Source organism: Danio rerio, chromosome 16 (genome assembly GCF_052040795.2).
Source record: "Danio rerio strain M-AB ecotype USA chromosome 16, GRCz13ab, whole genome shotgun sequence".
Lineage (NCBI taxonomy): Eukaryota > Metazoa > Chordata > Actinopteri > Cypriniformes > Danionidae > Danio > Danio rerio.
In genome coordinates this window covers 29,802,355-29,869,887 of record NC_141036.1, presented here as the reverse complement: position 1 = coordinate 29,869,887, position 67,533 = coordinate 29,802,355, and positions in this window count along the sequence as shown.

Here is a 67,533-nt window from a genome sequence, read left to right as displayed (position 1 = left end):
AGAGAGGTGGACCCCTGGGTAGCTTTCTGGGGTCAGAGGCCCCTAGGTGAAGGGCCAAGGGGCACCCTGGGGCCTCTATTGCAAGTCCAGGGAGAGAGGTGGACTCCTGGGCAGCTTGCTTGGGCCAGGGGCCCTTAGTTGGAGGACCAGGGGGCACCCTGGGGCCTATACTGCAAATCCAGGGAGAGAGTTGGAGCCCTGGGTAGCTTGCTGGGGTCAGAGGGCCCAAGGTGGAGGGCCATGGGGCACCTTGGGGACTCTACTGCAAGTCCAGGGAGATAGGTAGGCCCCTGGGTAGCTTGCTGGGGTCAGAGGTCCCTTGGTGGAGGGCCACGGGGTACCCTGGGGCCTCTGCTGCAAGTCCAGGGAGAAATGTGGACCCCTGGGTAGCTTGCTGGGGTCAGAGGCCCCTAGGTGGAGGGCCAGAGGGCACACTGGGGCCTATACTGCAAGTCCAGGGAGAGAGGTGGACCCCTGGGTAGCTTGCTGGTGTCAGATGCAACTAAGTGGAGGGCCAGAGGGCACCCTGGGGCCTATACTGCAAGTCCAGGGAGAGAGGTGGACCCCTGGGTAGCTTGCTGGTGTTAGATGCCCCTAGTTGGAGGGCCAGGAGGCACCCTGGGTCCTATACTTCAAGTCCAGGGAGAGAGGTGGACCCCTGGGTAGCTTGCTGGGGTCAGATGCCCCTAGGTGGAGGGCCAGGGGGCACCCTGGTGCCTATACTGCAAGTCCAAGGAGAGAGGTGTACGCCTGGGTAGCTTTCTGGGGTCAGAGGCCCCTAGTTGGAGGGCCAGGGGGTACCCTGGGGCCTCTACTGCAAGTCCAGGGAGAGATGTGGACCCCTGGGTAGCTTGCTGGACTCAGAGGCCCCTAGGTGGAGGGCCAGGGGGCACCCTGTGGCCTATACTGCAATTCCAGGGAGAGAGGTGGACCCCTGGGTAGCTTGCTGGGGTCAAAGGGCCCTAGGTGGAGGGCCAAGGGTCAACCTGGTGCCTCTACTGCAAGTCCAGGGAGAGAGGTGGAGCCCTGGGTAGCTTGCTGGGGTCAAAGGTCCCTAGGTGGAGGGCCAGAGGGCAGCCTAGGGCCTCTACTACAAGTCCAGGGAGAGAGGTGGAGCCCTGGGTAGCTTGCTGCGGTCAGTAGCTACTGGGTGGAGGGCAAGGGGGCACCCTGGGGCCTCTATTGCAAGTCCAGGGAAAGAGGTGAATCACTGGGAAGCTTGCTGGGGTCAGTAGCCCCTAAGGGGAGGGCCAGGGGGCACCGTAGGGCCTCTACTATAAGTCCAGGGAGAAAGGTGGACCCCTGGGTAGCTTTCTGGGGTCAGAGGCCCCTAGGTGGAGGGCCAAGGGGCACCCTGGGGCCTCTATTGCAAGTCCAGGGAGAGAGGTGGACTCCTGGGCAGCTTGCTTGGGCCAGGGGCCCTTAGGTGGAGGACCAGGGGGCACCCTGGGGCCTATACTGCAAATCCAGGGAGAGAGTTGGAGCCCTGGGTAGCTTGCTGGCGTCAGAGGGCCCAAGGTGGAGGGCCATGGGGCACCTTGGGGACTCTACTGCAAGTCCAGGGAGATAGGTAGGCCCCTGGGTAGCTTGCTGGGGTCAGAGGTCCCTTGGTGGAGGGCCACGGGGTACCCTGGGGCCTCTGCTGCAAGTCCAGGGAGAAATGTGGACCCCTGGGTAGCTTGCTGGGGTCAGAGGCCCCTAGGTGGAGGGCCAGAGGGCACACTGGGGCCTATACTGCAAGTCCAGGGAGAGAGGTGGACCCCTGGGTAGCTTGCTGGTGTCAGATGCAACTAAGTGGAGGGCCAGAGGGCACCCTGGGGCCTATACTGCAAGTCCAGGGAGAGAGGTGGACCCCTGGGTAGCTTGCTGGTGTTAGATGCCCCTAGTTGGAGGGCCAGGAGGCACCCTGGGTCCTATACTTCAAGTCCAGGGAGAGAGGTGGACCCCTGGGTAGCTTGCTGGGGTCAGATGCCCCTAGGTGGAGGGCCAGGGGGCACCCTGGTGCCTATACTGCAAGTCCAAGGAGAGAGGTGTACGCCTGGGTAGCTTTCTGGGGTCAGAGGCCCCTAGTTGGAGGGCCAGGGGGTACCCTGGGGCCTCTACTGCAAGTCCAGGGAGAGATGTGGACCCCTGGGTAGCTTGCTGGGGTCAAAGGGCCCTAGGTGGAGGGCCAAGGGTCAACCTGGTGCCTCTACTGCAAGTCCAGGGAGAGAGGTGGAGCCCTGGGTAGCTTGCTGGGGTCAAAGGTCCCTAGGTGGAGGGCCAGAGGGCAGCCTAGGGCCTCTACTACAAGTCCAGGGAGAGAGGTGGAGCCCTGGGTAGCTTGTTGCGGTCAGTAGCTACTGGGTGGAGGGCAAGGGGGCACCCTGGGGCCTCTATTGCAAGTCCAGGGAAAGAGCTGGACCCCTGGGTAGCTTGCTGGGGTCAGAGGCCCCTAGGTGGAGGGCCAGGGGGCACCCAGGGGCCTATACTGCAAGTCCAGGGAGAGAGGTGGACCCCTTGGTAGCTAGCTGGGGTCAAAGGGACCTAGGTGGAGGGTCACGGGGCACCCTGGGGCCTCTACTATAAGTCTAGGGAGAGAGGTGGACCCCTCGGTAGCTTGCTGGGATCAGAGACCCCTAGGTGGAGGGCCAATGGGCATCCTGGGGCCTCTACTGCAAGTCCAGGGAGAGAGGTGGAGCCCTGGGTAGCTTGCTGGGGTCAGTAGCCTCTGGGTGGATGGCCAGGGGGCACCCTGGGGCCTATACTGCAAGTCCAAGGAGAGAGGTGGACCCCTGGGTAGCTTGCTGGGGTCAGAGGCCCCTAGTTGGAGGGCCATGGGGCACCCTGGGGCCTATATTGCAAGTCCAAGAAGAGAGGTGGACCCCTGGGTAGCTTGCTGGGGTCAGAGGCCCCTAGTTGGAAGGCCAAGGGGCACCCTGGGGCCTATACTGCAAGTCCAAGAAGAGAGGTGGACCCCTGGGTAGCTTGCTGGGGTCAGAGGCCCCTAGGTGGAGGGTCACGGGGCACCCTGGGGCCTCTATTGCAAGTCCAGGGAGAAAGATGGACCCCTCGGTAGCTTGCTGGGGTCAGAGACCCCTAGGTGGAGGGCCAATGGGCACCCTGGGGCTACTACTGCAAGTCCAGGGAGAGATGTGGACCCCTGGGTAGCTTGTTGGGGTCAGAGGCCCCTAGATGGAGGGTCACGGGGCACCCTGGGGCCTCTATTGCAAGTCCAGGGAGAGTGCTGGACCCCTGGGTCGCTTGCTGGGTTCAGAGGCCCCTAGGTGGAGGTCCACGGGGGCACCCTGGGGCCTCTACTATAAGTCCAGGGAGAGAGGTGGACCCCTCGGTAGCTTGCTGGGGTCAGAGACCCCTAGGTGGAGGGCCAATGGGCACCCTGGGGCCTCTACTGCAAGTCCAGGGAGAGAGGTGGAGCCCTGGGTAGCTTGCTGGGGTCAGACGCCCCTAGGTGGAGGGCCAGAGGGCAGCCTAGGGCCTCTACTACAAGTCCAGGGAGAGAGGTGAATCACTGGGAAGCTTGCTGGTGTCAGAGGCCCCTAGGGGGAGGGCCAGGGGGCACAATAGGGCCTCTACTATAAGTCCAGGGAGAGAGCTGGACCCCTGGGTAGCTTGCTGGGGTCAGAGGCCCCTAGGTGGAGGGCCAGGGGGCACCCAGGGGCCTATACTGCAAGTCCAGGGAGAGAGGTGGACCCCTTGGTAGCTTGCTGGGGTCAGAGGGACCTAGGTGGAGGGCCACGGGGTACCCTGGGGCCTCTATTGCAAGTCCAGGGAGAGATGTGGACCCCTGGGTAGCTTGCTGGACTCAGAGGCCCCTAGGTGGAGGGCCATGGGGCACCCTGGGGACACTACTGCAAGTCCAGGGAGATGGGCAGGCCCCTGGGCAGCTTGCTGGGGTCAGAGGCCCCTAGGTGGAGGGCCACGGGTCACCCTGGGGCTTAGTCTGCAAGTCTAGGGAGAGAGGTGGACCCCTGGGCAGCTTGCTTGGGTCAGGGGCCCCTAGGTGGAGGACCAGGGGGCACCCTGGGGCCTATACTGCAAGTCCAGGGAGAGAGTTGGAGCCCTGGTTAGCTTTTTGGGGATCAGAGGGCCATAGGTGGAGGGCGATGGAGCACCCTGGGGACTCTACTGCAAGTCCAGGGAGATAGGTAGGCCCCTGGGTAGCTTGCTGGGGTCAGAGGTCCCTAGGTGGTGGGCCAAGGGTCACCCTGGGGCCTCTACTGCAAGTCTAGGGAGTGAGGTGGACCACTGGGAAGCTTGCTGGTGTCAGAGGCCCCTAGGGGGAGGGCCAGGGGGCACCCTGGGGCCTCTATTGCAAGTCCATGGAGAGAGGTGGACCTCTGGGCAGCTTGCTTGGGTCAAGGGCCCCTGGTGGAGGACCAGGGGGCACCCTGGGGCCTATACTGCTAGTCCAGGGAGAGAGTTTGAGCCCTGGGTAGCTTGCTGGGGTCAGAGGGCCCTAGGTGGAGGGCCATGGGGCACCCTGGGGACTCTACTGCAAGTCCAGGGAGATAGGTAGGCCCCTGGGTAGCTTGCTGGGGTCAGAGGGCCCTAGGTGGAGGGCCATGGGGCACCCTGGGGACTCTACTGCAAGTCCAGGGAGATAGGTAGGCCCCTGGGTAGCTTGCTGGGGTCAGAGGCCCCTAGGGGGAGGGCCAAGGGTCACCCTGGGGCATAGTCTGCAAGTCCAGGGAGAGAGGTGGACCCCTGGGTAGCTTTCTGGGGTCAGAGGCCCCTAGGTGGAGGGCCAAGGGGCACCCTGGGGCCTCTATTGCAAGTCCAGGGAGAGAGGTGGACCCCTGGGCAGCTTGCTTGGGTCAGGGGCCCGTAGGTGGAGGACCAGGGGCCACCCTGGGGCCTATACTGCAAGTCCAGGGAGAGAGTTGGAGCCCTGGGTAGCTTGCTGGGGTCAGAGGGCCCAAGGTGGAGGGCCATGGGGCACCCTGGGGCCTCTACTGCAAGTCCAGGGAGAGATGTGGACCCCTGGGTAGCTTGCTGGGGTCAGAGGCCCCTAGGTGGAGGGCCAGAGGGCACACTGGGGCCTATACTGCAAGTCCAGGGAGAGAGGTGGACCCCTGGGTAGCTTGCTGGTGTCAGATGCCCCCTAGGTGGAGGGCCAGAGGGCACCCTGGGGCCTATACTGCAAGTCCATGGAGAGAGGTGGACCCCTGGGTAGCTTGCTGGTGTTAGATGCCCCTAGTTGGAGGGCCAGGGGGCACCCTGGGTCCTGTACTGCAAGTCCAGGGAGAGAGGTATAGCCCTGGGTAGCTTGCTGGGGTCAAAGGCCCCTAGGTGGAGGGCCAGAGGGCAGCCTAGGGCCTCTACTACAAGTCCAGGGAGAGAGGTGGAGCCCTGGGTAGCTTGCTGGGGTCAGTAGCCCATGAGTGGAGGGCAAGGGGGCACCCTGGGGCCTCTATTGCAAGTCCACGGAGGGAGCTGGACCCCTGGGTTACTTGCTGGGTTCAGAGGCCCCTAGGTGGAGGGCCACGGGGTACCCTGGGGCCTCTACTGCAAGTCCAGGGAGAGATGTGGACGCCTGGGTTGCTTGCTGGACTCAGAGGCCCCTAGGTGGAGGGCCAGGGGGCACCCTGGGGCCTCTATTGCAAGTCCAGGGAGACAGCTGGACACCTGGGTAGCTTGCTGGGGTCAGAGGCCCCTAGGTGGAGGGCCAGAGGGCAGCCTAGGGCCTTTACTACAAGTCCAGGGAGAGAGGTGGAGCCCTGGGTAGCTTGCTGGGGTCAGTAGCCCCTGGGTGGAGGGCAAGGGGGCACCCTGGGGCGTCTATTGCAAGCCCAGGGGGTGAGGTGGACCCCTCGGTAGCTTGCTGGGATCAGAGACCCCTAGGTGGAGGGCCAATGGGCACCCTGGGTTCTCTACTGCAAGTCCAGGGAGAGATGTGGACCCCTGGGTAGCTTGCTGGGGTGAGAGGCCCCTAGGTGGAGGGCAACGGGGTACCCTGGGTTCTCTACTGCAAATCCAGGGAGAGAGGTGGAGCCCTGGGTAGCTTGCTGGGGTCAGTAGCCCCTGGGTGGAGGGCCAGGGGGCACCCTGGGGCCTATACTGCAAGTCCAAGGAGAGAGGTGGACCCCTGGGTAGCGTTGCTTGGGTCAGAGGCCCCTAGGTGGAGGGCCAGGGGGCACCCTGGGGCCTATACTGCAAGTCCAGGAAGAGAGGTGGACCCCTGGGTAGCTTGCTGGGGTCAGAGGCCCCTAGGTGGAGGGTCACGGGGCACCCTGGGGCCTCTATTGCAAGTCAAGGGAGAGAGGTGGACCCCTCGGTAGCTTGCTGGGGTCAGAGACCCCTAGGTGGAGGGCCAATGGGCACCCTGGGGCCTCTACTGCAAGTCCAGGGAGAGATGTGGACCCCTGGGTAGCTTGCTGGGGTCAGTAGCCACTGGGTGGAGGGCAAGGGGGCACCCTGGGGCCTCTATTGCAAGTCCAGGGAGAGAGCTGGACCCCTGGGTAGCTTGCTGGGTTCAAAGGCCCCTAGGTGGAGGGCCACGAGGTACCTTGGGGCCTCTACTGCAAGTCCAGGGAGAGATGTGGACCCCTGGGTAGCTTGCTGGGGTCAGAGGCCCCTAGGTGGAGGGCCACGGGGTACCCTAGGGCCTCTACTGCAAGTCCAGGGAGAGAGGTGAATCACTGGGAAGCTTGCTGGTGTCAGAGGCCCCTAGGGAGAGGGCCAGGGGTCACCATAGGGCCTCTACTATAAGTCCAGGGAGAGAGGTGGACCCCTGGGTAGCTTGCTGGGTTCAGAGTCCCCTGGGTGGAGGGCCAGGGGTACCCTGGTGTGTAGCTTGCTGGGGTCAGAGACCCCTAGGTGGAGGGCCAATGGGCACCCTGGGGCCTCTACTGCAAGTCCAGGGAGAGATGTGGACCCCTGGGCACCCTGGGACCAAGGGGCACCCTGGGGCCTATAGGGGCACCCTGGGGCCTATACTGCAAGTCCAGGGAGAGAGTTGGAGCCCTGGGTAGCTTTTTGGGAATCAGAGGGCCCAAGGTGGAGGGCCATGGGGCACCCTGGGGACTCTACTGCAAGTCCAGGGAGATAGGTAGGCCCCTGGGTAGCTTGCTGGGGTCAGAGGTCCCTAGGTAGAGGGCCAAGGGTCACCCTGGGGCCTCTACTGCAAGTCTAGGGAGAGTGGTGGACCACTGGGAAGCTTGCTGGTGTCAGAGGCCCCTAGGGGGAGGGCCAGGGGGCACCCTGGGGCCTCTATTGCATGTCCAGGGAGAGAGGTGGACCTCTGGGCAGCTTGCTTGGGTCCGGGGTCCCTAGGTGGAGGACCAGGGGGCACCCTGGGGCCTATACTGCTAGTCCAGGGAGAGAGTTTGAGCCCTGGGTAGCTTGCTGGGGTCAGAGGGCCCTAGGTGGAGGGCCAAGGGGTACTCTGGGGACTCTACTGCAAGTCCAGAGAGATAGGTAGGCCCCTGGGAAGCTTGCTGGGGTCAGAGGCCCCTAGGTGGAGGGCCAAGGGTCACCCTGGGGCCTAGTCTGCAAGTCTACGGAGAGAGGTAGACCCCTGGGTAGCTTTCTGGGGTCAGAGGCCCCTAGGTGGAGGGCCCAGGGGCACCCTGGGGCCTCTATTGCAAGTCCAGGGAGAGAGGTGGACCCCTGGGCAGCTTGCTTGGGTCAGGGGCCCCTAGGTTGAGGACCATGGGGCACCCTGGGGCGTATACTGCAAGTCCAGGGAGAGAGTTGGAGCCCTGGGTAGCTTGCTGGGGTCAGAGGGCCCAAGGTGGAGGGCCATGGGGCACCCTGGGGACTCTACTGCAAGTCCATGGAGATAGGTAGGCCCCTGGGGAGCTTGCTGGGATCAGAGGTCCCTAGGTGGAGGGCCAAGGGGCACCCTGGGGACTCTACTGCAAGTCCATGGAGATAGGTAGGCCCCTGGGGAGCTTGCTGGGATCAGAGGTCCCTAGGTGGAGGGCCAAGGGTCACCCTGGGGCCTCTACTGCAAGTCTAGGGATAGAGGTGGACAACTGGGAAGCTTGCTGGTGTCAGAGGCCCCTAGGGGGAGGGCCAGGGGGCACCCTGGGGCCTCTATTACAAGTCCAGGGAGAGAGGTGGACCTCTGGGCAGCTTGCTTGGGTCAGGGACCCCTGGTGGAGGACCAGGGGGCACCCTGGGGCCTATACTGCTAGTCCAGGGAGAGAGTTGGAGCCCTGGGTAGCTTGCTGGGGTCAGAGGGCCCTAGGTGGAGGGCCATGGGGCACCCTGGGGACTCTACTGCAAGTCCAGGGAGATAGGTAGGCCCCTGGGTAGCTTGCTGGGGTCAGAGGCCCCTAGGTGGAGGGCAAAGGGTCACCCTGGGGCCTAGTCTGCAAGACTAGGGAGAGAGGTGGACCCCTGGGTAGCTTTCTGGGGTCAGAGGCCCCTAGGTGGAGGGCCAATGGGCACCCTGGGGCCTCTACTGCAAGTCTAGGGAGAGATGTGGACCCCTCGGTAGCTTGCTGGGGTCAGAGGCCCCTAGGTGGAGGGCCAATGGGCACCCTGGGGCCTCTACTGCAAGTCCAGGGAGATAGGCAGGCCCCTGGGCAGCTTGCTGGGGTCAGAGGCCCCTAGGTGGAGGGCCAAGGGTCACCCTGGGGCCTAGTCTGCAAGTCTAGGGAGAGATGTGGACCCCTGGGTAGCTTGCTGGGTTCAGAGTCCCCTGGGTGGAGGGCCACGGGGTGTCCTGGGGCCTATACTGCAAGTCCAGGGAGAGAGTTGGAGCCCTGGGTAGCTTGCTGGGGTCAGAGGGCCCAAGGTGGAGGGCCATGGGGCACCCTGGGGACTCTACTGCAAGTCCAGGGAGATAGGTAGGTCCCTGGGTAGCTTGCTGGGGTCAGAGGTCCCTAGGTAGAGGGCCAAGGGTCACCCTGGGGCCTCTACTGCAAGTCTAGGGAGAGAGGTGGACCACTGGGAAGCTTGCTGGTGTCAGAGGCCCCTAGGGGGAGGGCCAGGGGGCACCCTGGGGCCTCTATTGCAAGTCCAGGGAGAGAGGTGGACCTCTGGGCAGCTTGCTTGGGTTAGGGGCCCCTAGGTGGAGGACCAGGGGGCACCCTGGGGCCTATACTGCTAGTCCAGGGAGAGAGTTGGAGCCCTGGGTAGCTTGCTGGGGTCAGAGGGCCCTAGGTGGAGGGCCACGGGGCACCCTGGGGACTCTACTGCAAGTCCAGGGAGATAGGTAGGCCCCTGGGAAGCTTGCTGGGGTCAGAGGCCCCTAGGTGGAGGGCCAAGGGTCACCCTGGGGCCTAGTCTGCAAGTCTACGGAGAGAGGTAGACCCCTGGGTAGCTTTCTGGGGTCAGAGGCCCCTAGGTGGAGGGCCCAGGGGCACCCTGGGGCCTCTAATGCAAGTCCAGGGAGAGAGGTGGACCCCTGGGCAGCTTGCTTGGGTCAGGGGCCCCTAGGTGGAGGACCAGGGGGCACCCTGGGGCGTATACTGCAAGTCCAGGGAGAGAGTTGGAGCCCTGGGTAGCTTGCTGGGGTCAGAGGGCCCAAGGTGGAGGGCCATGGGGCACCCTGGGGACTCTACTGCAAGTCCAGGGAGATAGGTAGGCCCCTGGGTAGCTTGCTGGGGTCAGAGGTCCCTAGGTGGAGGGCCAAGGGTCACCCTGGGGCCTCTACTGCAAGTCTAGGGAGAGAGGTGGACCACTGGGAAGCTTGCTGGTGTCAGAGGCCCCTAGGGGGAGGGCCAGGGGGCACCCTGGGGCCTCTATTGCAAGTCCAGGGAGAGAGGTGGACCTCTGGGCAGCTTGCTTGGGTCAAGGGCCCCTATGTGGAGGACCAGGGGGCACCCTGGGGCCTATACTGCTAGTCCAAGGAAAGAGTTGGAGCCCTGGGTAGCTTGCTGGGGTCAGAGGGCCCTAGAAGGAGGGCCATGGGGCACCCTGGGGACTCTACTGCAAGTCCAGGGAGATAGGTAGGCCCCTGGGTAGCTTGCTGGGGTCAGAGGCCCCTAGGTGGAGGGCCAAGGGTCACCCTGGGGCCTAGTTTGCAAGTCTACGGAGAGAGGTAGACCCCTGGGTAGCTTTCTGGGGTCAGAGGCCCCTAGGTGGAGGGCCCAGGGGCACCCTGGGGCCTCTATTGCAAGTCCAGGGAGAGAGGTGGACCCCTGGGCAGCTTGCTTGGGTCAGGGGCCCCTAGGTGGAGGACCAGGGGGCACCCTGGGGCGTATACTGCAAGTCCAGGGAGAGAGTTGGAGCCCTGGGTAGCTTGCTGGGGTCAGAGGGCCCAAGGTGGAGGGCCATGGGGCACCCTGAGGACTCTACTGCAAGTCCAGGGAGATAGGTAGGCCCCTGGGTAGCTTGCTGGGGTCAGAGGTCCCTAGGTGGAGGGCCACGGGGTACCCTGGGGCCTCTACTGCAAGTCCAGGGAGAGATGTGGACCCCTGGGTAGCTTGCTGGGGTCAGAGGCCCCTAGGTGGAGGGCCAGAGGGCACACTGGGGCCTATACTGCAAGTCCAGGGAGAGAGGTGGACCCTTGGGTAGCTTACTGGTGTCAGATGCCCCTAAGTGGAGGGCCAGAGGGCACCCTGGGGCCTATACTGCAAGTCCAGGGAGAGAGGTGGACCCCTGGGTAGCTTGCTGGTGTTAGATGCCCCTAGTTGGAGGGCCAGGGGGCACCCTGGGTCCTATACTGCAAGTCCAGGGAGAGAGGTGGACCCCTGGGTAGCTTGCTGGGGTCAGATGCCCCTAGGTGGAGGGCCAGGGGGCACCCTGGGGCCTATACTGCAAGTCCAAGGAGAGAGGTGGACCCCTGGGTAGCTTGCTGGGGTCAGAGGCCCCTAGTTGGAGGGCCAGGGGGTACCCTGGGGCCTCTACTGCAAGTCCAGGCAGAGATGTGGACCCCTGGGTAGCTTGCTGGACTCAGAGGCCCCTAGGTGGAGGGCCAGGGGGCACCCTGGAAACTCTACTATAAGTCCAGGGAGAGAGGTGGACCCCTGGGTAGCTTGCTGGGGTCAGAGGCCCCTAGGTGGAGGGCCAGGGGTCACCCAGGGGCGTCTACTGCAAGTCCAGGGACAGAGGTGGACCCCTCGGTAGCTTGCTGGGGTCAGAGACCCCTAGGTGGAGGGCCAATGGGCACCCTGGGGCCTCTACTGCAAGTCCAGGGAGAGAGGTGGAGCCCTGAGTAGCTTACTGGGGTCAAAGGCCCCTAGGTGGAGGGCCAGAGGGCAGCCTAGGGCCTCTACTACAAGTCCAGGGAGAGAGGTGGAGCCCTGGGTAGCTTGCTGGGGTCAGTAGCCCCTGGGTGGAGGGCAAGGGGGCACCCTGGGGCCTCTATTGCAAGTCCACGGAGGGAGCTGGACCCCTGGGTAGCTTGCTGGGTTCAGAGGCCCCTAGGTGGAGGGCCAGGGGGCACCCTGGGGCCTCTATTGCAAGTCCAGGGAGAAAGCTGGACCCCTGGGTAGCTTGCTGGGGTCAGAGGCCCCTAGGTGGAGGGCCACGGGGTACCCTGGGGCCTCTACTGCAAGTCCAGGGAGAGAGGTGGAGCCCTGGGTAGCTTGCTGGGGTCAGAGGCCTCTAGGTGGAGGGCAAGGGGGCACCCTGTGGCCTATACTGCAAGTCCAGGGAGAGAGGTGGACCCCTGGGTAGCTTGCTGGGGTCAGTAGCCCCTAGGTGGAGGGCCAAGAGTCAACCTGGGGCCTCTACTGCAAGTCCAGGGAGAGAGGTGGAGCCCTGGGTAGCTTGCTGGGGTCAGAGGCCCCTAGGTGGACGGCCAGAGGGCAGCCTAGGGCCTCTACTAGAAGTCCAGGGAGAGAGGTGGAGCCCTGGGTAGCTTGCTGGGGTCAGTAGCCCCTGGGTGGAGGGCAAGGGGGCACCCTGGGGCCTCTATTGCAAGTCCAGGGAGAGAGCTGGACCCCTGGGTAGCTTGCTGGGGTCGGAGGCCCCTAGCTGGAGGGCCAGGGGGCACCCAGGGGCCTATACTGCAAGTCCAGGGAGAGAGGTGGACCCCTGGGTAGCTTGCTGGGGTCAGAGGCCCCTAGGTGGAGGGTCACGGGGCACCCTGGGGCCTCTATTGCAAGTCCAGGGAGAGAGTTGGACACCTCGGTAGCTTGCTGGGATCAGAGACCCCTAGGTGGAGGGCCAATGGGCACCCTGGGGCCTCTACTGCAAGTCCAGGGAGAGATGTGGACCCCTGGGTAGCTTGCTGGGGTCAGAGGCCCCTAGGTGGAGGGCCACGGGGTACCCTGGGGCCTCTACTGCAAGTCCAGGGAGAGAGGTTGAGCCCTGGGTAGCTTGCTGGGGTTAGAAGGACCTGGGTGGAGGGCCAGGGGGCACCCTGGGGCCTATACTGCAAGTCCAAGGAGAGAGGTGGACCCCTGGGTAGCTTGCTGGGGTCAGAGGCCCCTAAGTGGAGGGCCAGAGGGCAGCCTAGGGCCTATACTTAAAGTCTAGGGAGAGAGGTGGAGCCCTGGGTAGCTTGCTGGGGTCAGTAGCCCCTGGGTGGAGGGCAAGGGGGCACCCTGGGGCCTCTATTGCAATTCCAGGGAGAGAGCTGGACCCCTGGGTAGCTTGCTGGGTTCAGAAGCCCCTAGGTGGAGGGCCACGGGGTTCCCAGGGGCCTCTACTGCAAGTCCAGGGAGAGATGTGGACCCCTGGGTAGCTTGCTGGGGTCAGAGGCCCCTAGGTGGAGGGCCACAGGGTACCTTGGGGCCTCTACTGCAAGTTCAGGGAGAGAGCTGGAGCCATGGGTAGCTTGCTGGGGTCAGTAGCCCCTGGGTGGAGGGCAAGGGGGCACCCTGGTGCCTCTACTGCAAGTCCAGGGAGAGATTTGGACCCCTGGGTAGCTTGCTGGGGTCAAAGGGCCCTAGGTGGAGGGCCATGGGGCACCCTGGGGACTCTACTGCAAGTTCAGGGAGATAGGCAGGCCCCTGGGCAGCTTGCTGGGGTCAGACGGCCCTAGGTGGAGGGCCAAGGGTCAACCTGAGGCCTCTACTGCAAGTCCAGTGAGAGAAGTGAATCACTGGGAAGCTTGTTGGTGTCAGAGGCCCCTAGGGGGAGGGCCAGGGGGCACCGTAGGGCCTCTACTATAAATCCAGGGATAGATGTGGACCCCTGGGTCGCTTGCTGGGCTCATAGGCCCCTAGGTGGAGGGCCAGGGGGCACCCAGGGGCGTCTACTGCAAGTCCAGGGAGAGATGTGGACCCCTGGGTAGCTTGCTGGGGTCAGAGGCCCCTAGGCGGAGGGCCAATGGGCACCCTGGGGCCTCTACTGCAAGTCCAGGGAGAGAGGTGAAGCCCTGGGTAGCTTTCTGGGGTCAGAGGCCAATAGGTGGAGGGCCAGAGGGCAGCCTAGGGCCTCTGCTGCAAGTCCAGGGAGAGAGGTGAATCACTGGGAAGCTTGCTGGGGTCAGTAGCCCCTAAGGGGAGGGCCAGGGGGCACCGTAGGGCCTCTACTATAAGTCCAGGGAGAAAGGTGGACCCCTGGGTAGCTTTCTGGGGTCAGAGGCCCCTAGGTGGAGGGCCAAGGGGCACCCTGGGGCCTCTATTGCAAGTCCAGTGAGAGAGGTGGACTCCTGGGCAGCTTGCTTGGGCCAGGGGCCCTTAGGTGGAGGACCAGGGGGCACCCTGGGGCCTATACTGCAAGTCCAGGGAGAGAGTTGGAGCCCTGGGTAGCTTGCTGGGGTCAGAGGGCCCAAGGTTGAGGGCCATGGGGCACCTTGGGGACTCTACTGCAAGTCCAGGGAGATAGGTAGGCCCCTAGGTAGCTTGCTGGGGTCAGAGGTCCCTTGGTGGAGGGCCACGGGGTACCCTGGGGCCTCTGCTGCAAGTCCAGGGAGAGATGTGGACCCCTGGGTAGCTTGCTGGGGTCAGAGGCCCCTAGGTGGAGGGTCAAGGGGCACCCTGGGGCCTCTATTGCAAGTCCAGGGAGAGAGGTGGACCCCTCGGTAGCTTGCTGGGTTCAGAGGCCCCTAGGGGGAGGGCCAGGGGGCACTGTAGGGCCTCTACTGCAAGTCCAGGAAGAGAGGTGGACCCCTGGGTAGTTTGCTGGGGTCAGAGGCCCCTAGGTGGAGGGCCAGGGGGCACCCTGGGGCCTCTACTAAAAGTCCAGGGAGAGAGGTGGACCTCTGGGTAGCTTGCTGGGGTCAGAGACCCCTAGGTGGAGGGCCAATGGGCACCCTGCGGCCTCTACTGCAAGTCCAGGGAGAGAGGTGAAGCCCTGGGTAGCTTTCTGGGGTCAGAGGCCAATAGGTGGAGGGCCAGAGGGCAGCCTAGGGCCTCTGCTGCAAGTCCAGGGAGAGAGGTGAATCACTGGGAAGCTTGCTGGGGTCAGTAGCCCCTAAGGGGAGGGCCAGGGGGCACCGTAGGGCCTCTACTATAAGTCCAGGGAGAAAGGTGGACCACTGGGAAGCTTGCTGGTGTCAGAGGCCCCTAGGGGGAGGGCCAGGGGGCACCGTAGGGCCTCTACTGCCAGTCCAGGAAGAGAGGTGGACCCCTGGGTAGTTTGCTGGGGTCAGAGGCCCCTAGGTGGAGGGCCAGGGGGCACCCTGGGGCCTCTACTAAAAGTCCAGGGAGAGAGGTGGACCTCTGGGTAGCTTGCTGGGGTCAGAGACCCCTAGGTGGAGGGCCAATGGGCACCCTGCAGCCTCTACTGCAAGTCCAGGGAGAGAGGTGGAGCCCTGGGTAGCTTGCTGGGGTCAAAGGCCCCTAAGTGGAGGGCCAGAGGGCAGCCTAGGGCCTATACTTAAAGTCTAGGGAGAGAGGTGGAGCCCTGGGTAGCTTGCTGGGGTCAGTAGCCCCTGGGTGGAGGGCAAGGGGGCACCCTGGGGCCTCTACTGCAAGTCCAGGGAGAGATGTGGACCCCTGGGTAGCTTGCTGGGGTCAAAGGGCCCTAGGTGGAGGGCCATGGGGCACCCTGGGGACTCTACTGCAAGTTCAGGGAGATAGGCAGGCCCCTGGGCAGCTTGCTGGGGTCAGACGGCCCTAGGTGGAGGGCCAAGGGTCAACCTGAGGCCTCTACTGCAAGTCCAGTGAGAGAAGTGAATCACTGGGAAGCTTGTTGGTGTCAGAGGCCCCTAGGGGGAGGGCCAGGGGGCACCGTAGGGCCTCTACTATAAATCCAGGGAGAGATGTGGACCCCTGGGTCGCTTGCTGGGCTCATAGGCCCCTAGGTGGAGGGCCAGGGGGCACCCAGGGGCGTCTACTGCAAGTCCAGGGAGAGATGTGGACCCCTGGGTAGCTTGCTGGGGTCAGAGGCCCCTAGGCGGAGGGCCAATGGGCACCCTGGGGGCTCTACTGCAAGTCCAGGGAGAGAGGTGAAGCCCTGGGTAGCTTTCTGGGGTCAGAGGCCAATAGGTGGAGGGCCAGAGGGCAGCCTAGGGCCTCTGCTGCAAGTCCAGGGAGAGAGGTGAATCACTGGGAAGCTTGCTGGGGTCAGTAGCCCCTAAGGGGAGGGCCAGGGGGCACCGTAGGGCCTCTACTATAAGTCCAGGGAGAAAGGTGGACCCCTGGGTAGCTTTCTGGGGTCAGAGGCCCCTAGGTGAAGGGCCAAGGGGCACCCTGGGGCCTCTATTGCAAGTCCAGGGAGAGAGGTGGACTCCTGGGCAGCTTGCTTGGGCCAGGGGCCCTTAGGTGGAGGACCAGGGGGCACCCTGGGGCCTATACTGCAAATCCAGGGAGAGAGTTGGAGCCCTGGGTAGCTTGCTGGGGTCAGAGGGCCCAAGGTGGAGGGCCATGGGGCACCTTGGGGACTCTACTGCAAGTCCAGGGAGATAGGTAGGCCCCTGGGTAGCTTGCTGGGGTCAGAGGTCCCTTGGTGGAGGGCCACGGGGTACCCTGGGGCCTCTGCTGCAAGTCCAGGGAGAAATGTGGACCCCTGGGTAGCTTGCTGGGGTCAGAGGCCCCTAGGTGGAGGGCCAGAGGGCACACTGGGGCCTATACTGCAAGTCCAGGGAGAGAGGTGGACCCCTGGGTAGCTTGCTGGTGTCAGATGCAACTAAGTGGAGGGCCAGAGGGCACCCTGGGGCCTATACTGCAAGTCCAGGGAGAGAGGTGGACCCCTGGGTAGCTTGCTGGTGTTAGATGCCCCTAGTTGGAGGGCCAGGAGGCACCCTGGGTCCTATACTTCAAGTCCAGGGAGAGAGGTGGACCCCTGGGTAGCTTGCTGGGGTCAGATGCCCCTAGGTGGAGGGCCAGGGGGCACCCTGGTGCCTATACTGCAAGTCCAAGGAGAGAGGTGTACGCCTGGGTAGCTTTCTGGGGTCAGAGGCCCCTAGTTGGAGGGCCAGGGGGTACCCTGGGGCCTCTACTGCAAGTCCAGGGAGAGATGTGGACCCCTGGGTAGCTTGCTGGACTCAGAGGCCCCTAGGTGGAGGGCCAGGGGGCACCCTGTGGCCTATACTGCAATTCCAGGGAGAGAGGTGGACCCCTGGGTAGCTTGCTGGGGTCAAAGGGCCCTAGGTGGAGGGCCAAGGGTCAACCTGGTGCCTCTACTGCAAGTCCAGGGAGAGAGGTGGAGCCCTGGGTAGCTTGCTGGGGTCAAAGGTCCCTAGGTGGAGGGCCAGAGGGCAGCCTAGGGCCTCTACTACAAGTCCAGGGAGAGAGGTGGAGCCCTGGGTAGCTTGCTGCGGTCAGTAGCTACTGGGTGGAGGGCAAGGGGGCACCCTGGGGCCTCTATTGCAAGTCCAGGGAAAGAGCTGGACCCCTGGGTAGCTTGCTGGGGTCAGAGGCCCCTAAGTGGAGGGCCAGGGGGCACCCAGGGGCCTATACTGCAAGTCCAGGGAGAGAGGTGGACCCCTTGGTAGCTTGCTGGGGTCAAAGGGACCTAGGTGGAGGGTCACGGGGCACCCTGGGGCCTCTACTATAAGTCCAGGGAGAGAGGTGGACCCCTCGGTAGCTTGCTGGGATCAGAGACCCCTAGGTGGAGGGCCAATGGGCATCCTGGGGCCTCTACTGCAAGTCCAGGGAGAGAGGTGGAGCCCTGGGTAGCTTGCTGGGGTCAGTAGCCTCTGGGTGGATGGCCAGGGGGCACCCTGGGGCCTATACTGCAAGTCCAAGGAGAGAGGTGGACCCCTGGGTAGCTTGCTGGGGTCAGAGGCCCCTAGTTGGAGGGCCATGGGGCACCCTGGGGCCTATATTGCAAGTCCAAGAAGAGAGGTGGACCCCTGGGTAGCTTGCTGGGGTCAGAGGCCCCTAGTTGGAAGGCCAAGGGGCACCCTGGGGCCTATACTGCAAGTCCAAGAAGAGAGGTGGACCCCTGGGTAGCTTGCTGGGGTCAGAGGCCCCTAGGTGGAGGGTCACGGGGCACCCTGGGGCCTCTATTGCAAGTCCAGGGAGAGAGATGGACCCCTCGGTAGCTTGCTGGGGTCAGAGACCCCTAGGTGGAGGGCCAATGGGCACCCTGGGGCTACTACTGCAAGTCCAGGGAGAGATGTGGACCCCTGGGTAGCTTGTTGGGGTCAGAGGCCCCTAGATGGAGGGTCACGGGGCACCCTGGGGCCTCTATTGCAAGTCCAGGGAGAGTGCTGGACCCCTGGGTCGCTTGCTGGGTTCAGAGGCCCCTAGGTGGAGGTCCACGGGGGCACCCTGGGGCCTCTACTATAAGTCCAGGGAGAGAGGTGGACCCCTCGGTAGCTTGCTGGGGTCAGAGACCCCTAGGTGGAGGGCCAATGGGCACCCTGGGGCCTCTACTGCAAGTCCAGGGAGAGAGGTGGAGCCGTGGGTAGCTTGCTGGGGTCAGACGCCCCTAGGTGGAGGGCCAGAGGGCAGCCTAGGGCCTCTACTACAAGTCCAGGGAGAGAGGTGAATCACTGAGAAGCTTGCTGGTGTCAGAGGCCCCTAGGGGGAGGGCCAGGGGGCTCAATAGGGCCTCTACTATAATTCCAGGGAGAGAGCTGGACCCCTGGGTAGCTTGCTGGGGTCAGAGGCCCCTAGGTGGAGGGCCAGGGGGCACCCAGGGGCCTATACTGCAAGTCCAGGGAGAGAGGTGGACCCCTTGGTAGCTTGCTGGGGTCAGAGGGACCTAGGTGGAGGGCCACGGGGTACCCTGGGGCCTCTATTGCAAGTCCAGGGAGAGATGTGGACCCCTGGGTAGCTTGCTGGACTCAGAGGCCCCTAGGTGGAGGGCCATGGGGCACCCTGGGGACACTACTGCAAGTCCAGGGAGATGGGCAGGCCCCTGGGCAGCTTGCTGGGGTCAGAGGCCCCTAGGTGGAGGGCCACGGGTCACCCTGGGGCTTAGTCTGCAAGTCTAGGGAGAGAGGTGGACCCCTGGGCAGCTTGCTTGGGTCAGGGGCCCCTAGGTGGAGGACCAGGGGGCACCCTGGGGCCTATACTGCAAGTCCAGGGAGAGAGTTGGAGCCCTGGTTAGCTTTTTGGGGATCAGAGGGCCATAGGTGGAGGGCGATGGAGCACCCTGGGGACTCTACTGCAAGTCCAGGGAGATAGGTAGGCCCCTGGGTAGCTTGCTGGGGTCAGAGGTCCCTAGGTGGTGGGCCAAGGGTCACCCTGGGGCCTCTACTGCAAGTCTAGGGAGTGAGGTGGACCACTGGGAAGCTTGCTGGTGTCAGAGGCCCCTAGGGGGAGGGCCAGGGGGCACCCTGGGGCCTCTATTGCAAGTCCATGGAGAGAGGTGGACCTCTGGGCAGCTTGCTTGGGTCAAGGGCCCCTGGTGGAGGACCAGGGGGCACCCTGGGGCCTATACTGCTAGTCCAGGGAGAGAGTTTGAGCCCTGGGTAGCTTGCTGGGGTCAGAGGGCCCTAGGTGGAGGGCCATGGGGCACCCTGGGGACTCTACTGCAAGTCCAGGGAGATAGGTAGGCCCCTGGGTAGCTTGCTGGGGTCAGAGGGCCCTAGGTGGAGGGCCATGGGGCACCCTGGGGACTCTACTGCAAGTCCAGGGAGATAGGTAGGCCCCTGGGTAGCTTGCTGGGGTCAGAGGCCCCTAGGGGGAGGGCCAAGGGTCACCCTGGGGCATAGTCTGCAAGTCCAGGGAGAGAGGTGGACCCCTGGGTAGCTTTCTGGGGTCAGAGGCCCCTAGGTGAAGGGCCAAGGGGCACCCTGGGGCCTCTATTGCAAGTCCAGGGAGAGAGGTGGACTCCTGGGCAGCTTGCTTGGGCCAGGGGCCCTTAGTTGGAGGACCAGGGGGCACCCTGGGGCCTATACTGCAAATCCAGGGAGAGAGTTGGAGCCCTGGGTAGCTTGCTGGGGTCAGAGGGCCCAAGGTGGAGGGCCATGGGGCACCTTGGGGACTCTACTGCAAGTCCAGGGAGATAGGTAGGCCCCTGGGTAGCTTGCTGGGGTCAGAGGTCCCTTGGTGGAGGGCCACGGGGTACCCTGGGGCCTCTGCTGCAAGTCCAGGGAGAAATGTGGACCCCTGGGTAGCTTGCTGGGGTCAGAGGCCCCTAGGTGGAGGGCCAGAGGGCACACTGGGGCCTATACTGCAAGTCCAGGGAGAGAGGTGGACCCCTGGGTAGCTTGCTGGTGTCAGATGCAACTAAGTGGAGGGCCAGAGGGCACCCTGGGGCCTATACTGCAAGTCCAGGGAGAGAGGTGGACCCCTGGGTAGCTTGCTGGTGTTAGATGCCCCTAGTTGGAGGGCCAGGAGGCACCCTGGGTCCTATACTTCAAGTCCAGGGAGAGAGGTGGACCCCTGGGTAGCTTGCTGGGGTCAGATGCCCCTAGGTGGAGGGCCAGGGGGCACCCTGGTGCCTATACTGCAAGTCCAAGGAGAGAGGTGTACGCCTGGGTAGCTTTCTGGGGTCAGAGGCCCCTAGTTGGAGGGCCAGGGGGTACCCTGGGGCCTCTACTGCAAGTCCAGGGAGAGATGTGGACCCCTGGGTAGCTTGCTGGACTCAGAGGCCCCTAGGTGGAGGGCCAGGGGGCACCCTGTGGCCTATACTGCAATTCCAGGGAGAGAGGTGGACCCCTGGGTAGCTTGCTGGGGTCAAAGGGCCCTAGGTGGAGGGCCAAGGGTCAACCTGGTGCCTCTACTGCAAGTCCAGGGAGAGAGGTGGAGCCCTGGGTAGCTTGTTGGGGTCAAAGGTCCCTAGGTGGAGGGCCAGAGGGCAGCCTAGGGCCTCTACTACAAGTCCAGGGAGAGAGGTGGAGCCCTGGGTAGCTTGCTGCGGTCAGTAGCTACTGGGTGGAGGGCAAGGGGGCACCCTGGGGCCTCTATTGCAAGTCCAGGGAAAGAGCTGGACCCCTGGGTAGCTTGCTGGGGTCAGAGGCCCCTAAGTGGAGGGCCAGGGGGCACCCAGGGGCCTATACTGCAAGTCCAGGGAGAGAGGTGGACCCCTTGGTAGCTTGCTGGGGTCAAAGGGACCTAGGTGGAGGGTCACGGGGCACCCTGGGGCCTCTACTATAAGTCCAGGGAGAGAGGTGGACCCCTCGGTAGCTTGCTGGGATCAGAGACCCCTAGGTGGAGGGCCAATGGGCATCCTGGGGCCTCTACTGCAAGTCCAGGGAGAGAGGTGGAGCCCTGGGTAGCTTGCTGGGGTCAGTAGCCTCTGGGTGGATGGCCAGGGGGCACCCTGGGGCCTATACTGCAAGTCCAAGGAGAGAGGTGGACCCCTGGGTAGCTTGCTGGGGTCAGAGGCCCCTAGTTGGAGGGCCATGGGGCACCCTGGGGCCTATATTGCAAGTCCAAGAAGAGAGGTGGACCCCTGGGTAGCTTGCTGGGGTCAGAGGCCCCTAGTTGGAAGGCCAAGGGGCACCCTGGGGCCTATACTGCAAGTCCAAGAAGAGAGGTGGACCCCTGGGTAGCTTGCTGGGGTCAGAGGCCCCTAGGTGGAGGGTCACGGGGCACCCTGGGGCCTCTATTGCAAGTCCAGGGAGAGAGATGGACCCCTCGGTAGCTTGCTGGGGTCAGAGACCCCTAGGTGGAGGGCCAATGGGCACCCTGGGGCTACTACTGCAAGTCCAGGGAGAGATGTGGACCCCTGGGTAGCTTGTTGGGGTCAGAGGCCCCTAGATGGAGGGTCACGGGGCACCCTGGGGCCTCTATTGCAAGTCCAGGGAGAGTGCTGGACCCCTGGGTCGCTTGCTGGGTTCAGAGGCCCCTAGGTGGAGGTCCACGGGGGCACCCTGGGGCCTCTACTATAAGTCCAGGGAGAGAGGTGGACCCCTCGGTAGCTTGCTGGGGTCAGAGACCCCTAGGTGGAGGGCCAATGGGCACCCTGGGGCCTCTACTGCAAGTCCAGGGAGAGAGGTGGAGCCCTGGGTAGCTTGCTGGGGTCAGACGCCCCTAGGTGGAGGGCCAGAGGGCAGCCTAGGGCCTCTACTACAAGTCCAGGGAGAGAGGTGAATCACTGAGAAGCTTGCTGGTGTCAGAGGCCCCTAGGGGGAGGGCCAGGGGGCACAATAGGGCCTCTACTATAAGTCCAGGGAAAGAGCTGGACCCCTGGGTAGCTTGCTGGGGTCAGAGGCCCCTAAGTGGAGGGCCAGGGGGCACCCAGGGGCCTATACTGCAAGTCCAGGGAGAGAGGTGGACCCCTTGGTAGCTTGCTGGGGTCAAAGGGACCTAGGTGGAGGGTCACGGGGCACCCTGGGGCCTCTACTATAAGTCCAGGGAGAGAGGTGGACCCCTCGGTAGCTTGCTGGGATCAGAGACCCCTAGGTGGAGGGCCAATGGGCATCCTGGGGCCTCTACTGCAAGTCCAGGGAGAGAGGTGGAGCCCTGGGTAGCTTGCTGGGGTCAGTAGCCTCTGGGTGGATGGCCAGGGGGCACCCTGGGGCCTATACTGCAAGTCCAAGGAGAGAGGTGGACCCCTGGGTAGCTTGCTGGGGTCAGAGGCCCCTAGTTGGAGGGCCATGGGGCACCCTGGGGCCTATATTGCAAGTCCAAGAAGAGAGGTGGACCCCTGGGTAGCTTGCTGGGGTCAGAGGCCCCTAGTTGGAAGGCCAAGGGGCACCCTGGGGCCTATACTGCAAGTCCAAGAAGAGAGGTGGACCCCTGGGTAGCTTGCTGGGGTCAGAGGCCCCTAGGTGGAGGGTCAGGGGGCACCCTGGGGCCTCTATTGCAAGTCCAGGGAGAGAGATGGACCCCTCGGTAGCTTGCTGGGGTCAGAGACCCCTAGGTGGAGGGCCAATGGGCACCCTGGGGCTACTACTGCAAGTCCAGGGAGAGATGTGGACCCCTGGGTAGCTTGTTGGGGTCAGAGGCCCCTAGATGGAGGGTCACGGGGCACCCTGGGGCCTCTATTGCAAGTCCAGGGAGAGTGCTGGACCCCTGGGTCGCTTGCTGGGTTCAGAGGCCCCTAGGTGGAGGTCCACGGGGGCACCCTGGGGCCTCTACTATAAGTCCAGGGAGAGAGGTGGACCCCTCGGTAGCTTGCTGGGGTCAGAGACCCCTAGGTGGAGGGCCAATGGGCACCCTGGGGCCTCTACTGCAAGTCCAGGGAGAGAGGTGGAGCCGTGGGTAGCTTGCTGGGGTCAGACGCCCCTAGGTGGAGGGCCAGAGGGCAGCCTAGGGCCTCTACTACAAGTCCAGGGAGAGAGGTGAATCACTGAGAAGCTTGCTGGTGTCAGAGGCCCCTAGGGGGAGGGCCAGGGGGCTCAATAGGGCCTCTACTATAATTCCAGGGAGAGAGCTGGACCCCTGGGTAGCTTGCTGGGGTCAGAGGCCCCTAGGTGGAGGGCCAGGGGGCACCCAGGGGCCTATACTGCAAGTCCAGGGAGAGAGGTGGACCCCTTGGTAGCTTGCTGGGGTCAGAGGGACCTAGGTGGAGGGCCACGGGGTACCCTGGGGCCTCTATTGCAAGTCCAGGGAGAGATGTGGACCCCTGGGTAGCTTGCTGGACTCAGAGGCCCCTAGGTGGAGGGCCATGGGGCACCCTGGGGACACTACTGCAAGTCCAGGGAGATGGGCAGGCCCCTGGGCAGCTTGCTGGGGTCAGAGGCCCCTAGGTGGAGGGCCACGGGTCACCCTGGGGCTTAGTCTGCAAGTCTAGGGAGAGAGGTGGACCCCTGGGCAGCTTGCTTGGGTCAGGGGCCCCTAGGTGGAGGACCAGGGGGCACCCTGGGGCCTATACTGCAAGTCCAGGGAGAGAGTTGGAGCCCTGGTTAGCTTTTTGGGGATCAGAGGGCCATAGGTGGAGGGCGATGGAGCACCCTGGGGACTCTACTGCAAGTCCAGGGAGATAGGTAGGCCCCTGGGTAGCTTGCTGGGGTCAGAGGTCCCTAGGTGGTGGGCCAAGGGTCACCCTGGGGCCTCTACTGCAAGTCTAGGGAGTGAGGTGGACCACTGGGAAGCTTGCTGGTGTCAGAGGCCCCTAGGGGGAGGGCCAGGGGGCACCCTGGGGCCTCTATTGCAAGTCCATGGAGAGAGGTGGACCTCTGGGCAGCTTGCTTGGGTCAAGGGCCCCTGGTGGAGGACCAGGGGGCACCCTGGGGCCTATACTGCTAGTCCAGGGAGAGAGTTTGAGCCCTGGGTAGCTTGCTGGGGTCAGAGGGCCCTAGGTGGAGGGCCATGGGGCACCCTGGGGACTCTACTGCAAGTCCAGGGAGATAGGTAGGCCCCTGGGTAGCTTGCTGGGGTCAGAGGGCCCTAGGTGGAGGGCCATGGGGCACCCTGGGGACTCTACTGCAAGTCCAGGGAGATAGGTAGGCCCCTGGGTAGCTTGCTGGGGTCAGAGGCCCCTAGGGGGAGGGCCAAGGGTCACCCTGGGGCATAGTCTGCAAGTCCAGGGAGAGAGGTGGACCCCTGGGTAGCTTTCTGGGGTCAGAGGCCCCTAGGTGAAGGGCCAAGGGGCACCCTGGGGCCTCTATTGCAAGTCCAGGGAGAGAGGTGGACTCCTGGGCAGCTTGCTTGGGCCAGGGGCCCTTAGTTGGAGGACCAGGGGGCACCCTGGGGCCTATACTGCAAATCCAGGGAGAGAGTTGGAGCCCTGGGTAGCTTGCTGGGGTCAGAGGGCCCAAGGTGGAGGGCCATGGGGCACCTTGGGGACTCTACTGCAAGTCCAGGGAGATAGGTAGGCCCCTGGGTAGCTTGCTGGGGTCAGAGGTCCCTTGGTGGAGGGCCACGGGGTACCCTGGGGCCTCTGCTGCAAGTCCAGGGAGAAATGTGGACCCCTGGGTAGCTTGCTGGGGTCAGAGGCCCCTAGGTGGAGGGCCAGAGGGCACACTGGGGCCTATACTGCAAGTCCAGGGAGAGAGGTGGACCCCTGGGTAGCTTGCTGGTGTCAGATGCAACTAAGTGGAGGGCCAGAGGGCACCCTGGGGCCTATACTGCAAGTCCAGGGAGAGAGGTGGACCCCTGGGTAGCTTGCTGGTGTTAGATGCCCCTAGTTGGAGGGCCAGGAGGCACCCTGGGTCCTATACTTCAAGTCCAGGGAGAGAGGTGGACCCCTGGGTAGCTTGCTGGGGTCAGATGCCCCTAGGTGGAGGGCCAGGGGGCACCCTGGTGCCTATACTGCAAGTCCAAGGAGAGAGGTGTACGCCTGGGTAGCTTTCTGGGGTCAGAGGCCCCTAGTTGGAGGGCCAGGGGGTACCCTGGGGCCTCTACTGCAAGTCCAGGGAGAGATGTGGACCCCTGGGTAGCTTGCTGGACTCAGAGGCCCCTAGGTGGAGGGCCAGGGGGCACCCTGTGGCCTATACTGCAATTCCAGGGAGAGAGGTGGACCCCTGGGTAGCTTGCTGGGGTCAAAGGGCCCTAGGTGGAGGGCCAAGGGTCAACCTGGTGCCTCTACTGCAAGTCCAGGGAGAGAGGTGGAGCCCTGGGTAGCTTGCTGGGGTCAAAGGTCCCTAGGTGGAGGGCCAGAGGGCAGCCTAGGGCCTCTACTACAAGTCCAGGGAGAGAGGTGGAGCCCTGGGTAGCTTGCTGCGGTCAGTAGCTACTGGGTGGAGGGCAAGGGGGCACCCTGGGGCCTCTATTGCAAGTCCAGGGAAAGAGCTGGACCCCTGGGTAGCTTGCTGGGGTCAGAGGCCCCTAATTGGAGGGCCAGGGGGCACCCAGGGGCCTATACTGCAAGTCCAGGGAGAGAGGTGGACCCCTTGGTAGCTTGCTGGGGTCAAAGGGACCTAGGTGGAGGGTCACGGGGCACCCTGGGGCCTCTACTATAAGTCCAGGGAGAGAGGTGGACCCCTCGGTAGCTTGCTGGGATCAGAGACCCCTAGGTGGAGGGCCAATGGGCATCCTGGGGCCTCTACTGCAAGTCCAGGGAGAGAGGTGGAGCCCTGGGTAGCTTGCTGGGGTCAGTAGCCTCTGGGTGGATGGCCAGGGGGCACCCTGGGGCCTATACTGCAAGTCCAAGGAGAGAGGTGGACCCCTGGGTAGCTTGCTGGGGTCAGAGGCCCCTAGTTGGAGGGCCATGGGGCACCCTGGGGCCTATATTGCAAGTCCAAGAAGAGAGGTGGACCCCTGGGTAGCTTGCTGGGGTCAGAGGCCCCTAGTTGGAAGGCCAAGGGGCACCCTGGGGCCTATACTGCAAGTCCAAGAAGAGAGGTGGACCCCTGGGTAGCTTGCTGGGGTCAGAGGCCCCTAGGTGGAGGGTCACGGGGCACCCTGGGGCCTCTATTGCAAGTCCAGGGAGAGAGATGGACCCCTCGGTAGCTTGCTGGGGTCAGAGACCCCTAGGTGGAGGGCCAATGGGCACCCTGGGGCTACTACTGCAAGTCCAGGGAGAGATGTGGACCCCTGGGTAGCTTGTTGGGGTCAGAGGCCCCTAGATGGAGGGTCACGGGGCACCCTGGGGCCTCTATTGCAAGTCCAGGGAGAGTGCTGGACCCCTGGGTCGCTTGCTGGGTTCAGAGGCCCCTAGGTGGAGGTCCACGGGGGCACCCTGGGGCCTCTACTATAAGTCCAGGGAGAGAGGTGGACCCCTCGGTAGCTTGCTGGGGTCAGAGACCCCTAGGTGGAGGGCCAATGGGCACCCTGGGGCCTCTACTGCAAGTCCAGGGAGAGAGGTGGAGCCCTGGGTAGCTTGCTGGGGTCAGACGCCCCTAGGTGGAGGGCCAGAGGGCAGCCTAGGGCCTCTACTACAAGTCCAGGGAGAGAGGTGAATCACTGAGAAGCTTGCTGGTGTCAGAGGCCCCTAGGGGGAGGGCCAGGGGGCACAATAGGGCCTCTACTATAAGTCCAGGGAGAGAGCTGGACCCCTGGGTAGCTTGCTGGGGTCAGAGGCCCCTAGGTGGAGGGCCAGGGGGCACCCAGGGGCCTATACTGCAAGTCCAGGGAGAGAGGTGGACCCCTTGGTAGCTTGCTGGGGTCAGAGGGACCTAGGTGGAGGGCCACGGGGTACCCTGGGGCCTCTATTGCAAGTCCAGGGAGAGATGTGGACCCCTGGGTAGCTTGCTGGACTCAGAGGCCCCTAGGTGGAGGGCCATGGGGCACCCTGGGGACACTACTGCAAGTCCAGGGAGATGGGCAGGCCCCTGGGCAGCTTGCTGGGGTCAGAGGCCCCTAGGTGGAGGGCCACGGGTCACCCTGGGGCTTAGTCTGCAAGTCTAGGGAGAGAGGTGGACCCCTGGGCAGCTTGCTTGGGTCAGGGGCCCCTAGGTGGAGGACCAGGGGGCACCCTGGGGCCTATACTGCAAGTCCAGGGAGAGAGTTGGAGCCCTGGTTAGCTTTTTGGGGATCAGAGGGCCATAGGTGGAGGGCGATGGAGCACCCTGGGGACTCTACTGCAAGTCCAGGGAGATAGGTAGGCCCCTGGGTAGCTTGCTGGGGTCAGAGGTCCCTAGGTGGTGGGCCAAGGGTCACCCTGGGGCCTCTACTGCAAGTCTAGGGAGTGAGGTGGACCACTGGGAAGCTTGCTGGTGTCAGAGGCCCCTAGGGGGAGGGCCAGGGGGCACCCTGGGGCCTCTATTGCAAGTCCATGGAGAGAGGTGGACCTCTGGGCAGCTTGCTTGGGTCAAGGGCCCCTGGTGGAGGACCAGGGGGCACCCTGGGGCCTATACTGCTAGTCCAGGGAGAGAGTTTGAGCCCTGGGTAGCTTGCTGGGGTCAGAGGGCCCTAGGTGGAGGGCCATGGGGCACCCTGGGGACTCTACTGCAAGTCCAGGGAGATAGGTAGGCCCCTGGGTAGCTTGCTGGGGTCAAAGGGCCCTAGGTGGAGGGCCATGGGGCACCCTGGGGACTCTACTGCAAGTCCAGGGAGATAGGTAGGCCCCTGGGTAGCTTGCTGGGGTCAGAGGCCCCTAGGGGGAGGGCCAAGGGTCACCCTGGGGCATAGTCTGCAAGTCCAGGGAGAGAGGTGGACCCCTGGGTAGCTTTCTGGGGTCAGAGGCCCCTAGGTGGAGGGCCAAGGGGCACCCTGGGGCCTCTATTGCAAGTCCAGGGAGAGAGGTGGACCCCTGGGCAGCTTGCTTGGGTCAGGGGCCCCTAGGTGGAGGACCAGGGGCCACCCTGGGGCCTATACTGCAAGTCCAGGGAGAGAGTTGGAGCCCTGGGTAGCTTGCTGGGGTCAGAGGGCCCAAGGTGGAGGGCCATGGGGCACCCTGGGGCCTCTACTGCAAGTCCAGGGAGAGATGTGGACCCCTGGGTAGCTTGCTGGGGTCAGAGGCCCCTAGGTGGAGGGCCAGAGGGCACACTGGGGCCTATACTGCAAGTCCAGGGAGAGAGGTGGACCCCTGGGTAGCTTGCTGGTGTCAGATGCCCCCTAGGTGGAGGGCCAGAGGGCACCCTGGGGCCTATACTGCAAGTCCATGGAGAGAGGTGGACCCCTGGGTAGCTTGCTGGTGTTAGATGCCCCTAGTTGGAGGGCCAGGGGGCACCCTGGGTCCTGCACTGCAAGTCCAGGGAGAGAGGTATAGCCCTGGGTAGCTTGCTGGGGTCAAAGGCCCCTAGGTGGAGGGCCAGAGGGCAGCCTAGGGCCTCTACTACAAGTCCAGGGAGAGAGGTGGAGCCCTGGGTAGCTTGCTGGGGTCAGTAGCCCATGAGTGGAGGGCAAGGGGGCACCCTGGGGCCTCTATTGCAAGTCCACGGAGGGAGCTGGACCCCTGGGTTACTTGCTGGGTTCAGAGGCCCCTAGGTGGAGGGCCACGGGGTACCCTGGGGCCTCTACTGCAAGTCCAGGGAGAGATGTGGACGCCTGGGTTGCTTGCTGGACTCAAAGGCCCCTAGGTGGAGGGCCAGGGGGCACCCTGGGGCCTCTATTGCAAGTCCAGGGAGACAGCTGGAGACCTGGGTAGCTTGCTGGGGTCAGAGGCCCCTAGGTGGAGGGCCAGAGGGCAGCCTAGGGCCTTTACTACAAGTCCAGGGAGAGAGGTGGAGCCCTGGGTAGCTTGCTGGGGTCAGTAGCCCCTGGGTGGAGGGCAAGGGGGCACCCTGGGGCGTCTATTGCAAGCCCAGGGAGAGAGCTGGACCCCTGGGTAGCTTGCTGGGGTCAGAGGCCCCTAGGTGGAGGGTCACGGGGCACCCTGGGGCCTCTATTGCAAGTCCAGGGAGTGAGGTGGACCCCTCGGTAGCTTGCTGGGATCAGAGACCCCTAGGTGGAGGGCCAATGGGCACCCTGGGTTCTCTACTGCAAGTCCAGGGAGAGATGTGGACCCCTGGGTAGCTTGCTGGGGTGAGAGGCCCCTAGGTGGAGGGCAACGGGGTACCCTGGGGCCTCTACTGCAAATCCAGGGAGAGAGGTGGAGCCCTGGGTAGCTTGCTGGGGTCAGTAGCCCCTGGGTGGAGGGCCAGGGGGCACCCTGGGGCCTATACTGCAAGTCCAAGGAGAGAGGTGGACCCCTGGGTAGCGTTGCTGGGGTCAGAGGCCCCTAGGTGGAGGGCCAGGGGGCACCCTGGGGCCTATACTGCAAGTCCAGGAAGAGAGGTGGACCCCTGGGTAGCTTGCTGGGGTCAGAGGCCCTTAGGTGGAGGGTCACGGGGCACCCTGGGGCCTCTATTGCAAGTCAAGGGAGAGAGGTGGACCCCTCGGTAGCTTGCTGGGGTCAGAGACCCCTAGGTGGAGGGCCAATTGGCACCCTGGGGCCTCTACTGCAAGTCCAGGGAGAGATGTGGACCCCTGGGTAGCTTGCTGGATTCAGTAGCCACTGGGTGGAGGGCAAGGGGGCACCCTGGGGCCTCTATTGCAAGTCCAGGGAGAGAGCTGGACCCCTGGGTAGCTTGCTGGGTTCAAAGGCCCCTAGGTGGAGGGCCACGAGGTACCCTGGGGCCTCTACTGCAAGTCCAGGGAGAGATGTGGACCCCTGGGTAGCTTGCTGGGGTCAGAGGCCCCTAGGTGGAGGGCCACGGGGTACCCTAGGGCCTCTACTGCAAGTCCAGGGAGAGAGGTGAATCACTGGGAAGCTTGCTGGTGTCAGAGGCCCCTAGGGAGAGGGCCAGGGGTCACCATAGGGCCTCTACTATAAGTCCAGGGAGAGAGGTGGACCCCTGGGTAGCTTGCTGGGTTCAGAGTCCCCTGGGTGGAGGGCCAGGGGTACCCTGGTGTGTAGCTTGCTGGGGTCAGAGACCCCTAGGTGGAGGGCCAATGGGCACCCTGGGGCCTCTACTGCAAGTCCAGGGAGAGATGTGGACCCCTGGGCACCCTGGGACCAAGGGGCACCCTGGGGCCTATAGGGGCACCCTGGGGCCTATACTGCAAGTCCAGGGAGAGAGTTGGAGCCCTGGGTAGCTTTTTGGGAATCAGAGGGCCCAAGGAGGAGGGCCATGGGGCACCCTGGGGACTCTACTGCAAGTCCAGGGAGATAGGTAGGCCCCTGGGTAGCTTGCTGGGGTCAGAGGTCCCTAGGTAGAGGGCCAAGGGTCACCCTGGGGCCTCTACTGCAAGTCTAAGGAGAGTGGTGGACCACTGGGAAGCTTGCTGGTGTCAGAGGCCCCTAGGGGGAGGGCCAGGGGGCACCCTGGGGCCTCTATTGCATGTCCAGGGAGAGAGGTGGACCTCTGGGCAGCTTGCTTGGGTCCGGGGTCCCTAGGTGGAGGACCAGGGGGCACCCTGGGGCCTATACTGCTAGTCCAGGGAGAGAGTTTGAGCCCTGGGTAGCTTGCTGGGGTCAGAGGGCCCTAGGTGGAGGGCCAAGGGGTACTCTGGGGACTCTACTGCAAGTCCAGAGAGATAGGTAGGCCCCTGGGAAGCTTGCTGGGGTCAGAGGCCCCTAGGTGGAGGGCCAAGGGTCACCCTGGGGCCTAGTCTGCAAGTCTACGGAGAGAGGTAGACCCCTGGGTAGCTTTCTGGGGTCAGAGGCCCCTAGGTGGAGGGCCCAGGGGCACCCTGGGGCCTCTATTGCAAGTCCAGGGAGAGAGGTGGACCCCTGGGCAGCTTGCTTGGGTCAGGGGCCCCTAGGTTGAGGACCATGGGGCACCCTGGGGCGTATACTGCAAGTCCAGGGAGAGAGTTGGAGCCCTGGGTAGCTTGCTGGGGTCAGAGGGCCCAAGGTGGAGGGCCATGGGGCACCCTGGGGACTCTACTGCAAGTCCATGGAGATAGGTAGGCCCCTGGGGAGCTTGCTGGGATCAGAGGTCCCTAGGTGGAGGGCCAAGGGGCACCCTGGGGACTCTACTGCAAGTCCATGGAGATAGGTAGGCCCCTGGGGAGCTTGCTGGGATCAGAGGTCCCTAGGTGGAGGGCCAAGGGTCACCCTGGGGCCTCTACTGCAAGTCTAGGGATAGAGGTGGACCACTGGGAAGCTTGCTGGTGTCAGAGGCCCCTAGGGGGAGGGCCAGGGGGCACCCTGGGGCCTCTATTACAAGTCCAGGGAGAGAGGTGGACCTCTGGGCAGCTTGCTTGGGTCAGGGACCCCTGGTGGAGGACCAGGGGGCACCCTGGGGCCTATACTGCTAGTCCAGGGAGAGAGTTGGAGCCCTGGGTAGCTTGCTGGGGTCAGAGGGCCCTAGGTGGAGGGCCATGGGGCACCCTGGGGACTCTACTGCAAGTCCAGGGAGATAGGTAGGCCCCTGGGTAGCTTGCTGGGGTCAGAGGCCCCTAGGTGGAGGGCAAAGGGTCACCCTGGGGCCTAGTCTGCAAGTCTAGGGAGAGAGGTGGACCCCTGGGTAGCTTTCTGTGGTCAGAGGCCCCTAGGTGGAGGGCCAATGGGCACCCTGGGGCCTCTACTGCAAGTCTAGGGAGAGATGTGGACCCCTCGGTAGCTTGCTGGGGTCAGAGGCCCCTAGGTGGAGGGCCAATGGGCACCCTGGGGCCTCTACTGCAAGTCCAGGGAGATAGGCAGGCCCCTGGGCAGCTTGCTGGGGTCAGAGGCCCCTAGGTGGAGGGCCAATGGTCACCCTGGGGCCTAGTCTGCAAGTCTAGGGAGAGATGTGGACCCCTGGGTAGCTTGCTGGGTTCAGAGTCCCCTGGGTGGAGGGCCACGGGGTGTCCTGGGGCCTATACTGCAAGTCCAGGGAGAGAGTTGGAGCCCTGGGTAGCTTGCTGGGGTCAGAGGGCCCAAGGTGGAGGGCCATGGGGCACCCTGGGGACTCTACTGCAAGTCCAGGGAGATAGGTAGGTCCCTGGGTAGCTTGCTGGGGTCAGAGGTCCCTAGGTAGAGGGCCAAGGGTCACCCTGGGGCCTCTACTGCAAGTCTAGGGAGAGAGGTGGACCACTGGGAAGCTTGCTGGTGTCAGAGGCCCCTAGGGGGAGGGCCAGGGGGCACCCTGGGGCCTCTATTGCAAGTCCAGGGAGAGAGGTGGACCTCTGGGCAGCTTGCTTGGGTTAGGGGCCCCTAGGTGGAGGACCAGGGGGCACCCTGGGGCCTATACTGCTAGTCCAGGGAGAGAGTTGGAGCCCTGGGTAGCTTGCTGGGGTCAGAGGGCCCTAGGTGGAGGGCCACGGGGCACCCTGGGGACTCTACTGCAAGTCCAGGGAGATAGGTAGGCCCCTGGGAAGCTTGCTGGGGTCAGAGGCCCCTAGGTGGAGGGCCAAGGGTCACCCTGGGGCCTAGTCTGCAAGTCTACGGAGAGAGGTAGACCCCTGGGTAGCTTTCTGGGGTCAGAGGCCCCTAGGTGGAGGGCCCAGGGGCACCCTGGGGCCTCTAATGCAAGTCCAGGGAGAGAGGTGGACCCCTGGGCAGCTTGCTTGGGTCAGGGGCCCCTAGGTGGAGGACCAGGGGGCACCCTGGGGCGTATACTGCAAGTCCAGGGAGAGAGTTGGAGCCCTGGGTAGCTTGCTGGGGTCAGAGGGCCCAAGGTGGAGGGCCATGGGGCACCCTGGGGACTCTACTGCAAGTCCAGGGAGAGAGTTGGAGCCCTGGGTAGCTTGCTGGGGTCAGAGGGCCCAAGGTGGAGGGCCATGGGGCACCCTGGGGACTCTACTGCAAGTCCAGGGAGATAGGTAGGTCCCTGGGTAGCTTGCTGGGGTCAGAGGTCCCTAGGTGGAGGGCCAATGGGCACCCTGGGGCCTCTACTGCAAGTCCAGGGAGATAGGCAGGCCCCTGGGCAGCTTGCTGGGGTCAGAGGCCCCTAGGTGGAGGGCCAATGGTCACCCTGGGGCCTAGTCTGCAAGTCTAGGGAGAGATGTGGACCCCTGGGTAGCTTGCTGGGTTCAGAGTCCCCTGGGTGGAGGGCCACGGGGTGTCCTGGGGCCTATACTGCAAGTCCAGGGAGAGAGTTGGAGCCCTGGGTAGCTTGCTGGGGTCAGAGGGCCCAAGGTGGAGGGCCATGGGGCACCCTGGGGACTCTACTGCAAGTCCAGGGAGATAGGTAGGTCCCTGGGTAGCTTGCTGGGGTCAGAGGTCCCTAGGTAGAGGGCCAAGGGTCACCCTGGGGCCTCTACTGCAAGTCTAGGGAGAGAGGTGGACCACTGGGAAGCTTGCTGGTGTCAGAGGCCCCTAGGGGGAGGGCCAGGGGGCACCCTGGGGCCTCTATTGCAAGTCCAGGGAGAGAGGTGGACCTCTGGGCAGCTTGCTTGGGTTAGGGGCCCCTAGGTGGAGGACCAGGGGGCACCCTGGGGCCTATACTGCTAGTCCAGGGAGAGAGTTGGAGCCCTGGGTAGCTTGCTGGGGTCAGAGGGCCCTAGGTGGAGGGCCACGGGGCACCCTGGGGACTCTACTGCAAGTCCAGGGAGATAGGTAGGCCCCTGGGAAGCTTGCTGGGGTCAGAGGCCCCTAGGTGGAGGGCCAAGGGTCACCCTGGGGCCTAGTCTGCAAGTCTACGGAGAGAGGTAGACCCCTGGGTAGCTTTCTGGGGTCAGAGGCCCCTAGGTGGAGGGCCCAGGGGCACCCTGGGGCCTCTAATGCAAGTCCAGGGAGAGAGGTGGACCCCTGGGCAGCTTGCTTGGGTCAGGGGCCCCTAGGTGGAGGACCAGGGGGCACCCTGGGGCGTATACTGCAAGTCCAGGGAGAGAGTTGGAGCCCTGGGTAGCTTGCTGGGGTCAGAGGGCCCAAGGTGGAGGGCCATGGGGCACCCTGGGGACTCTACTGCAAGTCCAGGGAGATAGGTAGGCCCCTGGGTAGCTTGCTGGGGTCAGAGGTCCCTAGGTGGAGGGCCAAGGGTCACCCTGGGGCCTCTACTGCAAGTCTAGGGAGAGAGGTGGACCACTGGGAAGCTTGCTGGTGTCAGAGGCCCATAGGGGGAGGGCCAGGGGGCACCCTGGGGCCTCTATTGCAAGTCCAGGGAGAGAGGTGGACCTCTGGGCAGCTTGCTTGGGTCAAGGGCCCCTATGTGGAGGACCAGGGGGCACCCTGGGGCCTATACTGCTAGTCCAAGGAGAGAGTTGGAGCCCTGGGTAGCTTGCTGGGGTCAGAGGGCCCTAGAAGGAGGGCCATGGGGCACCCTGGGGACTCTACTGCAAGTCCAGGGAGATAGGTAGGCCCCTGGGTAGCTTGCTGGGGTCAGAGGCCCCTAGGTGGAGGGCCAAGGGTCACCCTGGGGCCTAGTTTGCAAGTCTACGGAGAGAGGTAGACCCCTGGGTAGCTTTCTGGGGTCAGAGGCCCCTAGGTGGAGGGCCCAGGGGCACCCTGGGGCCTCTATTGCAAGTCCAGGGAGAGAGGTGGACCCCTGGGCAGCTTGCTTGGGTCAGGGGCCCCTAGGTGGAGGACCAGGGGGCACCCTGGGGCGTATACTGCAAGTCCAGGGAGAGAGTTGGAGCCCTGGGTAGCTTGCTGGGGTCAGAGGGCCCAAGGTGGAGGGCCATGGGGCACCCTGAGGACTCTACTGCAAGTCCAGGGAGATAGGTAGGCCCCTGGGTAGCTTGCTGGGGTCAGAGGTCCCTAGGTGGAGGGCCACGGGGTACCCTGGGGCCTCTACTGCAAGTCCAGGGAGAGATGTGGACCCCTGGGTAGCTTGCTGGGGTCAGAGGCCCCTAGGTGGAGGGCCAGAGGGCACACTGGGGCCTATGCTGCAAGTCCAGGGAGAGAGGTGGACCCCTGGGTAGCTTACTGGTGTCAGATGCCCCTAAGTGGAGGGCCAGAGGGCACCCTGGGGCCTATACTGCAAGTCCAGGGAGAGAGGTGGACCCCTGGGTAGCTTGCTGGTGTTAGATGCCCCTAGTTGGAGGGCCAGGGGGAACCCTGGGTCCTATACTGCAAGTCCAGGGAGAGAGGTGGACCCCTGGGTAGCTTGCTGGGGTCAGATGCCCCTAGGTGGAGGGCCAGGGGGCACCCTGGGGCCTATACTGCAAGTCCAAGGAGAGAGGTGGACCCCTGGGTAGCTTGCTGGGGTCAGAGGCCCCTAGTTGGAGGGCCAGGGGGTACCCTGGGGCCTCTACTGCAAGTCCAGGCAGAGATGTGGACCCCTGGGTAGCTTGCTGGACTCAGAGGCCCCTAGGTGGAGGGCCAGGGGGCACCCTGGAAACTCTACTATAAGTCCAGGGAGAGAGGTGGACCCCTGGGTAGCTTGCTGGGGTCAGAGGCCCCTAGGTGGAGGGCCAGGGGTCACCCAGGGGCGTCTACTGCAAGTCCAGGGACAGAGGTGGACCCCTCGGTAGCTTGCTGGGGTCAGAGACCCCTAGGTGGAGGGCCAATGGGCACCCTGGGGCCTCTACTGCAAGTCCAGGGAGAGAGGTGGAGCCCTGAGTAGCTTACTGGGGTCAGAGGCCCCTAGGTGGAGGGCCAGAGGGCAGCCTAGGGCCTCAACTACAAGTCCAGGGAGAGAGGTGGAGCCCTGGGTAGCTTGCTGGGGTCAGTAGCCACTGGGTGGAGGGCAAGGGGGCACCCTGGGGCCTCTATTGCAAGTCCAGGGAGAGAGCTGGATGCCTGGGTAGCTTGCTGGGTTCAAAGGCCCCTAGGTGGAGGGCCACGAGGTACCCTGGGGCCTCTACTGCAAGTCCAGGTAGAGATATGGACCCCTGGGTAGCTTGCTGCGGTCAGAGGCCCTAGGTGGAGGGCCACGGGGTACCCTGGGGCCTCTACTGCAAGTCCAGGGAGAGAAGTGAATCACTGGGAAGTTTTCTGGTGTCAGAGGTCCCTAGGGGGAGGGCCAGGGGGCACCATAGGGCCTCTACTATAAGTCCAGGGAGAGAGGTGGACCCCTGGGTAGCTTGCTGAGTTCAAAGGCCCCTGGGTGGAGGGCCAGGGGTACCCTGGGGCCTCTACTGCAAGTCCAGGGAGAGAGTTGGACCCCTGGGTAGCTTGCTGGGGTCAGAGGGCCCTACGTGGAGGGCCACGGGTCACCCTGGGGCTTAGTCTGCAAGTCTAGGGAGAGAGGTGGACCCCTGGGCAGCTTGCTTGGGTCAGGGGCCCCTAGGTGGAGGACCAGGGGGCACCCTGGGGCCTATACTGCAAGTCCAGGGAGAGAGTTGGAGCCCTGGTTAGCTTTTTGGGGATCAGAGGGCCCAAGGTGGAGGGCCATGGAGCACCCTGGGGACTCTACTGCAAGTCCACGGAGATAGGTAGGCCCCTGGGTAGCTTGCTGGGGTCAGAGGTCCCTAGGTGGAGGGCCAAGAGTCACCCTGGGGCCTCTACTGCAAGTCTAGGGAGAGGGGTGGACCACTGGGAAGCTTGCTGGTGTCAGAGGCCCCTAGGGGGAGGGCAAGGGGGCACCCTGGGGCCTCTATTGCAAGTCCAGGGAGAGAGGTGGACCTCTGGGCAGCTTGCTTGGGTCAAGGGCCCCTGGTGGAGGACCAGGGGGCACCCTGGGGCCTATATTGCTAGTCCAGGGAGAGTGTTGGAGCCCTGGGTAGCTTGCTGGGGTCAGAGGGCCCTAGGTGGAGGGCCATGGGGCACCCTGGGGACTCTACTGCAAGTCCAGGGAGATAGGTAGGCCCCTGGGTAGCTTGCTGGGGTCAAAGGCCCCTAGGTGGAGGGCCAAGGGTCACCCTGGGGCCTAGTCTGCAAGTCTAGGGAGAGAGGTGGACCCCTGGGTAGCTTTCTGGGGTCAGAGGCCCCTAGGTGGAAGGCCAAGGGGCACCCTGGGGCCTCTATTGCAAGTCCAGGGAGAGAGGTGGACCCCTGGGCAGCTTGCTTGGGTCAGGGGCCCCTAGGTTGAGGACCATGGGGCACCCTGGGGCGTATACTGCAAGTCCAGGGAGAGAGTTGGAGCCCTGGGTAGCTTGCTGGGGTCAGAGGGCCCAAGGTGGAGGGCCATGGGGCACCCTGGGGACTCTACTGCAAGTCCATGGAGATAGGTAGGCCCCTGGGGAATTTGCTGGGATCAGAGGTCCCTAGGTGGAGGGCCAAGGGGCACCCTGGGGACTCTACTGCAAGTCCATGGAGATAGGTAGGCCCCTGGGGAGCTTGCTGGGATCAGAGGTCCCTAGGTGGAGGGCCAAGGGTCACCCTGGGGCCTCTACTGCAAGTCTAGGGATAGAGGTGGACCACTGGGAAGCTTGCTGGTGTCAGAGGCCCCTAGGGGGAGGGCCAGGGGGCACCCTGGGGCCTCTATTACAAGTCCAGGGAGAGAGGTGGACCTCTGGGCAGCTTGCTTGGGTCAGGGACCCCTGGTGGAGGACCAGGGGGCACCCTGGGGCCTATACTGCTAGTCCAGGGAGAGAGTTGGAGCCCTGGGTAGCTTGCTGGGGTCAGAGGGCCCTAGGTGGAGGGCCATGGGGCACCCTGGGGACTCTACTGCAAGTCCAGGGAGATAGGTAGGCCCCTGGGTAGCTTGCTGGGGTCAGAGGCCCCTAGGTGGAGGGCAAAGGGTCACCCTGGGGCCTAGTCTGCAAGTCTAGGGAGAGAGGTGGACCCCTGGGTAGCTTTCTGGGGTCAGAGGCCCCTAGGTGGAGGGCCAATGGGCACCCTGGGGCCTCTACTGCAAGTCTAGGGAGAGATGTGGACCCCTCGGTAGCTTGCTGGGGTCAGAGGCCCCTAGGTGGAGGGCCAATGGGCACCCTGGGGCCTCTACTGCAAGTCCAGGGAGATAGGCAGGCCCCTGGGCAGCTTGCTGGGGTCAGAGGCCCCTAGGTGGAGGGCCAAGGGTCACCCTGGGGCCTAGTCTGCAAGTTTAGGGAGAGATGTGGACCCCTGGGTAGCTTGCTGGGTTCAGAGTCCCCTGGGTGGAGGGCCACGGGGTGTCCTGGGGCCTATACTGCAAGTGCAGGGAGAGAGTTGGAGCCCTGGGTAGCTTGCTGGGGTCAGAGGGCCCAAGGTGGAGGGCCATGGGGCACCCTGGGGACTCTACTGCAAGTCCAGGGAGATAGGTAGGTCCCTGGGTAGCTTGCTGGGGTCAGAGGTCCCTAGGTAGAGGGCCAAGGGTCACCCTGGGGCCTCTACTGCAAGTCTAGGGAGAGAGGTGGACCACTGGGAAGCTTGCTGGTGTCAGAGGCCCCTAGGGGGAGGGCCAGGGGGCACCCTGGGGCCTCTATTGCAAGTCCAGGGAGAGAGGTGGACCTCTGGGCAGCTTGCTTGGGTTAGGGGCCCCTAGGTGGAGGACCAGGGGGCACCCTGGGGCCTATACTGCTAGTCCAGGGAGAGAGTTGGAGCCCTGGGTAGCTTGCTGGGGTCAGAGGGCCCTAGGTGGAGGGCCACGGGGCACCCTGGGGACTCTACTGCAAGTCCAGGGAGATAGGTAGGCCCCTGGGAAGCTTGCTGGGGTCAGAGGCCCCTAGGTGGAGGGCCAAGGGTCACCCTGGGGCCTAGTCTGCAAGTCTACGGAGAGAGGTAGACCCCTGGGTAGCTTTCTGGGGTCAGAGGCCCCTAGGTGGAGGGCCCAGCGGCACCCTGGGGCCTCTAATGCAAGTCCAGGGAGAGAGGTGGACCCCTGGGCAGCTTGCTTGGGTCAGGGGCCCCTAGGTGGAGGACCAGGGGGCACCCTGGGGCGTATACTGCAAGTCCAGGGAGAGAGTTGGAGCCCTGGGTAGCTTGCTGGGGTCAGAGGGCCCAAGGTGGAGGGCCATGGGGCACCCTGGGGACTCTACTGCAAGTCCAGGGAGATAGGTAGGCCCCTGGGTAGCTTGCTGGGGTCAGAGGTCCCTAGGTGGAGGGCCAAGGGTCACCCTGGGGCCTCTACTGCAAGTCTAGGGAGAGAGGTGGACCACTGGGAAGCTTGCTGGTGTCAGAGGCCCCTAGGGGGAGGGCCAGGGGGCACCCTGGGGCCTCTATTGCAAGTCCAGGGAGAGAGGTGGACCTCTGGGCAGCTTGCTTGGGTCAAGGGCCCCTATGTGGAGGACCAGGGGGCACCCTGGGGCCTATACTGCTAGTCCAAGGAGAGAGTTGGAGCCCTGGGTAGCTTGCTGGGGTCAGAGGGCCCTAGAAGGAGGGCCATGGGGCACCCTGGGGACTCTACTGCAAGTCCAGGCAGAGATGTGGACCCCTGGGTAGCTTGCTGGACTCAGAGGCCCCTAGGTGGAGGGCCAGGGGGCACCCTGGAAACTCTACTATAAGTCCAGGGAGAGAGGTGGACCCCTGGGTAGCTTGCTGGGGTCAGAGGCCCCTAGGTGGAGGGCCAGGGGTCACCCAGGGGCGTCTACTGCAAGTCCAGGGACAGAGGTGGACCCCTCGGTAGCTTGCTGGGGTCAGAGACCCCTAGGTGGAGGGCCAATGGGCACCCTGGGGCCTCTACTGCAAGTCCAGGGAGAGAGGTGGAGCCCTGAGTAGCTTACTGGGGTCAAAGGCCCCTAGGTGGAGGGCCAGAGGGCAGCCTAGGGCCTCTACTACAAGTCCAGGGAGAGAGGTGGAGCCCTGGGTAGCTTGCTGGGGTCAGTAGCCCCTGGGTGGAGGGCAAGGGGGCACCCTGGGGCCTCTATTGCAAGTCCACGGAGGGAGCTGGACCCCTGGGTAGCTTGCTGGGTTCAGAGGCCCCTAGGTGGAGGGCCAGGGGGCACCCTGGGGCCTCTATTGCAAGTCCAGGGAGAAAGCTGGACCCCTGGGTAGCTTGCTGGGGTCAGAGGCCCCTAGGTGGAGGGCCACGGGGTACCCTGGGGCCTCTACTGCAAGTCCAGGGAGAGAGGTGGAGCCCTGGGTAGCTTGCTGGGGTCAGAGGCCTCTAGGTGGAGGGCAAGGGGGCACCCTGTGGCCTATACTGCAAGTCCAGGGAGAGAGGTGGACCCCTGGGTAGCTTGCTGGGGTCAGTAGCCCCTAGGTGGAGGGCCAAGGGTCAACCTGGGGCCTCTACTGCAAGTCCAGGGAGAGAGGTGGAGCCCTGGGTAGCTTGCTGGGGTCAGAGGCCCCTAGGTGGACGGCCAGAGGGCAGCCTAGGGCCTCTACTAGAAGTCCAGGGAGAGAGGTGGAGCCCTGGGTAGCTTGCTGGGGTCAGTAGCCCCTGGGTGGAGGGCAAGGGGGCACCCTGGGGCCTCTATTGCAAGTCCAGGGAGAGAGCTGGACCCCTGGGTAGCTTGCTGGGGTCGGAGGCCCCTAGCTGGAGGGCCAGGGGGCACCCAGGGGCCTATACTGCAAGTCCAGGGAGAGAGGTGGACCCCTGGGTAGCTTGCTGGGGTCAGAGGCCCCTAGGTGGAGGGTCACGGGGCAATCTGGGGCCTCTATTGCAAGTCCAGGGAGAGAGTTGGACACCTCGGTAGCTTGCTGGGATCAGAGACCCCTAGGTGGAGGGCCAATGGGCACCCTGGGGCCTCTACTGCAAGTCCAGGGAGAGATGTGGACCCCTGGGTAGCTTGCTGGGGTCAGAGGCCCCTAGGTGGAGGGCCACGGGGTACCCTGGGGCCTCTACTGCAAGTCCAGGGAGAGATGTTGAGCCCTGGGTAGCTTGCTGGGGTTAGAAGGACCTGGGTGGAGGGCCAGGGGGCACCCTGGGGCCTATACTGCAAGTCCAAGGAGAGAGGTGGACCCCTGGGTAGCTTGCTGGGGTCAGAGGCCCCTAGTTGGAGGGCCAGGGGGCACCCTGGGGCCTATACTGCAAGTCCAGGAAGAGAGGTGGACCCCTGGGTAGCTTGCTGGGGTCAGAGGCCCCTAGGTGGAGGGTCAAGGGGCACCCTGGGGCCTCTATTGCAAGTCCAGGGAGAGAGGTGGACCCCTCGGTAGCTTGCTGGGGTCAGAAACCCCTAGGTGGAGGGCCAATGGGCACTCTGGGGCCTCTACTGCAAGTCCAGGGAGAGATGTGGAACCCTGGGTAGCTTGCTGGGGTCAGAGGCCCCTAGGTGGAGGGTCACGGGGCACCCTGGGGCCTCTATTGCAAGTCCAGGGAGAGAGGTGGACCCCTCGGTAGCTTGCTGGGGTCAGAGACCCCTAGGTGGAGGGCCAATGGGCACCCTGGGGCCTCTACTGCAAGTCCAGGGAGAGAGGTGGAGCCCTGGGTAGCTTGCTGGGGTCAGAGGCCCCTAGGTGGAGGGCCAGAGGGCAGCCTAGGGCCTCAACTACAAGTCCAGGGAGAGAGGTGGAGCCCTGGGTAGCTTGCTGGGGTCAGTAGCCACTGGGTGGAGGGCAAGGGGGCACCCTGGGGCCTCTATTGCAAGTCCAGGGAGAGAGCTGGATGCCTGGGTAGCTTGCTGGGTTCAAAGGCCCCTAGGTGGAGGGCCACGAGGTACCCTGGGGCCTCTACTGCAAGGCCAGGTAGAGATATGGACCCCTGGGTAGCTTGCTGCGGTCAGAGGCCCTAGGTGGAGGGCCACGGGGTACCCTAGGGCCTCTACTGCAAGTCCAGGGAGAGAAGTGAATCACTGGGAAGTTTTCTGGTGTCAGAGGTCCCTAGGGGGAGGGCCAGGGGGCACCATAGGGCCTCTACTATAAGTCCAGGGAGAGAGGTGGACCCCTGGGTAGCTTGCTGAGTTCAAAGGCCCCTGGGTGGAGGGCCAGGGGTACCCTGGGGCCTCTACTGCAAGTCCAGGGAGAGAGTTGGACCCCTGGGTAGCTTGCTGGGGTCAGAGGGCCCTACGTGGAGGGCCACGGGTCACCCTGGGGCTTAGTCTGCAAGTCTAGGGAGAGAGGTGGACCCCTGGGCAGCTTGCTTGGGTCAGGGGCCCCTAGGTGGAGGACCAGGGGGCACCCTGGGGCCTATACTGCAAGTCCAGGGAGAGAGTTGGAGCCCTGGTTAGCTTTTTGGGGATCAGAGGGCCCAAGGTGGAGGGCCATGGAGCACCCTGGGGACTCTACTGCAAGTCCACGGAGATAGGTAGGCCCCTGGGTAGCTTGCTGGGGTCAGAGGTCCCTAGGTGGAGGGCCAAGAGTCACCCTGGGGCCTCTACTGCAAGTCTAGGGAGAGGGGTGGACCACTGGGAAGCTTGCTGGTGTCAGAGGCCCCTAGGGGGAGGGCAAGGGGGCACCCTGGGGCCTCTATTGCAAGTCCAGGGAGAGAGGTGGACCTCTGGGCAGCTTGCTTGGGTCAAGGGCCCCTGGTGGAGGACCAGGGGGCACCCTGGGGCCTATATTGCTAGTCCAGGGAGAGTGTTGGAGCCCTGGGTAGCTTGCTGGGGTCAGAGGGCCCTAGGTGGAGGGCCATGGGGCACCCTGGGGACTCTACTGCAAGTCCCGGGAGATAGGTAGGCCCCTGGGTAGCTTGCTGGGGTCAAAGGCCCCTAGGTGGAGGGCCAAGGGTCACCCTGGGGCCTAGTCTGCAAGTCTAGGGAGAGAGGTGGACCCCTGGGTAGCTTTCTGGGGTCAGAGGCCCCTAGGTGGAAGGCCAAGGGGCACCCTGGGGCCTCTATTGCAAGTCCAGGGAGAGAGGTGGACCCCTGGGCAGCTTGCTTGGGTCAGGGGCCCCTAGGTTGAGGACCATGGGGCACCCTGGGGCGTATACTGCAAGTCCAGGGAGAGAGTTGGACCCCTGGGTAGCTTGCTGGGGTCAGAGGCCCCTAGGTGGAGGGTCACGGGGCACCCTGGGGCCTCTATTGCAAGTCCAGGGAGAAAGATGGACCCCTCGGTAGCTTGCTGGGGTCAGAGACCCCTAGGTGGAGGGCCAATGGGCACCCTGGGGCTACTACTGCAAGTCCAGGGAGAGATGTGGACCCCTGGGTAGCTTGTTGGGGTCAGAGGCCCCTAGATGGAGGGTCACGGGGCACCCTGGGGCCTCTATTGCAAGTCCAGGGAGAGTGCTGGACCCCTGGGTCGCTTGCTGGGTTCAGAGGCCCCTAGGTGGAGGTCCACGGGGGCACCCTGGGGCCTCTACTATAAGTCCAGGGAGAGAGGTGGACCCCTCGGTAGCTTGCTGGGGTCAGAGACCCCTAGGTGGAGGGCCAATGGGCACCCTGGGGCCTCTACTGCAAGTCCAGGGAGAGAGGTGGAGCCCTGGGTAGCTTGCTGGGGTCAGACGCCCCTAGGTGGAGGGCCAGAGGGCAGCCTAGGGCCTCTACTACAAGTCCAGGGAGAGAGGTGAATCACTGGGAAGCTTGCTGGTGTCAGAGGCCCCTAGGGGGAGGGCCAGGGGGCACAATAGGGCCTCTACTATAAGTCCAGGGAGAGAGCTGGACCCCTGGGTAGCTTGCTGGGGTCAGAGGCCCCTAGGTGGAGGGCCAGGGGGCACCCAGGGGCCTATACTGCAAGTCCAGGGAGAGAGGTGGACCCCTTGGTAGCTTGCTGGGGTCAGAGGGACCTAGGTGGAGGGCCACGGGGTACCCTGGGGCCTCTATTGCAAGTCCAGGGAGAGATGTGGACCCCTGGGTAGCTTGCTGGACTCAGAGGCCCCTAGGTGGAGGGCCATGGGGCACCCTGGGGACACTACTGCAAGTCCAGGGAGATGGGCAGGCCCCTGGGCAGCTTGCTGGGGTCAGAGGCCCCTAGGTGGAGGGCCACGGGTCACCCTGGGGCTTAGTCTGCAAGTCTAGGGAGAGAGGTGGACCCCTGGGCAGCTTGCTTGGGTCAGGGGCCCCTAGGTGGAGGACCAGGGGGCACCCTGGGGCCTATACTGCAAGTCCAGGGAGAGAGTTGGAGCCCTGGTTAGCTTTTTGGGGATCAGAGGGCCATAGGTGGAGGGCGATGGAGCACCCTGGGGACTCTACTGCAAGTCCAGGGAGATAGGTAGGCCCCTGGGTAGCTTGCTGGGGTCAGAGGTCCCTAGGTGGTGGGCCAAGGGTCACCCTGGGGCCTCTACTGCAAGTCTAGGGAGTGAGGTGGACCACTGGGAAGCTTGCTGGTGTCAGAGGCCCCTAGGGGGAGGGCCAGGGGGCACCCTGGGGCCTCTATTGCAAGTCCATGGAGAGAGGTGGACCTCTGGGCAGCTTGCTTGGGTCAAGGGCCCCTGGTGGAGGACCAGGGGGCACCCTGGGGCCTATACTGCTAGTCCAGGGAGAGAGTTTGAGCCCTGGGTAGCTTGCTGGGGTCAGAGGGCCCTAGGTGGAGGGCCATGGGGCACCCTGGGGACTCTACTGCAAGTCCAGGGAGATAGGTAGGCCCCTGGGTAGCTTGCTGGGGTCAGAGGGCCCTAGGTGGAGGGCCATGGGGCACCCTGGGGACTCTACTGCAAGTCCAGGGAGATAGGTAGGCCCCTGGGTAGCTTGCTGGGGTCAGAGGCCCCTAGGGGGAGGGCCAAGGGTCACCCTGGGGCATAGTCTGCAAGTCCAGGGAGAGAGGTGGACCCCTGGGTAGCTTTCTGGGGTCAGAGGCCCCTAGGTGGAGGGCCAAGGGGCACCCTGGGGCCTCTATTGCAAGTCCAGGGAGAGAGGTGGACCCCTGGGCAGCTTGCTTGGGTCAGGGGCCCGTAGGTGGAGGACCAGGGGCCACCCTGGGGCCTATACTGCAAGTCCAGGGAGAGAGTTGGAGCCCTGGGTAGCTTGCTGGGGTCAGAGGGCCCAAGGTGGAGGGCCATGGGGCACCCTGGGGCCTCTACTGCAAGTCCAGGGAGAGATGTGGACCCCTGGGTAGCTTGCTGGGGTCAGAGGCCCCTAGGTGGAGGGCCAGAGGGCACACTGGGGCCTATACTGCAAGTCCAGGGAGAGAGGTGGACCCCTGGGTAGCTTGCTGGTGTCAGATGCCCCCTAGGTGGAGGGCCAGAGGGCACCCTGGGGCCTATACTGCAAGTCCATGGAGAGAGGTGGACCCCTGGGTAGCTTGCTGGTGTTAGATGCCCCTAGTTGGAGGGCCAGGGGGCACCCTGGGTCCTGTACTGCAAGTCCAGGGAGAGAGGTATAGCCCTGGGTAGCTTGCTGGGGTCAAAGGCCCCTAGGTGGAGGGCCAGAGGGCAGCCTAGGGCCTCTACTACAAGTCCAGGGAGAGAGGTGGAGCCCTGGGTAGCTTGCTGGGGTCAGTAGCCCATGAGTGGAGGGCAAGGGGGCACCCTGGGGCCTCTATTGCAAGTCCACGGAGGGAGCTGGACCCCTGGGTTACTTGCTGGGTTCAGAGGCCCCTAGGTGGAGGGCCACGGGGTACCCTGGGGCCTCTACTGCAAGTCCAGGGAGAGATGTGGACGCCTGGGTTGCTTGCTGGACTCAGAGGCCCCTAGGTGGAGGGCCAGGGGGCACCCTGGGGCCTCTATTGCAAGTCCAGGGAGACAGCTGGACACCTGGGTAGCTTGCTGGGGTCAGAGGCCCCTAGGTGGAGGGCCAGAGGGCAGCCTAGGGCCTTTACTACAAGTCCAGGGAGAGAGGTGGAGCCCTGGGTAGCTTGCTGGGGTCAGTAGCCCCTGGGTGGAGGGCAAGGGGGCACCCTGGGGCGTCTATTGCAAGCCCAGGGGGTGAGGTGGACCCCTCGGTAGCTTGCTGGGATCAGAGACCCCTAGGTGGAGGGCCAATGGGCACCCTGGGTTCTCTACTGCAAGTCCAGGGAGAGATGTGGACCCCTGGGTAGCTTGCTGGGGTGAGAGGCCCCTAGGTGGAGGGCAACGGGGTACCCTGGGTTCTCTACTGCAAATCCAGGGAGAGAGGTGGAGCCCTGGGTAGCTTGCTGGGGTCAGTAGCCCCTGGGTGGAGGGCCAGGGGGCACCCTGGGGCCTATACTGCAAGTCCAAGGAGAGAGGTGGACCCCTGGGTAGCGTTGCTTGGGTCAGAGGCCCCTAGGTGGAGGGCCAGGGGGCACCCTGGGGCCTATACTGCAAGTCCAGGAAGAGAGGTGGACCCCTGGGTAGCTTGCTGGGGTCAGAGGCCCCTAGGTGGAGGGTCACGGGGCACCCTGGGGCCTCTATTGCAAGTCAAGGGAGAGAGGTGGACCCCTCGGTAGCTTGCTGGGGTCAGAGACCCCTAGGTGGAGGGCCAATGGGCACCCTGGGGCCTCTACTGCAAGTCCAGGGAGAGATGTGGACCCCTGGGTAGCTTGCTGGGGTCAGTAGCCACTGGGTGGAGGGCAAGGGGGCACCCTGGGGCCTCTATTGCAAGTCCAGGGAGAGAGCTGGACCCCTGGGTAGCTTGCTGGGTTCAAAGGCCCCTAGGTGGAGGGCCACGAGGTACCTTGGGGCCTCTACTGCAAGTCCAGGGAGAGATGTGGACCCCTGGGTAGCTTGCTGGGGTCAGAGGCCCCTAGGTGGAGGGCCACGGGGTACCCTAGGGCCTCTACTGCAAGTCCAGGGAGAGAGGTGAATCACTGGGAAGCTTGCTGGTGTCAGAGGCCCCTAGGGAGAGGGCCAGGGGTCACCATAGGGCCTCTACTATAAGTCCAGGGAGAGAGGTGGACCCCTGGGTAGCTTGCTGGGTTCAGAGTCCCCTGGGTGGAGGGCCAGGGGTACCCTGGTGTGTAGCTTGCTGGGGTCAGAGACCCCTAGGTGGAGGGCCAATGGGCACCCTGGGGCCTCTACTGCAAGTCCAGGGAGAGATGTGGACCCCTGGGCACCCTGGGACCAAGGGGCACCCTGGGGCCTATAGGGGCACCCTGGGGCCTATACTGCAAGTCCAGGGAGAGAGTTGGAGCCCTGGGTAGCTTTTTGGGAATCAGAGGGCCCAAGGTGGAGGGCCATGGGGCACCCTGGGGACTCTACTGCAAGTCCAGGGAGATAGGTAGGCCCCTGGGTAGCTTGCTGGGGTCAGAGGTCCCTAGGTAGAGGGCCAAGGGTCACCCTGGGGCCTCTACTGCAAGTCTAGGGAGAGTGGTGGACCACTGGGAAGCTTGCTGGTGTCAGAGGCCCCTAGGGGGAGGGCCAGGGGGCACCCTGGGGCCTCTATTGCATGTCCAGGGAGAGAGGTGGACCTCTGGGCAGCTTGCTTGGGTCCGGGGTCCCTAGGTGGAGGACCAGGGGGCACCCTGGGGCCTATACTGCTAGTCCAGGGAGAGAGTTTGAGCCCTGGGTAGCTTGCTGGGGTCAGAGGGCCCTAGGTGGAGGGCCAAGGGGTACTCTGGGGACTCTACTGCAAGTCCAGAGAGATAGGTAGGCCCCTGGGAAGCTTGCTGGGGTCAGAGGCCCCTAGGTGGAGGGCCAAGGGTCACCCTGGGGCCTAGTCTGCAAGTCTACGGAGAGAGGTAGACCCCTGGGTAGCTTTCTGGGGTCAGAGGCCCCTAGGTGGAGGGCCCAGGGGCACCCTGGGGCCTCTATTGCAAGTCCAGGGAGAGAGGTGGACCCCTGGGCAGCTTGCTTGGGTCAGGGGCCCCTAGGTTGAGGACCATGGGGCACCCTGGGGCGTATACTGCAAGTCCAGGGAGAGAGTTGGAGCCCTGGGTAGCTTGCTGGGGTCAGAGGGCCCAAGGTGGAGGGCCATGGGGCACCCTGGGGACTCTACTGCAAGTCCATGGAGATAGGTAGGCCCCTGGGGAGCTTGCTGGGATCAGAGGTCCCTAGGTGGAGGGCCAAGGGGCACCCTGGGGACTCTACTGCAAGTCCATGGAGATAGGTAGGCCCCTGGGGAGCTTGCTGGGATCAGAGGTCCCTAGGTGGAGGGCCAAGGGTCACCCTGGGGCCTCTACTGCAAGTCTAGGGATAGAGGTGGACAACTGGGAAGCTTGCTGGTGTCAGAGGCCCCTAGGGGGAGGGCCAGGGGGCACCCTGGGGCCTCTATTACAAGTCCAGGGAGAGAGGTGGACCTCTGGGCAGCTTGCTTGGGTCAGGGACCCCTGGTGGAGGACCAGGGGGCACCCTGGGGCCTATACTGCTAGTCCAGGGAGAGAGTTGGAGCCCTGGGTAGCTTGCTGGGGTCAGAGGGCCCTAGGTGGAGGGCCATGGGGCACCCTGGGGACTCTACTGCAAGTCCAGGGAGATAGGTAGGCCCCTGGGTAGCTTGCTGGGGTCAGAGGCCCCTAGGTGGAGGGCAAAGGGTCACCCTGGGGCCTAGTCTGCAAGACTAGGGAGAGAGGTGGACCCCTGGGTAGCTTTCTGGGGTCAGAGGCCCCTAGGTGGAGGGCCAATGGGCACCCTGGGGCCTCTACTGCAAGTCTAGGGAGAGATGTGGACCCCTCGGTAGCTTGCTGGGGTCAGAGGCCCCTAGGTGGAGGGCCAATGGGCACCCTGGGGCCTCTACTGCAAGTCCAGGGAGATAGGCAGGCCCCTGGGCAGCTTGCTGGGGTCAGAGGCCCCTAGGTGGAGGGCCAAGGGTCACCCTGGGGCCTAGTCTGCAAGTCTAGGGAGAGATGTGGACCCCTGGGTAGCTTGCTGGGTTCAGAGTCCCCTGGGTGGAGGGCCACGGGGTGTCCTGGGGCCTATACTGCAAGTCCAGGGAGAGAGTTGGAGCCCTGGGTAGCTTGCTGGGGTCAGAGGGCCCAAGGTGGAGGGCCATGGGGCACCCTGGGGACTCTACTGCAAGTCCAGGGAGATAGGTAGGTCCCTGGGTAGCTTGCTGGGGTCAGAGGTCCCTAGGTAGAGGGCCAAGGGTCACCCTGGGGCCTCTACTGCAAGTCTAGGGAGAGAGGTGGACCACTGGGAAGCTTGCTGGTGTCAGAGGCCCCTAGGGGGAGGGCCAGGGGGCACCCTGGGGCCTCTATTGCAAGTCCAGGGAGAGAGGTGGACCTCTGGGCAGCTTGCTTGGGTTAGGGGCCCCTAGGTGGAGGACCAGGGGGCACCCTGGGGCCTATACTGCTAGTCCAGGGAGAGAGTTGGAGCCCTGGGTAGCTTGCTGGGGTCAGAGGGCCCTAGGTGGAGGGCCACGGGGCACCCTGGGGACTCTACTGCAAGTCCAGGGAGATAGGTAGGCCCCTGGGAAGCTTGCTGGGGTCAGAGGCCCCTAGGTGGAGGGCCAAGGGTCACCCTGGGGCCTAGTCTGCAAGTCTACGGAGAGAGGTAGACCCCTGGGTAGCTTTCTGGGGTCAGAGGCCCCTAGGTGGAGGGCCCAGGGGCACCCTGGGGCCTCTAATGCAAGTCCAGGGAGAGAGGTGGACCCCTGGGCAGCTTGCTTGGGTCAGGGGCCCCTAGGTGGAGGACCAGGGGGCACCCTGGGGCGTATACTGCAAGTCCAGGGAGAGAGTTGGAGCCCTGGGTAGCTTGCTGGGGTCAGAGGGCCCAAGGTGGAGGGCCATGGGGCACCCTGGGGACTCTACTGCAAGTCCAGGGAGATAGGTAGGCCCCTGGGTAGCTTGCTGGGGTCAGAGGTCCCTAGGTGGAGGGCCAAGGGTCACCCTGGGGCCTCTACTGCAAGTCTAGGGAGAGAGGTGGACCACTGGGAAGCTTGCTGGTGTCAGAGGCCCCTAGGGGGAGGGCCAGGGGGCACCCTGGGGCCTCTATTGCAAGTCCAGGGAGAGAGGTGGACCTCTGGGCAGCTTGCTTGGGTCAAGGGCCCCTATGTGGAGGACCAGGGGGCACCCTGGGGCCTATACTGCTAGTCCAAGGAAAGAGTTGGAGCCCTGGGTAGCTTGCTGGGGTCAGAGGGCCCTAGAAGGAGGGCCATGGGGCACCCTGGGGACTCTACTGCAAGTCCAGGGAGATAGGTAGGCCCCTGGGTAGCTTGCTGGGGTCAGAGGCCCCTAGGTGGAGGGCCAAGGGTCACCCTGGGGCCTAGTTTGCAAGTCTACGGAGAGAGGTAGACCCCTGGGTAGCTTTCTGGGGTCAGAGGCCCCTAGGTGGAGGGCCCAGGGGCACCCTGGGGCCTCTATTGCAAGTCCAGGGAGAGAGGTGGACCCCTGGGCAGCTTGCTTGGGTCAGGGGCCCCTAGGTGGAGGACCAGGGGGCACCCTGGGGCGTATACTGCAAGTCCAGGGAGAGAGTTGGAGCCCTGGGTAGCTTGCTGGGGTCAGAGGGCCCAAGGTGGAGGGCCATGGGGCACCCTGAGGACTCTACTGCAAGTCCAGGGAGATAGGTAGGCCCCTGGGTAGCTTGCTGGGGTCAGAGGTCCCTAGGTGGAGGGCCACGGGGTACCCTGGGGCCTCTACTGCAAGTCCAGGGAGAGATGTGGACCCCTGGGTAGCTTGCTGGGGTCAGAGGCCCCTAGGTGGAGGGCCAGAGGGCACACTGGGGCCTATACTGCAAGTCCAGGGAGAGAGGTGGACCCTTGGGTAGCTTACTGGTGTCAGATGCCCCTAAGTGGAGGGCCAGAGGGCACCCTGGGGCCTATACTGCAAGTCCAGGGAGAGAGGTGGACCCCTGGGTAGCTTGCTGGTGTTAGATGCCCCTAGTTGGAGGGCCAGGGGGCACCCTGGGTCCTATACTGCAAGTCCAGGGAGAGAGGTGGACCCCTGGGTAGCTTGCTGGGGTCAGATGCCCCTAGGTGGAGGGCCAGGGGGCACCCTGGGGCCTATACTGCAAGTCCAAGGAGAGAGGTGGACCCCTGGGTAGCTTGCTGGGGTCAGAGGCCCCTAGTTGGAGGGCCAGGGGGTACCCTGGGGCCTCTACTGCAAGTCCAGGCAGAGATGTGGACCCCTGGGTAGCTTGCTGGACTCAGAGGCCCCTAGGTGGAGGGCCAGGGGGCACCCTGGAAACTCTACTATAAGTCCAGGGAGAGAGGTGGACCCCTGGGTAGCTTGCTGGGGTCAGAGGCCCCTAGGTGGAGGGCCAGGGGTCACCCAGGGGCGTCTACTGCAAGTCCAGGGACAGAGGTGGACCCCTCGGTAGCTTGCTGGGGTCAGAGACCCCTAGGTGGAGGGCCAATGGGCACCCTGGGGCCTCTACTGCAAGTCCAGGGAGAGAGGTGGAGCCCTGAGTAGCTTACTGGGGTCAAAGGCCCCTAGGTGGAGGGCCAGAGGGCAGCCTAGGGCCTCTACTACAAGTCCAGGGAGAGAGGTGGAGCCCTGGGTAGCTTGCTGGGGTCAGTAGCCCCTGGGTGGAGGGCAAGGGGGCACCCTGGGGCCTCTATTGCAAGTCCACGGAGGGAGCTGGACCCCTGGGTAGCTTGCTGGGTTCAGAGGCCCCTAGGTGGAGGGCCAGGGGGCACCCTGGGGCCTCTATTGCAAGTCCAGGGAGAAAGCTGGACCCCTGGGTAGCTTGCTGGGGTCAGAGGCCCCTAGGTGGAGGGCCACGGGGTACCCTGGGGCCTCTACTGCAAGTCCAGGGAGAGAGGTGGAGCCCTGGGTAGCTTGCTGGGGTCAGAGGCCTCTAGGTGGAGGGCAAGGGGGCACCCTGTGGCCTATACTGCAAGTCCAGGGAGAGAGGTGGACCCCTGGGTAGCTTGCTGGGGTCAGTAGCCCCTAGGTGGAGGGCCAAGAGTCAACCTGGGGCCTCTACTGCAAGTCCAGGGAGAGAGGTGGAGCCCTGGGTAGCTTGCTGGGGTCAGAGGCCCCTAGGTGGACGGCCAGAGGGCAGCCTAGGGCCTCTACTAGAAGTCCAGGGAGAGAGGTGGAGCCCTGGGTAGCTTGCTGGGGTCAGTAGCCCCTGGGTGGAGGGCAAGGGGGCACCCTGGGGCCTCTATTGCAAGTCCAGGGAGAGAGCTGGACCCCTGGGTAGCTTGCTGGGGTCGGAGGCCCCTAGCTGGAGGGCCAGGGGGCACCCAGGGGCCTATACTGCAAGTCCAGGGAGAGAGGTGGACCCCTGGGTAGCTTGCTGGGGTCAGAGGCCCCTAGGTGGAGGGTCACGGGGCACCCTGGGGCCTCTATTGCAAGTCCAGGGAGAGAGTTGGACACCTCGGTAGCTTGCTGGGATCAGAGACCCCTAGGTGGAGGGCCAATGGGCACCCTGGGGCCTCTACTGCAAGTCCAGGGAGAGATGTGGACCCCTGGGTAGCTTGCTGGGGTCAGAGGCCCCTAGGTGGAGGGCCACGGGGTACCCTGGGGCCTCTACTGCAAGTCCAGGGAGAGAGGTTGAGCCCTGGGTAGCTTGCTGGGGTTAGAAGGACCTGGGTGGAGGGCCAGGGGGCACCCTGGGGCCTATACTGCAAGTCCAAGGAGAGAGGTGGACCCCTGGGTAGCTTGCTGGGGTCAGAGGCCCCTAAGTGGAGGGCCAGAGGGCAGCCTAGGGCCTATACTTAAAGTCTAGGGAGAGAGGTGGAGCCCTGGGTAGCTTGCTGGGGTCAGTAGCCCCTGGGTGGAGGGCAAGGGGGCACCCTGGGGCCTCTATTGCAATTCCAGGGAGAGAGCTGGACCCCTGGGTAGCTTGCTGGGTTCAGAAGCCCCTAGGTGGAGGGCCACGGGGTTCCCAGGGGCCTCTACTGCAAGTCCAGGGAGAGATGTGGACCCCTGGGTAGCTTGCTGGGGTCAGAGGCCCCTAGGTGGAGGGCCACAGGGTACCTTGGGGCCTCTACTGCAAGTTCAGGGAGAGAGCTGGAGCCATGGGTAGCTTGCTGGGGTCAGTAGCCCCTGGGTGGAGGGCAAGGGGGCACCCTGGTGCCTCTACTGCAAGTCCAGGGAGAGATTTGGACCCCTGGGTAGCTTGCTGGGGTCAAAGGGCCCTAGGTGGAGGGCCATGGGGCACCCTGGGGACTCTACTGCAAGTTCAGGGAGATAGGCAGGCCCCTGGGCAGCTTGCTGGGGTCAGACGGCCCTAGGTGGAGGGCCAAGGGTCAACCTGAGGCCTCTACTGCAAGTCCAGTGAGAGAAGTGAATCACTGGGAAGCTTGTTGGTGTCAGAGGCCCCTAGGGGGAGGGCCAGGGGGCACCGTAGGGCCTCTACTATAAATCCAGGGATAGATGTGGACCCCTGGGTCGCTTGCTGGGCTCATAGGCCCCTAGGTGGAGGGCCAGGGGGCACCCAGGGGCGTCTACTGCAAGTCCAGGGAGAGATGTGGACCCCTGGGTAGCTTGCTGGGGTCAGAGGCCCCTAGGCGGAGGGCCAATGGGCACCCTGGGGCCTCTACTGCAAGTCCAGGGAGAGAGGTGAAGCCCTGGGTAGCTTTCTGGGGTCAGAGGCCAATAGGTGGAGGGCCAGAGGGCAGCCTAGGGCCTCTGCTGCAAGTCCAGGGAGAGAGGTGAATCACTGGGAAGCTTGCTGGGGTCAGTAGCCCCTAAGGGGAGGGCCAGGGGGCACCGTAGGGCCTCTACTATAAGTCCAGGGAGAAAGGTGGACCCCTGGGTAGCTTTCTGGGGTCAGAGGCCCCTAGGTGGAGGGCCAAGGGGCACCCTGGGGCCTCTATTGCAAGTCCAGTGAGAGAGGTGGACTCCTGGGCAGCTTGCTTGGGCCAGGGGCCCTTAGGTGGAGGACCAGGGGGCACCCTGGGGCCTATACTGCAAGTCCAGGGAGAGAGTTGGAGCCCTGGGTAGCTTGCTGGGGTCAGAGGGCCCAAGGTGGAGGGCCATGGGGCACCTTGGGGACTCTACTGCAAGTCCAGGGAGATAGGTAGGCCCCTAGGTAGCTTGCTGGGGTCAGAGGTCCCTTGGTGGAGGGCCACGGGGTACCCTGGGGCCTCTGCTGCAAGTCCAGGGAGAGATGTGGACCCCTGGGTAGCTTGCTGGGGTCAGAGGCCCCTAGGTGGAGGGTCAAGGGGCACCCTGGGGCCTCTATTGCAAGTCCAGGGAGAGAGGTGGACCCCTCGGTAGCTTGCTGGGTTCAGAGGCCCCTAGGGGGAGGGCCAGGGGGCACTGTAGGGCCTCTACTGCAAGTCCAGGAAGAGAGGTGGACCCCTGGGTAGTTTGCTGGGGTCAGAGGCCCCTAGGTGGAGGGCCAGGGGGCACCCTGGGGCCTCTACTAAAAGTCCAGGGAGAGAGGTGGACCTCTGGGTAGCTTGCTGGGGTCAGAGACCCCTAGGTGGAGGGCCAATGGGCACCCTGCGGCCTCTACTGCAAGTCCAGGGAGAGAGGTGAAGCCCTGGGTAGCTTTCTGGGGTCAGAGGCCAATAGGTGGAGGGCCAGAGGGCAGCCTAGGGCCTCTGCTGCAAGTCCAGGGAGAGAGGTGAATCACTGGGAAGCTTGCTGGGGTCAGTAGCCCCTAAGGGGAGGGCCAGGGGGCACCGTAGGGCCTCTACTATAAGTCCAGGGAGAAAGGTGGACCACTGGGAAGCTTGCTGGTGTCAGAGGCCCCTAGGGGGAGGGCCAGGGGGCACCGTAGGGCCTCTACTGCCAGTCCAGGAAGAGAGGTGGACCCCTGGGTAGTTTGCTGGGGTCAGAGGCCCCTAGGTGGAGGGCCAGGGGGCACCCTGGGGCCTCTACTAAAAGTCCAGGGAGAGAGGTGGACCTCTGGGTAGCTTGCTGGGGTCAGAGACCCCTAGGTGGAGGGCCAATGGGCACCCTGCAGCCTCTACTGCAAGTCCAGGGAGAGAGGTGGAGCCCTGGGTAGCTTGCTGGGGTCAAAGGCCCCTAAGTGGAGGGCCAGAGGGCAGCCTAGGGCCTATACTTAAAGTCTAGGGAGAGAGGTGGAGCCCTGGGTAGCTTGCTGGGGTCAGTAGCCCCTGGGTGGAGGGCAAGGGGGCACCCTGGGGCCTCTACTGCAAGTCCAGGGAGAGATGTGGACCCCTGGGTAGCTTGCTGGGGTCAAAGGGCCCTAGGTGGAGGGCCATGGGGCACCCTGGGGACTCTACTGCAAGTTCAGGGAGATAGGCAGGCCCCTGGGCAGCTTGCTGGGGTCAGACGGCCCTAGGTGGAGGGCCAAGGGTCAACCTGAGGCCTCTACTGCAAGTCCAGTGAGAGAAGTGAATCACTGGGAAGCTTGTTGGTGTCAGAGGCCCCTAGGGGGAGGGCCAGGGGGCACCGTAGGGCCTCTACTATAAATCCAGGGAGAGATGTGGACCCCTGGGTCGCTTGCTGGGCTCATAGGCCCCTAGGTGGAGGGCCAGGGGGCACCCAGGGGCGTCTACTGCAAGTCCAGGGAGAGATGTGGACCCCTGGGTAGCTTGCTGGGGTCAGAGGCCCCTAGGCGGAGGGCCAATGGGCACCCTGGGGGCTCTACTGCAAGTCCAGGGAGAGAGGTGAAGCCCTGGGTAGCTTTCTGGGGTCAGAGGCCAATAGGTGGAGGGCCAGAGGGCAGCCTAGGGCCTCTGCTGCAAGTCCAGGGAGAGAGGTGAATCACTGGGAAGCTTGCTGGGGTCAGTAGCCCCTAAGGGGAGGGCCAGGGGGCACCGTAGGGCCTCTACTATAAGTCCAGGGAGAAAGGTGGACCCCTGGGTAGCTTTCTGGGGTCAGAGGCCCCTAGGTGAAGGGCCAAGGGGCACCCTGGGGCCTCTATTGCAAGTCCAGGGAGAGAGGTGGACTCCTGGGCAGCTTGCTTGGGCCAGGGGCCCTTAGGTGGAGGACCAGGGGGCACCCTGGGGCCTATACTGCAAATCCAGGGAGAGAGTTGGAGCCCTGGGTAGCTTGCTGGGGTCAGAGGGCCCAAGGTGGAGGGCCATGGGGCACCTTGGGGACTCTACTGCAAGTCCAGGGAGATAGGTAGGCCCCTGGGTAGCTTGCTGGGGTCAGAGGTCCCTTGGTGGAGGGCCACGGGGTACCCTGGGGCCTCTGCTGCAAGTCCAGGGAGAAATGTGGACCCCTGGGTAGCTTGCTGGGGTCAGAGGCCCCTAGGTGGAGGGCCAGAGGGCACACTGGGGCCTATACTGCAAGTCCAGGGAGAGAGGTGGACCCCTGGGTAGCTTGCTGGTGTCAGATGCAACTAAGTGGAGGGCCAGAGGGCACCCTGGGGCCTATACTGCAAGTCCAGGGAGAGAGGTGGACCCCTGGGTAGCTTGCTGGTGTTAGATGCCCCTAGTTGGAGGGCCAGGAGGCACCCTGGGTCCTATACTTCAAGTCCAGGGAGAGAGGTGGACCCCTGGGTAGCTTGCTGGGGTCAGATGCCCCTAGGTGGAGGGCCAGGGGGCACCCTGGTGCCTATACTGCAAGTCCAAGGAGAGAGGTGTACGCCTGGGTAGCTTTCTGGGGTCAGAGGCCCCTAGTTGGAGGGCCAGGGGGTACCCTGGGGCCTCTACTGCAAGTCCAGGGAGAGATGTGGACCCCTGGGTAGCTTGCTGGACTCAGAGGCCCCTAGGTGGAGGGCCAGGGGGCACCCTGTGGCCTATACTGCAATTCCAGGGAGAGAGGTGGACCCCTGGGTAGCTTGCTGGGGTCAAAGGGCCCTAGGTGGAGGGCCAAGGGTCAACCTGGTGCCTCTACTGCAAGTCCAGGGAGAGAGGTGGAGCCCTGGGTAGCTTGCTGGGGTCAAAGGTCCCTAGGTGGAGGGCCAGAGGGCAGCCTAGGGCCTCTACTACAAGTCCAGGGAGAGAGGTGGAGCCCTGGGTAGCTTGCTGCGGTCAGTAGCTACTGGGTGGAGGGCAAGGGGGCACCCTGGGGCCTCTATTGCAAGTCCAGGGAAAGAGCTGGACCCCTGGGTAGCTTGCTGGGGTCAGAGGCCCCTAAGTGGAGGGCCAGGGGGCACCCAGGGGCCTATACTGCAAGTCCAGGGAGAGAGGTGGACCCCTTGGTAGCTTGCTGGGGTCAAAGGGACCTAGGTGGAGGGTCACGGGGCACCCTGGGGCCTCTACTATAAGTCCAGGGAGAGAGGTGGACCCCTCGGTAGCTTGCTGGGATCAGAGACCCCTAGGTGGAGGGCCAATGGGCATCCTGGGGCCTCTACTGCAAGTCCAGGGAGAGAGGTGGAGCCCTGGGTAGCTTGCTGGGGTCAGTAGCCTCTGGGTGGATGGCCAGGGGGCACCCTGGGGCCTATACTGCAAGTCCAAGGAGAGAGGTGGACCCCTGGGTAGCTTGCTGGGGTCAGAGGCCCCTAGTTGGAGGGCCATGGGGCACCCTGGGGCCTATATTGCAAGTCCAAGAAGAGAGGTGGACCCCTGGGTAGCTTGCTGGGGTCAGAGGCCCCTAGTTGGAAGGCCAAGGGGCACCCTGGGGCCTATACTGCAAGTCCAAGAAGAGAGGTGGACCCCTGGGTAGCTTGCTGGGGTCAGAGGCCCCTAGGTGGAGGGTCACGGGGCACCCTGGGGCCTCTATTGCAAGTCCAGGGAGAGAGATGGACCCCTCGGTAGCTTGCTGGGGTCAGAGACCCCTAGGTGGAGGGCCAATGGGCACCCTGGGGCTACTACTGCAAGTCCAGGGAGAGATGTGGACCCCTGGGTAGCTTGTTGGGGTCAGAGGCCCCTAGATGGAGGGTCACGGGGCACCCTGGGGCCTCTATTGCAAGTCCAGGGAGAGTGCTGGACCCCTGGGTCGCTTGCTGGGTTCAGAGGCCCCTAGGTGGAGGTCCACGGGGGCACCCTGGGGCCTCTACTATAAGTCCAGGGAGAGAGGTGGACCCCTCGGTAGCTTGCTGGGGTCAGAGACCCCTAGGTGGAGGGCCAATGGGCACCCTGGGGCCTCTACTGCAAGTCCAGGGAGAGAGGTGGAGCCGTGGGTAGCTTGCTGGGGTCAGACGCCCCTAGGTGGAGGGCCAGAGGGCAGCCTAGGGCCTCTACTACAAGTCCAGGGAGAGAGGTGAATCACTGAGAAGCTTGCTGGTGTCAGAGGCCCCTAGGGGGAGGGCCAGGGGGCTCAATAGGGCCTCTACTATAATTCCAGGGAGAGAGCTGGACCCCTGGGTAGCTTGCTGGGGTCAGAGGCCCCTAGGTGGAGGGCCAGGGGGCACCCAGGGGCCTATACTGCAAGTCCAGGGAGAGAGGTGGACCCCTTGGTAGCTTGCTGGGGTCAGAGGGACCTAGGTGGAGGGCCACGGGGTACCCTGGGGCCTCTATTGCAAGTCCAGGGAGAGATGTGGACCCCTGGGTAGCTTGCTGGACTCAGAGGCCCCTAGGTGGAGGGCCATGGGGCACCCTGGGGACACTACTGCAAGTCCAGGGAGATGGGCAGGCCCCTGGGCAGCTTGCTGGGGTCAGAGGCCCCTAGGTGGAGGGCCACGGGTCACCCTGGGGCTTAGTCTGCAAGTCTAGGGAGAGAGGTGGACCCCTGGGCAGCTTGCTTGGGTCAGGGGCCCCTAGGTGGAGGACCAGGGGGCACCCTGGGGCCTATACTGCAAGTCCAGGGAGAGAGTTGGAGCCCTGGTTAGCTTTTTGGGGATCAGAGGGCCATAGGTGGAGGGCGATGGAGCACCCTGGGGACTCTACTGCAAGTCCAGGGAGATAGGTAGGCCCCTGGGTAGCTTGCTGGGGTCAGAGGTCCCTAGGTGGTGGGCCAAGGGTCACCCTGGGGCCTCTACTGCAAGTCTAGGGAGTGAGGTGGACCACTGGGAAGCTTGCTGGTGTCAGAGGCCCCTAGGGGGAGGGCCAGGGGGCACCCTGGGGCCTCTATTGCAAGTCCATGGAGAGAGGTGGACCTCTGGGCAGCTTGCTTGGGTCAAGGGCCCCTGGTGGAGGACCAGGGGGCACCCTGGGGCCTATACTGCTAGTCCAGGGAGAGAGTTTGAGCCCTGGGTAGCTTGCTGGGGTCAGAGGGCCCTAGGTGGAGGGCCATGGGGCACCCTGGGGACTCTACTGCAAGTCCAGGGAGATAGGTAGGCCCCTGGGTAGCTTGCTGGGGTCAGAGGGCCCTAGGTGGAGGGCCATGGGGCACCCTGGGGACTCTACTGCAAGTCCAGGGAGATAGGTAGGCCCCTGGGTAGCTTGCTGGGGTCAGAGGCCCCTAGGGGGAGGGCCAAGGGTCACCCTGGGGCATAGTCTGCAAGTCCAGGGAGAGAGGTGGACCCCTGGGTAGCTTTCTGGGGTCAGAGGCCCCTAGGTGAAGGGCCAAGGGGCACCCTGGGGCCTCTATTGCAAGTCCAGGGAGAGAGGTGGACTCCTGGGCAGCTTGCTTGGGCCAGGGGCCCTTAGTTGGAGGACCAGGGGGCACCCTGGGGCCTATACTGCAAATCCAGGGAGAGAGTTGGAGCCCTGGGTAGCTTGCTGGGGTCAGAGGGCCCAAGGTGGAGGGCCATGGGGCACCTTGGGGACTCTACTGCAAGTCCAGGGAGATAGGTAGGCCCCTGGGTAGCTTGCTGGGGTCAGAGGTCCCTTGGTGGAGGGCCACGGGGTACCCTGGGGCCTCTGCTGCAAGTCCAGGGAGAAATGTGGACCCCTGGGTAGCTTGCTGGGGTCAGAGGCCCCTAGGTGGAGGGCCAGAGGGCACACTGGGGCCTATACTGCAAGTCCAGGGAGAGAGGTGGACCCCTGGGTAGCTTGCTGGTGTCAGATGCAACTAAGTGGAGGGCCAGAGGGCACCCTGGGGCCTATACTGCAAGTCCAGGGAGAGAGGTGGACCCCTGGGTAGCTTGCTGGTGTTAGATGCCCCTAGTTGGAGGGCCAGGAGGCACCCTGGGTCCTATACTTCAAGTCCAGGGAGAGAGGTGGACCCCTGGGTAGCTTGCTGGGGTCAGATGCCCCTAGGTGGAGGGCCAGGGGGCACCCTGGTGCCTATACTGCAAGTCCAAGGAGAGAGGTGTACGCCTGGGTAGCTTTCTGGGGTCAGAGGCCCCTAGTTGGAGGGCCAGGGGGTACCCTGGGGCCTCTACTGCAAGTCCAGGGAGAGATGTGGACCCCTGGGTAGCTTGCTGGACTCAGAGGCCCCTAGGTGGAGGGCCAGGGGGCACCCTGTGGCCTATACTGCAATTCCAGGGAGAGAGGTGGACCCCTGGGTAGCTTGCTGGGGTCAAAGGGCCCTAGGTGGAGGGCCAAGGGTCAACCTGGTGCCTCTACTGCAAGTCCAGGGAGAGAGGTGGAGCCCTGGGTAGCTTGCTGGGGTCAAAGGTCCCTAGGTGGAGGGCCAGAGGGCAGCCTAGGGCCTCTACTACAAGTCCAGGGAGAGAGGTGGAGCCCTGGGTAGCTTGCTGCGGTCAGTAGCTACTGGGTGGAGGGCAAGGGGGCACCCTGGGGCCTCTATTGCAAGTCCAGGGAAAGAGCTGGACCCCTGGGTAGCTTGCTGGGGTCAGAGGCCCCTAAGTGGAGGGCCAGGGGGCACCCAGGGGCCTATACTGCAAGTCCAGGGAGAGAGGTGGACCCCTTGGTAGCTTGCTGGGGTCAAAGGGACCTAGGTGGAGGGTCACGGGGCACCCTGGGGCCTCTACTATAAGTCCAGGGAGAGAGGTGGACCCCTCGGTAGCTTGCTGGGATCAGAGACCCCTAGGTGGAGGGCCAATGGGCATCCTGGGGCCTCTACTGCAAGTCCAGGGAGAGAGGTGGAGCCCTGGGTAGCTTGCTGGGGTCAGTAGCCTCTGGGTGGATGGCCAGGGGGCACCCTGGGGCCTATACTGCAAGTCCAAGGAGAGAGGTGGACCCCTGGGTAGCTTGCTGGGGTCAGAGGCCCCTAGTTGGAGGGCCATGGGGCACCCTGGGGCCTATATTGCAAGTCCAAGAAGAGAGGTGGACCCCTGGGTAGCTTGCTGGGGTCAGAGGCCCCTAGTTGGAAGGCCAAGGGGCACCCTGGGGCCTATACTGCAAGTCCAAGAAGAGAGGTGGACCCCTGGGTAGCTTGCTGGGGTCAGAGGCCCCTAGGTGGAGGGTCACGGGGCACCCTGGGGCCTCTATTGCAAGTCCAGGGAGAGAGATGGACCCCTCGGTAGCTTGCTGGGGTCAGAGACCCCTAGGTGGAGGGCCAATGGGCACCCTGGGGCTACTACTGCAAGTCCAGGGAGAGATGTGGACCCCTGGGTAGCTTGTTGGGGTCAGAGGCCCCTAGATGGAGGGTCACGGGGCACCCTGGGGCCTCTATTGCAAGTCCAGGGAGAGTGCTGGACCCCTGGGTCGCTTGCTGGGTTCAGAGGCCCCTAGGTGGAGGTCCACGGGGGCACCCTGGGGCCTCTACTATAAGTCCAGGGAGAGAGGTGGACCCCTCGGTAGCTTGCTGGGGTCAGAGACCCCTAGGTGGAGGGCCAATGGGCACCCTGGGGCCTCTACTGCAAGTCCAGGGAGAGAGGTGGAGCCCTGGGTAGCTTGCTGGGGTCAGACGCCCCTAGGTGGAGGGCCAGAGGGCAGCCTAGGGCCTCTACTACAAGTCCAGGGAGAGAGGTGAATCACTGAGAAGCTTGCTGGTGTCAGAGGCCCCTAGGGGGAGGGCCAGGGGGCACAATAGGGCCTCTACTATAAGTCCAGGGAGAGAGCTGGACCCCTGGGTAGCTTGCTGGGGTCAGAGGCCCCTAGGTGGAGGGCCAGGGGGCACCCAGGGGCCTATACTGCAAGTCCAGGGAGAGAGGTGGACCCCTTGGTAGCTTGCTGGGGTCAGAGGGACCTAGGTGGAGGGCCACGGGGTACCCTGGGGCCTCTATTGCAAGTCCAGGGAGAGATGTGGACCCCTGGGTAGCTTGCTGGACTCAGAGGCCCCTAGGTGGAGGGCCATGGGGCACCCTGGGGACACTACTGCAAGTCCAGGGAGATGGGCAGGCCCCTGGGCAGCTTGCTGGGGTCAGAGGCCCCTAGGTGGAGGGCCACGGGTCACCCTGGGGCTTAGTCTGCAAGTCTAGGGAGAGAGGTGGACCCCTGGGCAGCTTGCTTGGGTCAGGGGCCCCTAGGTGGAGGACCAGGGGGCACCCTGGGGCCTATACTGCAAGTCCAGGGAGAGAGTTGGAGCCCTGGTTAGCTTTTTGGGGATCAGAGGGCCATAGGTGGAGGGCGATGGAGCACCCTGGGGACTCTACTGCAAGTCCAGGGAGATAGGTAGGCCCCTGGGTAGCTTGCTGGGGTCAGAGGTCCCTAGGTGGTGGGCCAAGGGTCACCCTGGGGCCTCTACTGCAAGTCTAGGGAGTGAGGTGGACCACTGGGAAGCTTGCTGGTGTCAGAGGCCCCTAGGGGGAGGGCCAGGGGGCACCCTGGGGCCTCTATTGCAAGTCCATGGAGAGAGGTGGACCTCTGGGCAGCTTGCTTGGGTCAAGGGCCCCTGGTGGAGGACCAGGGGGCACCCTGGGGCCTATACTGCTAGTCCAGGGAGAGAGTTTGAGCCCTGGGTAGCTTGCTGGGGTCAGAGGGCCCTAGGTGGAGGGCCATGGGGCACCCTGGGGACTCTACTGCAAGTCCAGGGAGATAGGTAGGCCCCTGGGTAGCTTGCTGGGGTCAAAGGGCCCTAGGTGGAGGGCCATGGGGCACCCTGGGGACTCTACTGCAAGTCCAGGGAGATAGGTAGGCCCCTGGGTAGCTTGCTGGGGTCAGAGGCCCCTAGGGGGAGGGCCAAGGGTCACCCTGGGGCATAGTCTGCAAGTCCAGGGAGAGAGGTGGACCCCTGGGTAGCTTTCTGGGGTCAGAGGCCCCTAGGTGGAGGGCCAAGGGGCACCCTGGGGCCTCTATTGCAAGTCCAGGGAGAGAGGTGGACCCCTGGGCAGCTTGCTTGGGTCAGGGGCCCCTAGGTGGAGGACCAGGGGCCACCCTGGGGCCTATACTGCAAGTCCAGGGAGAGAGTTGGAGCCCTGGGTAGCTTGCTGGGGTCAGAGGGCCCAAGGTGGAGGGCCATGGGGCACCCTGGGGCCTCTACTGCAAGTCCAGGGAGAGATGTGGACCCCTGGGTAGCTTGCTGGGGTCAGAGGCCCCTAGGTGGAGGGCCAGAGGGCACACTGGGGCCTATACTGCAAGTCCAGGGAGAGAGGTGGACCCCTGGGTAGCTTGCTGGTGTCAGATGCCCCCTAGGTGGAGGGCCAGAGGGCACCCTGGGGCCTATACTGCAAGTCCATGGAGAGAGGTGGACCCCTGGGTAGCTTGCTGGTGTTAGATGCCCCTAGTTGGAGGGCCAGGGGGCACCCTGGGTCCTGCACTGCAAGTCCAGGGAGAGAGGTATAGCCCTGGGTAGCTTGCTGGGGTCAAAGGCCCCTAGGTGGAGGGCCAGAGGGCAGCCTAGGGCCTCTACTACAAGTCCAGGGAGAGAGGTGGAGCCCTGGGTAGCTTGCTGGGGTCAGTAGCCCATGAGTGGAGGGCAAGGGGGCACCCTGGGGCCTCTATTGCAAGTCCACGGAGGGAGCTGGACCCCTGGGTTACTTGCTGGGTTCAGAGGCCCCTAGGTGGAGGGCCACGGGGTACCCTGGGGCCTCTACTGCAAGTCCAGGGAGAGATGTGGACGCCTGGGTTGCTTGCTGGACTCAAAGGCCCCTAGGTGGAGGGCCAGGGGGCACCCTGGGGCCTCTATTGCAAGTCCAGGGAGACAGCTGGAGACCTGGGTAGCTTGCTGGGGTCAGAGGCCCCTAGGTGGAGGGCCAGAGGGCAGCCTAGGGCCTTTACTACAAGTCCAGGGAGAGAGGTGGAGCCCTGGGTAGCTTGCTGGGGTCAGTAGCCCCTGGGTGGAGGGCAAGGGGGCACCCTGGGGCGTCTATTGCAAGCCCAGGGAGAGAGCTGGACCCCTGGGTAGCTTGCTGGGGTCAGAGGCCCCTAGGTGGAGGGTCACGGGGCACCCTGGGGCCTCTATTGCAAGTCCAGGGAGTGAGGTGGACCCCTCGGTAGCTTGCTGGGATCAGAGACCCCTAGGTGGAGGGCCAATGGGCACCCTGGGTTCTCTACTGCAAGTCCAGGGAGAGATGTGGACCCCTGGGTAGCTTGCTGGGGTGAGAGGCCCCTAGGTGGAGGGCAACGGGGTACCCTGGGGCCTCTACTGCAAATCCAGGGAGAGAGGTGGAGCCCTGGGTAGCTTGCTGGGGTCAGTAGCCCCTGGGTGGAGGGCCAGGGGGCACCCTGGGGCCTATACTGCAAGTCCAAGGAGAGAGGTGGACCCCTGGGTAGCGTTGCTGGGGTCAGAGGCCCCTAGGTGGAGGGCCAGGGGGCACCCTGGGGCCTATACTGCAAGTCCAGGAAGAGAGGTGGACCCCTGGGTAGCTTGCTGGGGTCAGAGGCCCTTAGGTGGAGGGTCACGGGGCACCCTGGGGCCTCTATTGCAAGTCAAGGGAGAGAGGTGGACCCCTCGGTAGCTTGCTGGGGTCAGAGACCCCTAGGTGGAGGGCCAATTGGCACCCTGGGGCCTCTACTGCAAGTCCAGGGAGAGATGTGGACCCCTGGGTAGCTTGCTGGATTCAGTAGCCACTGGGTGGAGGGCAAGGGGGCACCCTGGGGCCTCTATTGCAAGTCCAGGGAGAGAGCTGGACCCCTGGGTAGCTTGCTGGGTTCAAAGGCCCCTAGGTGGAGGGCCACGAGGTACCCTGGGGCCTCTACTGCAAGTCCAGGGAGAGATGTGGACCCCTGGGTAGCTTGCTGGGGTCAGAGGCCCCTAGGTGGAGGGCCACGGGGTACCCTAGGGCCTCTACTGCAAGTCCAGGGAGAGAGGTGAATCACTGGGAAGCTTGCTGGTGTCAGAGGCCCCTAGGGAGAGGGCCAGGGGTCACCATAGGGCCTCTACTATAAGTCCAGGGAGAGAGGTGGACCCCTGGGTAGCTTGCTGGGTTCAGAGTCCCCTGGGTGGAGGGCCAGGGGTACCCTGGTGTGTAGCTTGCTGGGGTCAGAGACCCCTAGGTGGAGGGCCAATGGGCACCCTGGGGCCTCTACTGCAAGTCCAGGGAGAGATGTGGACCCCTGGGCACCCTGGGACCAAGGGGCACCCTGGGGCCTATAGGGGCACCCTGGGGCCTATACTGCAAGTCCAGGGAGAGAGTTGGAGCCCTGGGTAGCTTTTTGGGAATCAGAGGGCCCAAGGAGGAGGGCCATGGGGCACCCTGGGGACTCTACTGCAAGTCCAGGGAGATAGGTAGGCCCCTGGGTAGCTTGCTGGGGTCAGAGGTCCCTAGGTAGAGGGCCAAGGGTCACCCTGGGGCCTCTACTGCAAGTCTAAGGAGAGTGGTGGACCACTGGGAAGCTTGCTGGTGTCAGAGGCCCCTAGGGGGAGGGCCAGGGGGCACCCTGGGGCCTCTATTGCATGTCCAGGGAGAGAGGTGGACCTCTGGGCAGCTTGCTTGGGTCCGGGGTCCCTAGGTGGAGGACCAGGGGGCACCCTGGGGCCTATACTGCTAGTCCAGGGAGAGAGTTTGAGCCCTGGGTAGCTTGCTGGGGTCAGAGGGCCCTAGGTGGAGGGCCAAGGGGTACTCTGGGGACTCTACTGCAAGTCCAGAGAGATAGGTAGGCCCCTGGGAAGCTTGCTGGGGTCAGAGGCCCCTAGGTGGAGGGCCAAGGGTCACCCTGGGGCCTAGTCTGCAAGTCTACGGAGAGAGGTAGACCCCTGGGTAGCTTTCTGGGGTCAGAGGCCCCTAGGTGGAGGGCCCAGGGGCACCCTGGGGCCTCTATTGCAAGTCCAGGGAGAGAGGTGGACCCCTGGGCAGCTTGCTTGGGTCAGGGGCCCCTAGGTTGAGGACCATGGGGCACCCTGGGGCGTATACTGCAAGTCCAGGGAGAGAGTTGGAGCCCTGGGTAGCTTGCTGGGGTCAGAGGGCCCAAGGTGGAGGGCCATGGGGCACCCTGGGGACTCTACTGCAAGTCCATGGAGATAGGTAGGCCCCTGGGGAGCTTGCTGGGATCAGAGGTCCCTAGGTGGAGGGCCAAGGGGCACCCTGGGGACTCTACTGCAAGTCCATGGAGATAGGTAGGCCCCTGGGGAGCTTGCTGGGATCAGAGGTCCCTAGGTGGAGGGCCAAGGGTCACCCTGGGGCCTCTACTGCAAGTCTAGGGATAGAGGTGGACCACTGGGAAGCTTGCTGGTGTCAGAGGCCCCTAGGGGGAGGGCCAGGGGGCACCCTGGGGCCTCTATTACAAGTCCAGGGAGAGAGGTGGACCTCTGGGCAGCTTGCTTGGGTCAGGGACCCCTGGTGGAGGACCAGGGGGCACCCTGGGGCCTATACTGCTAGTCCAGGGAGAGAGTTGGAGCCCTGGGTAGCTTGCTGGGGTCAGAGGGCCCTAGGTGGAGGGCCATGGGGCACCCTGGGGACTCTACTGCAAGTCCAGGGAGATAGGTAGGCCCCTGGGTAGCTTGCTGGGGTCAGAGGCCCCTAGGTGGAGGGCAAAGGGTCACCCTGGGGCCTAGTCTGCAAGTCTAGGGAGAGAGGTGGACCCCTGGGTAGCTTTCTGTGGTCAGAGGCCCCTAGGTGGAGGGCCAATGGGCACCCTGGGGCCTCTACTGCAAGTCTAGGGAGAGATGTGGACCCCTCGGTAGCTTGCTGGGGTCAGAGGCCCCTAGGTGGAGGGCCAATGGGCACCCTGGGGCCTCTACTGCAAGTCCAGGGAGATAGGCAGGCCCCTGGGCAGCTTGCTGGGGTCAGAGGCCCCTAGGTGGAGGGCCAATGGTCACCCTGGGGCCTAGTCTGCAAGTCTAGGGAGAGATGTGGACCCCTGGGTAGCTTGCTGGGTTCAGAGTCCCCTGGGTGGAGGGCCACGGGGTGTCCTGGGGCCTATACTGCAAGTCCAGGGAGAGAGTTGGAGCCCTGGGTAGCTTGCTGGGGTCAGAGGGCCCAAGGTGGAGGGCCATGGGGCACCCTGGGGACTCTACTGCAAGTCCAGGGAGATAGGTAGGTCCCTGGGTAGCTTGCTGGGGTCAGAGGTCCCTAGGTAGAGGGCCAAGGGTCACCCTGGGGCCTCTACTGCAAGTCTAGGGAGAGAGGTGGACCACTGGGAAGCTTGCTGGTGTCAGAGGCCCCTAGGGGGAGGGCCAGGGGGCACCCTGGGGCCTCTATTGCAAGTCCAGGGAGAGAGGTGGACCTCTGGGCAGCTTGCTTGGGTTAGGGGCCCCTAGGTGGAGGACCAGGGGGCACCCTGGGGCCTATACTGCTAGTCCAGGGAGAGAGTTGGAGCCCTGGGTAGCTTGCTGGGGTCAGAGGGCCCTAGGTGGAGGGCCACGGGGCACCCTGGGGACTCTACTGCAAGTCCAGGGAGATAGGTAGGCCCCTGGGAAGCTTGCTGGGGTCAGAGGCCCCTAGGTGGAGGGCCAAGGGTCACCCTGGGGCCTAGTCTGCAAGTCTACGGAGAGAGGTAGACCCCTGGGTAGCTTTCTGGGGTCAGAGGCCCCTAGGTGGAGGGCCCAGGGGCACCCTGGGGCCTCTAATGCAAGTCCAGGGAGAGAGGTGGACCCCTGGGCAGCTTGCTTGGGTCAGGGGCCCCTAGGTGGAGGACCAGGGGGCACCCTGGGGCGTATACTGCAAGTCCAGGGAGAGAGTTGGAGCCCTGGGTAGCTTGCTGGGGTCAGAGGGCCCAAGGTGGAGGGCCATGGGGCACCCTGGGGACTCTACTGCAAGTCCAGGGAGATAGGTAGGCCCCTGGGTAGCTTGCTGGGGTCAGAGGTCCCTAGGTGGAGGGCCAAGGGTCACCCTGGGGCCTCTACTGCAAGTCTAGGGAGAGAGGTGGACCACTGGGAAGCTTGCTGGTGTCAGAGGCCCATAGGGGGAGGGCCAGGGGGCACCCTGGGGCCTCTATTGCAAGTCCAGGGAGAGAGGTGGACCTCTGGGCAGCTTGCTTGGGTCAAGGGCCCCTATGTGGAGGACCAGGGGGCACCCTGGGGCCTATACTGCTAGTCCAAGGAGAGAGTTGGAGCCCTGGGTAGCTTGCTGGGGTCAGAGGGCCCTAGAAGGAGGGCCATGGGGCACCCTGGGGACTCTACTGCAAGTCCAGGGAGATAGGTAGGCCCCTGGGTAGCTTGCTGGGGTCAGAGGCCCCTAGGTGGAGGGCCAAGGGTCACCCTGGGGCCTAGTTTGCAAGTCTACGGAGAGAGGTAGACCCCTGGGTAGCTTTCTGGGGTCAGAGGCCCCTAGGTGGAGGGCCCAGGGGCACCCTGGGGCCTCTATTGCAAGTCCAGGGAGAGAGGTGGACCCCTGGGCAGCTTGCTTGGGTCAGGGGCCCCTAGGTGGAGGACCAGGGGGCACCCTGGGGCGTATACTGCAAGTCCAGGGAGAGAGTTGGAGCCCTGGGTAGCTTGCTGGGGTCAGAGGGCCCAAGGTGGAGGGCCATGGGGCACCCTGAGGACTCTACTGCAAGTCCAGGGAGATAGGTAGGCCCCTGGGTAGCTTGCTGGGGTCAGAGGTCCCTAGGTGGAGGGCCACGGGGTACCCTGGGGCCTCTACTGCAAGTCCAGGGAGAGATGTGGACCCCTGGGTAGCTTGCTGGGGTCAGAGGCCCCTAGGTGGAGGGCCAGAGGGCACACTGGGGCCTATGCTGCAAGTCCAGGGAGAGAGGTGGACCCCTGGGTAGCTTACTGGTGTCAGATGCCCCTAAGTGGAGGGCCAGAGGGCACCCTGGGGCCTATACTGCAAGTCCAGGGAGAGAGGTGGACCCCTGGGTAGCTTGCTGGTGTTAGATGCCCCTAGTTGGAGGGCCAGGGGGAACCCTGGGTCCTATACTGCAAGTCCAGGGAGAGAGGTGGACCCCTGGGTAGCTTGCTGGGGTCAGATGCCCCTAGGTGGAGGGCCAGGGGGCACCCTGGGGCCTATACTGCAAGTCCAAGGAGAGAGGTGGACCCCTGGGTAGCTTGCTGGGGTCAGAGGCCCCTAGTTGGAGGGCCAGGGGGTACCCTGGGGCC